General features: G+C 35.7%; 2 protein-coding genes across 2 annotated transcripts in view; both read left to right on the top strand.

The window, feature by feature from the left end:
* LOC141547589 (vomeronasal type-2 receptor 26-like) overlaps positions 1-13,385 on the top strand; it is a 36,329-nt gene extending 22,944 nt beyond the window's left edge. The window contains exons 4-6 of the mRNA XM_074275975.1: positions 642-765; positions 10,936-11,804; positions 13,311-13,385. Coding sequence (XP_074132076.1) covers positions 642-765; positions 10,936-11,804; positions 13,311-13,385 — 1,068 coding nt within the window. The remainder of the gene's footprint in view (positions 1-641; positions 766-10,935; positions 11,805-13,310) is intronic.
* Positions 13,386-30,227: 16,842 nt separating this feature from the next.
* On the top strand, positions 30,228-58,180 carry LOC141547588 (vomeronasal type-2 receptor 116-like). The gene is made up of 5 exons (XM_074275974.1): positions 30,228-30,391; positions 32,128-32,419; positions 42,681-42,899; positions 43,946-44,069; positions 57,276-58,180. The coding sequence occupies exons 1-5, from the start codon at positions 30,228-30,230 to the stop codon at positions 58,178-58,180; spliced, it is 1,704 nt and encodes a 567-aa protein (XP_074132075.1).
* Positions 58,181-72,089: the final 13,909 nt, after the last annotated feature.

Genomic DNA, 72,089 nt, shown 5'->3' with positions numbered 1-72,089 from the left:
CAATTTTCTTTGTGTACAATTGGATAAATTCCATCCTACCCTTTACAATAGTCCTAAGAAGAGACTTCAAATGTCAACCTGAGAATAAGATTAGCCTATAAAATCACCTTATTCTTTGATTCAATCAAGCTGAACAGTACAATTAGTTTATTTTAGTACATACTCTCTAAAATTATGATTCCCTGAAACATTCTGGAAAGAATGTTTGAATTAATGAATTTATGAAAACACAGAAAACCAAAACTTTTTGGGCTTGTAAAATAAAATAATATATTTCCTCTTGTGTGGCCAAAAACTTTTCAGCATTACCAATTCTAAAATGGAATGAAGTTCAGAGTTAAAATGTTACTTGGGAAAAACTAAACCAACAAGAAATTACAATGAAAAAAATATCAAGGAGTTTCATTGTATGTACTGGGTAATTTGTGTGGAATCATTGGTGATAAGATGATCTGAACTGGAATATGACGATACAAGTTTTCCACTGAGAATTAGATCATTCTTGTCCTGCAGAATTGCAAATATTTTATTCTACCTGTCTTCTATAGGAGAACTTTGAAATTATAATTTCCTCAATTCATCCATCTTTCACCAATTGTTTTTTCAACAATGTTTTCTGCTTTTCTCTGGTGGAAACATAGACTCCAACGTCTAGGTGCAATCTGAAGTGTGGCTCTGGGTTCAAAAAGACTGCTCTTGAAAGCCAGCCCAAGTGTTGCTATGCTTGCACCCCATGTCCTGAAGGCACAATTTCCAACCAGACAGGTGGGTTCCTAAAGATAAACTGTCCTTTTCCCAAAGTAATAGACGTTCTAATTTGTTTATTGTTTGTTTTTTTTGTTTATTTGTTTTTGTTTTTAATAGTTTTTATTTATCAGATATTTTCATGGGTAATTTTATAACACTGACAATTGCCAAACCATTTGTTCCAATATTTACCCTCCTTCCCCCCCCCCCCGCCCCAGATGGGAGGTCGACCAATACATGTTAAATGTGTTAGAGTATAAATTAAATACAATATATGTATACATGACCAAACAGTTGTTTTTCTGAACAAAAAGAATCGAACTTTGAAATAGTGTACAATTAGCCTGTGAAGATAATCTAAAATGCAGGCAGAAAAAATTAGTGATTGAAAATTCTATGTAGTGGTTCATAGTGGTCTCCCAGAGTTCTTTCACTGATTGTAGCTGGTTCACTTCATTACTGCTCTATTGAAACTGATTTGCTTCATCTCATTGTTGGAGAGGGCCACGTCCATCAGAATTGATCATCTTACAATATTGTTGTTGAAGTATATAAAGATCTCCTGGTCCTGCTCATTTCACTCAGCATCAGTTCATGTAAGTCTCTCCAGGCCTTTCTGAAATCATCCTGTTGGTCATTTCTTACAGAACAATATTATTCCATAATATTCATATACCACAATTTGTTAAGCCAATCTCCAATTGATGGGCATCCACTCAGTTTCCAGTTTCTGGGCACCACAAAGAGGGCTGCCACAAACATTCTTGCACATACAGGCTCCTTTCCCTTCTTTAAGATCTCTTTGGGATACAAACCCAGTAGCAACACTATTGGATCAAAGGGTATGTACAGTTTCATAACTTTTTGAGCATAGTTCCAAATTGTTCTCCAGAATGGCTGGATGTATTCGCAGTTCCACTAACAATGTATCAGTGTCCCTGTTTTTCCGCATCCCCTCCAACATTCTGCATTACCTTTCCCTGTCATTCTAGCCAATCTGACAGGTGTTTACTGGTATCTCAGAGTTGTCTTAATTTGCATTTATCTGATTATTAATGATTTGGAGCATCTTTTCATATGACTAGAAATAGTTTCAATTTCTTTATCCGAGAATTATCTATTCATATCATTTGACCATTTATGGATTGGAGATTGGCTTGATTTCTTATATATTAGAGTCAATTCTCTACATATTTTGGAAATGAGGCCTTTATCTGAACCTGTGACAATAAAAAAATGTTTTCCCAGTTTATTGTTTCTAATTTTATCTGCATTGATTTTGTTTGTCAAAAACTTTTCAATTGGATATAATCAAAGTTTTCTATTTTGCGATCAATAATGATCTCTAGTTCTTCTTTGGTTATGAAATCCTTCCTGTTCCACAGATCTGAGAGGTAAACTACCCTATGTTCTTCTAATTTATTTATAATCTCATTCTTTATTCCTAGGTCATGAAGCCATTTTCATCTGACCTTGGTATACCATGTTAAGTGTGCATCAATGCCTAGTTTCTGCCATATTAATTTCCACTTTTCTCAGCAATTTTTGTCAAACATTGAGTTCTTATCGCAAAGGCTAAGGTCCTTGGGTTTGTCAAACTAGGTTATTAGAGTTATTATTTTGTCCTTTGGACCTAACCTATTCCACTGATCAACTAGTCTATTTCTTAGCCAATAACAAATGGTTTTGGTAACCACTGCTTTATAATATAATTTTAGATCTGGTACAGCTAGGCCACCTTCATTTGATTTTTTTTTCATTAATTCCCTTGAAATTCTTGACCTATTGTTTTTCCATATGAACTTTGTTGTCATTTTTTCTAGGTCATTAAAATAGCTTTTTGGGAGTCTGATTGGTATAGTGCTAAATAAATAGATTCGTTTAGGTAGTATTGTCATCTTTATTATATTTGCTCGCCCTATCCAAGAGCATTTAATATTTTTCCAATTGGTTAGATCGGACTTAATTTGTGTGGAAAGTGTTCTGTAGTTTTGCTCATGTAGTTTCTGATTTTCCCTTGGCAGATTGATTCCTAAATATTTTATACTATTAGTAGTTACTTTAAATGGAAATTCTCTCTGTAACTCAACTGTGGACTTTTTTAGTGACATATAAGAATGCTGATGATATATGTGGATTTATTTTGTATCCTGCAACATTGCTAAAGGTGTGGATTTTTTTTTCTTTCCTTTCCTTTCCTTTTTTTTCCTTTCCTTTCCTTTTCTTTTCTTTTCCTTTCTTTTCTTTTCTTTTTTTTTTCTTTTCCTGTTTTTTTTTTGTTGGGAGTGTTGTCCTTTGTTCTTTTTTATTTTAAATTAATTTTATAATAATAAAAATTTGACAGCATATATGCATGAGTAATTTTTTTTATAATATTAGCCCTTATATTCATTTTTCCAAAATTTCCCCTACCTCTCTCTACTCCCTCCCTTAGATGACAGGCAACCCCATACATTTTACATGTGTTACAGAATAACCTAGATACAATATATGTGTGTAAATCCAATTTTTTTTGTTGCACGTTAAGTATTGGATTCCGAAGGTATAAGTAACCTGGGTAGAGAGACAGTTTACATTCAATTCCCAGTGTTCCTTCTCTGGGTGTAGTTGTTTCTGTCCATCATTGATCAACTGGAAGTGAGTTGGATCTTCCTGATGTTGAAGATTTCCACTTCCATCAGAATACATCCTCATACAGTATAATTGTTGAAGTGTATAGTGATCTTCTGGTTCTGCTCGTTTCACTCAGCATCAGTTTATGTAAATCTCTCCAAACCTTTCTGAATTCATCCTGTTGGTCATTTCTTACAGAGCAATAATGTTCCATAACCTTCATATACCATAATTTACCCAACCGTTCTCCAATTGATGGACATCCATTCATTTTCCAGTTTCTAGCCACTATGAATAGAATTGACACAAACATTTTGGCACATACAGGCCCCTTTCCTTTCTTTAGTATTTCTTTGGGATATAAGCCCAGTAGTAGCAGTGATGGATCAAAGAGTATGCACAGCTTGATAACTTTTTGGGCATAGTTACAAATTGCTCTCCAGAATGGCCAGATTCTTTTACAACGCGGTGTGGATTATTTCTAATAGCTTTTCTTTGAATCTTTGGGGATCTCTATGTATACCATATTATCATCCGCAGAGTGATAATTTGGTTTCCTCATTACCTACTCTAATTCCTTTAATTTCTTTCTCTACTCTTATTGCCAAAGCTATTATTTCTAATACAATATTGAATAGTAATGATGATAGTGGACAACCTTGTTTCACACCTGATCTTAATGGGAATGGTTGCAGTCTTTCTCCATTATATATGATGCTTATTGATGGTTTTAAATAGATGCTATTGATTATCTAAAGGAAAAGTCCATTTATTCCTATGCTCTCAAGTGTTTTTAATAGGAATGGATGTTAGATTTTATGAAATGCTTTTTCTGCATCTATTGAGATGATCATATGATTATTGTTAATTTGATTATTAAGATGGCCAATTGTATTGATAACTTTCCTAATATTGAAACAGCCCTGCATTCCTGGTATAAATCCTACTTGATCATAATGTATTGTCCTGGGAATGATTTTCTGGAGTCTTTTTGCTAATATCTTATTTAAAATTTTAGCATCAATTTTCATTAGGGAGACTGGTCTATAGTTTTCTTTCTCCGTTTTCAACCTTCCTGGTTTGGGTATCAGTACCATGTCTGTGTCATAAAAGGAATTTGGTAGCACTCCTTCATTCCCTATTTTTTCAAATAGTTTATATAACAGTGGAGCTAATTGTTCTTTGAATGTTTCGTAGAATTCACCTGTGAATCCATCTGATCTTGGAGATTTTTTCTTGGGGAGTTGATTAATAGCTTGTTCTATTTCTTTTTCTGAGATGGGACTATTTAAGCAGTTTACTTCCTCCTCTGTTGATGTGGAAAGCCTATACTTTTGGAGGTGGTCTTTCATTTTATTTAGGTTATCACATTAATTGGCATAAAGTTGGGCAAAATAACTCCTTATTATTTCTCTAATTTCCTCCTAATTGGTGGACAGTTGCCCCTTTTCATGTTTAAGACTGACAATTTGATTTTCCTCTCTCTTTTTTCTAATCAGATTTACCAAAGATTTATCTATTTTATGGGTTTTTTCATAAAACCAACTCTTAGTTTTATTTATTAGTTCAATATTATTTTTACTTTTAATATTATTTATTTCTCCTTTTAATTTTAGAATTTCAAGTTTAGTATTTGATTGGGGGTTTTTAATTTCATCTTTTTCTACCTTTTTGAGTTGTAAGCCCAATTCATTGATCTTCTCTTTCTCTACTTTCTTCAAGTAAGCCTCCAAAGATATGAAATTTCCCCTTATTACCGCTTTAGCTGCATCCCATAAATTTTGGTATGATGTCTCATCATTGTCATTATCTTGAGTGAAATTGTTAATTGTGTCTATAATTTGCTGTTTCACCCAATCATTCTTTAAGATGAGATTATTTAGTTTCCAATTACTTTTTGATCTATTTACCCCTAACTTTTGGTGAATGTAGTTTTTATTGCATTGTGATCTGAAAAGAAAGCCTTTACTGTTTCTGCCTTCTTGCATTTAATTTTGAGATCTTTATTTTCTAATATATGGTCAATTTTTGTATAGGTTCCATCAACTGCTGAGAAGAAAATATACTCCTTTCTGTCACCATTCAGTTTTCTCCAAAGATCTATCATACCTCATTTTCCTAATATTAGATTTACCTCTTTAATTTCTCTCTTATTTGTTTTGTGGTTTGATTTATCTAATTCTGAGAGCGCAAGGTTGAGATTTCCCACTATTATAATTTTGCTATCTATTTCTTCTTGCAACTCTCTTAACTTCTCCTTTAGGAAGTTAGATGCTATACCACTTGGTTCATCTATGTTTAGTATTGATATGGCTTCATTGTATATGCTACCCTTTAGCAAGATATAGTTTCCTTCCTTATCTCTTTTGATTAGATCAATTTTAGCTTTTGCTTGATCTGAGATAAGGATAGCTACCCCTGCTTTTTTGACTTCACTGAAAGCATAACAGATTCAGCTCCAGCCTTTTACCTTTACTCTGTAAGTATCTCCCTGCTTTAAATGTGTTTCCAGTAAGCAACAAATTGTAGGGTTCTGACTTTTGATCCAGTCTGCTATCCACCTCCACTTAATGGGAGAGTTCATCCCATTCACATTAAAGTTAAAATTACTAATTCTGTATTTTCTGCCTTCATAATATACCCTGATTATGCTTTTTTCCCTTACCCCCACCGAACCCTTTCCCAATATTAAACTTATGAGCCCCATTTGCGTCACGCAGCCCTCCCTCTTTAATATCCATCCCTCCTCCCTTTAAATCCTTTTCCCTTTCTTATTCCCTTTCCTTATTGCTCCTTTCCTTTTCCCTTTCCCTCTTTTCAATGAGGTGAGAAAGAATTTTCTGTAACACTAATATGTTAATAATTTTCTCTTTGAGCCTATTCTGATGCGAGTAAGGTTTCTCCCCCTCTCTACCTTCCCTCAGATATGATAGGTTTTCTTTGCCTCTTTGTGGGATGTGGTTTCACTATTTTTATCTCCCCTTTCCCCTTTTTCTTACACTATCCCCTTTTAATTTCTACTTACCTTTTTTTTGGTTATATCCTTAAAATCAAATTATACATATAATCTTAATGTATATCCACAACAGAAATACAGTTCTCAAGAGTCCCTTTTACTTTTTTCTGCTTCTCTTGAGACCTATGATTAGAGATCAAATTTTTTCTTTAAATCTGGTTTTTTACTTATAAACATATAGAATTCATCTGTTTCATTAAATGTCCGTCTACTTCCATGGAAGGAAATGCTCAATTTAGCTGGGTAGTTTATTCTTGTCTGCATTCCAAGTTCTTTTGCCTTTCAGAATATCAGATTCCAGGCCCTTCAATCCTTTAATGTAGAGGCAGCCTGATCTTGAGTGACCCTTATTGTGGCACCTTGGTATTTGAATTGTTTTTTCCTGGCTGCTTGTAATATTTTTTCCTTATTCTGATAGTTCTGAAATTTGTCCACAGTGTTCCATAGAGTTTTTTTTTTTTAGGGTCTTTTTCAGAAGGAGTTTGATGAATTCTTTCAATGTCCATTTTACCTTCTGGTTCTATTATCTCTGGGCAGTTCTCTTTGATGATTTCCTGTAAAATAGTAGCTAGGCTCTTTTTTTCATCATAATTTTCGGGAAGTCCAATAATCCTCAGATTGTCTCTCCTAGATCTATTTTCCAGGTCTGTCATTTTGGCAAGTAGATAGCTGACATTTTTCTGCAGATTTTCATTTTCTTTGGCTTTGCTTGACTGTTTCTTGGTGTCTCGGTGAATTATTCATTTCTATTGGTTCAGTTCTGATTTTTAATGAGTTATTTTCTTCTTTAGCTTTTTAAACTTCTTTTTGTATGTGTCCAATTGAGTTTTTAAATGAGTTGTTTTGCTCTATGGAGTTTTTTTTTTCCATTTCACTAAATTTCTTTTTTAATGAGTTATTTTCTTTTCTCAGTTCACAAATCCTACTTTCTTGGGAATTCTTTCTCTTTTCCAATTCACAGATCCTACTTTCCTGTGATTTCTTTACCTTTTCCAACTCCTTAATTCTGTTTCCCTGCATTTCCTGTGAATTCTTTACCTTTTCCAATTCACATTTCAGGAAGTTGTTTACCTTTTCTAATTCACATTTCAGGACATTGTTATTCTCTAGCATAGCTTCTCTTTCCCCATTTTTCTTCTAATTCTCTCTTCAGATCTTTAATAGTCTCTTCTAGGAGAGCATTATTTGGGGAATTGTCTGGAAACTGTCTCCTATTAGCCTCCTCAGGTTTGGAAACCAGCTCTTTTTCTGCATAGAAGCTTTCAATTGTTTTCTTCATTTTTTTGCTAATTTTTTTTAAAGCCTTCAGGGTCTGCCCTCAGTGCAAGGGGATTACCAGCTTCCTCTGCAGAGTGAGGATGGATTTATGGGCAGTATTTGCCCTCTCAGTGGGCTGCAAGGAATGGCCCAGCTGCAGGAGGACTCTGGGAAGACCTCCACAGGGAAGTGATTATGCCTGGGTATCACAGGCTGGGCTGTGTAAGTGCCCTCCTAGGAGCCCCACTGTGAGGTTTAGTGACAGCCTTGGGGCTAGTGGTTAAGGAGCAAAGGTATCACTCCCCCCCCGCCCCCCCCCCTCCAATAAACACCGCCTTTGAGTATTTGCAATAGTCCTGTCCCTCACCACACCAGAAGTGTCCCTGCCTGGGAGAGTGTAGGCAGGCTGGGGTAATTGCACTATCCACAGCAAGTCCCTCACTATACAGATGAAAGGCTGCCCTGGGTTATGCTCCTGCTGTGTGTCTGCCTCCCAAGAGCCCCTCCCTGCTGAATGCCGTGAAGAGCTGTGTTATGGTCTGTGCTAGGTTACTTCCAGTCCTGGGTCGGCGAAGCCAGAGCTGCTCGGGCTTTGGCTTCCTTCAGTGTACCCATTACCCCTGGCTCCAACTTCTCTGCTGGTCCCCTAGCACCAAAGCAAAGCAATCAGGCTATAGCAGAGAGCTCTGTGTACACTTTCCAACCACAGATGCGCCACCTCCCCCTCTCTTTTCTCTCCCTTCTGCTTCTGCCACCTCAGGTCAAACATTTTCTAGAGATATTCCAGATTCTCTTCCTCTGGTAGTTTTTGTATTTCCAATCTTCTTGGGTTTTACCAGTCAAGCACTGTATTTGAGGCTGAATTTAATACTTGGTAAAAAGGGATCTTGGTAGAAAGAATTTCGAAAGATCCATCTAGCTTATACACCATCTTGGCTCCCACCCCCAATGTTCTAATCTGTTAATCTTAAACTGTTATGCTTTGTATTTGGCAAAATAATATTTTCTGAGTTGCAATTATTCAGTCCTTTTCATTCAATTTGCTTTGTGATCATTCTTATAGTTATAGTTATAATTTTATATATATATATATATATATATATATATATATATATATATATATATATATATATATATGTTTCTAATTACTATCATATATATAATAGTAATTAGAAACATCCCCTGGTTGAAGATACCAAAAATCTGTCAAAGCAGAACCCATCAGGATTTAACTACCATGGTACTCCCTAATACTTCCTTGACCTTGTAGCCTAATTGGAATATTTCCCATTCCTGTAGGAAAGCTTAATCTAAAATAGTTCTAAGCTTCCTCCCTCCTAAAGGAAAAATTAATAGAAAAATACTTAATTCTAAAAACTTTCTAAGAACAGATATATTTGTTGTAAGAGACTCAGGATTTAGTCCTCATGAAAATATCCCTTGGCATAAGATTGATCAGAGTCCTCAATGAAGATTATTTGAAAGACTTGTTTTCTGGAGGATGGAGTCCCAATTCAAGGAAACTTTGCTGAGAAAAAAAAAATTGAATAAAAATTGATCATCCTGAAACCTATATCACTGTCAGAGCTGATGAGATATCATCTTGATGTCCTTTTTACATGATATTGATCAATAAAATAGCATGATTGAAAGCTTAAGCTTTGGGGTGATTTTTTTGGTAGTTTATCTTTCTTCATTTATTAACTCTTCTATTTTGTTTACATAAAATTTACTCTTTATGTCTGTCCTTTGGAATGGATTTTTATTTTCATTTTACTTATAATGTTATGGTCTAGCCTACAAATTAGATAATTTCTCCCCTTATTTCAGTTAATATTTTTTTCCAATTCCAATTATATTTCTGAGAACAATGTGTAGTATTTATTATGAAGGATTTCTTTTTTATAATAATAGCTTTTCATTTGTCAAAATACATACAAAGATAGTTTTAAACATTCACCCTTGCAAAAAAAACCCTGTGTTCTAAATTTTTCTTCCTCCCTGTTCATCTCTTTTCTTTCCTACACAGGAAGTAATTCAGTGCAGGTTAAACATATACATTTCTTCTCACCATATTTCCATATTTATTATGCTGCACTAGAAAATCCGACCAACAGGGGAAAAAAAGGAAAAAAAAAAAAGAAAAAAAAAAACAAGGAAATAAACAATGACAAAAATGGTGGAAATACTATTTTGTGATCCACATTCAGTCCCAATAATCCTCTCTTTGAATGTAGATGGCTGTGTTCATCACAAGTCTCATTGTTGAAAAGAGCCAAGTCCATCACAGTTGAAAATCACAGTGTATCTCTTTCAGGATACAGTGTTCTCTTGATTCTACCCAATTCACTTTGCATCAGATCACATGAGTTCCACAAGGCCTTTCTGAAATCAGCCTGTAATATTCCATTACATTTATATATCATAATATATTCAGCCAATTTCCGACTGGTGGGCATCTACTCTGTTTCCAGTTCCTTGCCACTACAAAAAGAACTCTTAAAATATTTTTTTACATATGGGTGCTCTTCTCTTTTTTATGATTTCTTTGGGATACAATAGATCCACTTGTAGATGCACAGTTGGATAGCCTTTTCATCATATTCCAAATTGCTCTCCAGAATGGTTTGGTCAGTTTACAACTCCAACAAAAATGTATTAGTGTCCCAGTTTTCCCACTTCCCCTGAAACATTTCTCATTATCTTTTCCAGTCATCTTAGCCAATCTGTGAGGTGTGAAGTGGTACCACAGAGGTGTCTTAATTTGGTTTTCTTTAACCAATAGTGATTTAGAACATTTTTTCGTATGAATAAAAAACGGTTTTAATTTCTTCTTCTGAAAAGTGCCAATTGGAGAATGGCTTATAGCTATAACCTTACATTCAAAGAAACACAACAAAAAGTCTTTTTAATCTAATTTTAAAAAAAAAATTCTTGGCCTTCCTCTATGGTTTCCGTGTTTCATTTCTGATCCTAAAGTATTGAATTATGTATAAAAGCACCCTTTCTGACTCATCGTAGATGGTTTCAAATTAGAAGACTGCAGGGATTTTGAATTTTTGTTTAGTAAACTTATGATATGAAATGAATACATTCAACACTTTTTTTTATCCATATGTGGAGAAATGAAGATACTGAAATGCACCTTCATTTTATTCAACCTTTAGAACATTTTTCCTCCTTACTTTGAAGGAGTCCAAAAATGAGCTTGACCTCAGTGTAAAATGAATCACACCATGCTTCATAGGAGACAAAAAAACTGATCAGTCTGGGATATAGTGTGATTTTGCTGTTATTCACAGATGCAGAGGAGTGCCGGCAGTGCCCTCAAGATCAATATCCCAATAAGAAGAGAGATCGTTGCCTACCCAGGACTATGACCTTCCTGGCCTATGAGGAACCTCTGGGAATGACTCTGGCTTGTGCAGCCATCTGCTTCTCCCTCCTCACTGTGCTGGTCCTGGGGGTCTTTCTGAAGCACAGAGACACCCCCATAGTCAAAGCCAATAACCGCAGTCTCAGCTACACTCTGCTGGTCTCCCTCAGCCTCTGCTTCCTCTGCTCCTTGCTCTTCATCGGCCATCCCACCACAGCCACCTGCCTGCTGCGCCAAACCACATTTGCAGTTGTCTTCACAGTGGCCGTTTCCTCCATTTTGGCTAAAACCATCACTGTGGTTCTGGCCTTCAGAGCCACCCAACCAGGGAGCAGGCTCCGGAGCTGGCTGGGATCCACAGCATCTTACTCTCTCATTTTCACCTGCACTCTCATCCAAATGGGTCTCTGTGGCATCTGGCTTGGGACATACCCCCCCTTCCTGGAGATGGACATCCACTCTGAGCCTGGCTCCATTATCATCCAGTGCAATGAGGGCTCCCTCCTCACTTTCTACTGTGTCCTTGGCTACATGGCCCTGCTGGCTTTGGCCAGCTTCACCTTGGCTTTCCTGGCCAGGACCCTGCCGGACACTTTCAATGAAGCCAAGTTCCTGACCTTCAGCATGCTTGTGTTCTGCAGCGTCTGGATCTCCTTCCTGCCCTCGTACCAGAGTTCCAAGGGCAAGGCCATTGTGGCCTTGGAAGTCTTTGCCATCTTGACCTCCAGTGCCGGGATTCTCACTTGCATATTTGTTCCCAAGTGCTTTGTGATCCTACTGAGATCAGAACAAAATACTCTGGGGATACTTAAAAAGAAAGCTATTCTCTGAGAAGCCAGGTCTTGGAAAGCTCACCAATCACAATCAAGGAACTCCTTTGATCCAAAGTCATAACAAAATGTTAAATACATCTCATTCATTTGCCTCCGTTTTCTCTAATATTCATCTTTGTTTTTATTTCAATACAATAGTATATTCAAGCATCCTATTGCCTGATTTAAGATTAGAGGTAGAATGGATATTTTGAATTAGTTTACATATAGCAGACAATATGTGAATGATATGTTTACATATTGGTGGAAAACAATTGTGGAATTTCAGTAAATAACTGCCTGGCTTCTAATCCTAAACTTTGATAAGTCCATCCAGCATTCTGAATCTTTGATTTGTTACTTGGAAAATCAGAACTTTAATTTCTCCCCAGTTTGTTTGAATTATATGGTTAACAAATATTTTTGAGTGAATTGAACTTATCTATGAGAAAAGATTTTTGGGAGAATGCTAATTAATTTGCTGAGTAGTATGGTTTCTAACCAGTGATTATGTACTACAAATCATTTAGCCTCTCACTTTTCCATCAATTATGTAATTGTAGAGTGATCATTGGATCTAGAAATCTGTTTCAAAGCTTTATTAGGTCCATCAAATACATCTTGTTACCAAACCTTGGGCATATAAGTAACTGATTGTCATAGAATAATAAAAATGGGATGATAATAATACAGGAGTAATAATAAAATGACTTCAATTAGAATATTTTAGTGGTCATATTACTTATTCAATTCATCATCCATTATTGCAACCTATCACCTCTTTTGTTTTTCTAACATATTTGAATATATCTCTGGGTATAGATACATCAAAGGAAAATTTTTTTCTTTCTTTCTTTCTTTTCCTTTTTTTCTGAGACAGGGGTTAAGTGACTTACCCAGGGTCACACAGCTAGTCAGTGTTAAGTGTCTGAGACCAGATCTGAACTCAGATCCTCCTGAATTCAGATGGTGCTCTATCCACTGAGCCACCTAGCTGACCTGGCAAAGAAAAGTCGATGGCTGAAATTCTATGACTTTCTCTTAAAAAAAAAAAACACAATTATAACTATCAACAATAGTGTATAAGATGTGGTATTTTTTGAGAATGCACTAATATTTTTTCAATAAAAAAAAGATTTACAAAAATTCCCCTGCCCAGATATCTGTTCTTTCTTTTGTTTCTGTTTTAAAATGAATATTCCACCTAAAATTAGTAGGAGATTCCCCAGGTTGATAATAGTGATATTTACAGGTCAGCATTCTTCTAGAAATAATATAAAATAGAAGTAAAAATCTGAAGAGAGGAAACACAAAAATTCAAGAACTGATTCCTAGCTAATTCTTCTGGAAACAGTATCTGAACTACTGTCCCCAACCTGGCACTCCAGACATTCTCAGAGTTCCTGGATCTCCTTTGCTCTTATTCCTAAATATACCACAAACTTACAATTCCTTTGCCTTCTATATATTTAAAAATGTAGGAACCCAGTGGTTTTGGCTTTTCTTGAAAGGAAAGGAGTGTCATATTACTCCTAGACCAAGTGGAAGATATGCCTTCCCATGAACTCCTGCTTTCTCCAGCTCCAAATTCTCTTGTCCAGGCAAGAAAATTCTCTATTCCCATTATCCTGGGAAAAAATTAATTGTCTTACTTTCAGAATTAGACATATGATTTCCCATGTCAATGAGTTAAGTATAACAAATCAAGGTCTTCCTGAAAATCAAGAAGAGGACAAAATATGTCTATCACTTTTTGCAGATGATGTGATTTTTTTACCTAGGAAACTCTAGAAAGTCAACTGTTACTAAGTGCTAACTCGGTTATCTAATTTAGCATGGTACATCACAATTCTCCAGCACAGAGTTCACACCTTTAGTTCAAACCTTTAAAGGAGTTTACACCTTTAAAAGGAGCTTGCTCCTTGGTCTATAAGAAGTTCTCACAAGCCCATTCTCTGGGAGGATAAAAGGAGCCAACATTGAGTCTAAAGTTCAGTCTGGAAGAAGGCAGTCTGGAAGGACACAATCTGGATTGGATTAAGGATAACACTTCCCAGGAGAACTTCAGGGAAGCTGGAGGAGATTCTACCTTCATGCTGACTGGAGGCTTTGGATTCAGAAGGAGCTAGAGACTGAAGCTGGCTGGAAAGATTCTGACAGGAAAAGATTCAAGATGTTGAAAGATACAATACAGAACTAAATCCAAGGCTTCATCCCCAGAAACTCCCCAAGAGATCTCTTCCCAGAGAATGACCCCAAATCTAGAGATAACAGAATGTTACATTTTGGCTCCCAACTTGGGGCAAGGACTTTTGTTTATCCTGGCTCTGCCTGATTCTGAGGTCTTCGGGTAGCTAGTCTGGCCTTGACAGTCAACTTAAAAACAAGTTGAAATAAGGAGTCATTTAAGAAAAATGTCTGGGTAGGAGATAAATCCATACAAATCATTAACATTTCTGTTTGTTAATTACCCAATGGTGTAGGAAGCCCTAAAAAGACAAATTTTTGTTAATAACGTTATTGACAGTACAAAACATTTGAGAGTCACAGAAAACTCTTCCCACAAATACAGAAAGATCTGAGTAACTAGATAAATTTTAATTGCTCATGATTAAACAATACAACATAATTCAATGAAAAGAATACTGAAATTAATTTACTTATTCTGTGATATTACCAGTGTATGAAGTAAACTTGGATAGTTTGATTTATATGTTAATAAATAAGGAAAGGCCACACTAGGAAAGTCAGTTTAGAGATTACCAAATATTTAAATGTCTAATACTATTTAAACTCAATTCGCCTGAAGAAAAGTCTGATCTGGAATATGAAGGGAAGTGTGGAAGAAAATATCAAAAGAAAAGGGAAAAAGTGAAATTCACAAACCTCAAACCATGTTATCAATTGCAGCCATTGAAATCATTTGACATTTGTTAAAAATAAAAATGTAAATCAAGGGTATGGGGAACGGGAGACCCAAATTCAATTGAATTTGGTATAACTGAGTTTTTGAGGATTGAATGTAAAGAATTCTGAGCCTTCCAGAATTGACACTTTAGAATTGTGGGTCAGGAAAAGACTTTTGACAGTACCTGTGACAGTAAATGGCCAATATTTCAAATCAATTGAGATTATTCACTAGAAGGTCAAATATTGAAGCATAATCATTAAAAAAACAATGTATACAATGGAAAGATGGAATTCCCTGGAAAAGATGCTGCTATAGATTAATATTGCAGGTGAAAAGAAAAGTAAATGGGAGAGAAAATAGATGGATAGTATCAATGAGATAAAGAAAAACATGAGCAATCCTTGAGAGATAATGGAGGAGAGAAAGACATGGTGTACTATGGTCTGAGTCACAGAATGAGACACAATTGTATAACAATAGCAATATCCACCACAACAGCAATAGTATCATGGACAAAGTCATTGAACAAACTTTTAACAAGTTTTTTTTAGTTTATTTTTTTATTGATTTTTATAATTATAACATTTTTTTGACAGTACATATGCATAGGTATTTTTTTTTCATAATTATCTCTTGTAATCCCTTCTGTTCTGAATTTTTCCCCTCCTTCCCTCCAACCCCTCCCCTAGATGGCAGGCATTCCCATACATATTAAATATCTTATTGTATATCCTAGGTAAAATATATATGTGCAGAAGCGAATTTTGTTGTTGTTGTTGTTGTTATAAAGGAAGAATTGTATTCGGAAGGTAAAAATAATCTGGGAAGAAAAACAAAAACAAAAAAAATGCTCACAGTTTACACTCATTTCCCAGTATTCCTTTTGTGAATGTAAATGATTCTGTCTATCATTGATCAATTGGAATTGCATTAGCTATTCTCCATGTTGAAGATATCCACTTCCATCAGAATACATCCTCATACAGTATCATTGTTGAAGTGTATAATGATCTCGTAGTTAAGCTCGTTTCACTCAGTATCAGTTGATGTAAATGTCTCCAAGCCTCTCTGTATTTCTCCTGTTGGTCATTTCTTACAGAACAATAATATTCCATAACAGTCATATACCATAATTTACCCAACCATTCTCTAATTGATGGACATCCATTCATTTTCCAGTTTCTAGCCACTACAAAAAGGGCTGCCACAAACATTTTGGCACATACAGGCCCCTTTCCTTCTTTAGTATTTCCTTGGGATATAAGCCCAGTAGTAGCACTGCTGGATCAAAGGTATGCACAATTTGATAACTTTTTGGGCATAATTCCAGATTGCTCTCCAGAATGGTTGGATTCTTTTTTTTTTTTCAAAATTATTGGATCCTGTTATTTTATTTTTTATTAATCTTATAATTTTTGGCAGTATGTATGCATGAGTAATTTTTTAGTGTTTTTTTTAATTTAATTTTTATTTTATTTTATAATTATAATTTTTTTTGACAGTACATATGCATGGGTAATTTTTTACAACATTATCCCTTGCACTTACTTCTGTTCAGATTTTTTCCCTTCCTCCCCCAACCCCCTCCCCCAGATGGCAAGCAGTCTTATATATGTTAAATATATTACAGTATAATTTAGATACAATATATGCGTGTAGAACAGAATTTTTTGTTGCACAGGAAGAATTGGATTCAGAAGGTAAAAATAACAGTTTACATTCATTTCCCAGTGTTCCTTTTCTGGATGTAGCTGGTTCTGTCCATCATTAATCAATTGGAATTGGATTAGTTCTTCTCTATGTTGAAGATATCCACTTCCATCAGCATACATCCTCGTACAGTATCATTGTTGAAGTGTATAATGATCTTCTGGTTCTGCTCGTTTCACTCAGCATCAGTTGATGTAAGTCTCTCCAAGCCTCTCTTTATTTCTCCTGTTGGTCATTTCTTATAGAACAATAATATTCCATAACATTCATATACCATAGTTTACCCAACCATTCTCCAATTGATGGACATCCATTCATCTTCCAGCTTCTAGCCACTATGAAAAGGGCTGCCACAAACATTTTGGCACATACAGGACCCTTTCCCTTCTCTAGTAGTTCCTTGGGGTATAAGCCAGGTAGTAGTATGGCTGGGTCAAAGGGTATGCACATTTTGATAACTTTTTGGGCATAATTCCAGATTGCTCTCCAGAATGGTTGGATTCTTTCACAACTCCACCAACAATGCATCAGTGTCCCAGTTTTCCCACAGCCCCTCCAACATTCATCGTTATTTGTTCCTGTCATCTTAGCCAATCTGACAGGTGTGTAATGATACCTCAGAGTTGTCTTAATTTGCATTTCTCTGATCAATAGTGATTTGGAACACTCTTTCATATGAGTGGAAATAGTTTTAATTTCATCATCTGAAAATTGTCTGTTCATATCCTTTGACCATTTATCAATTGGAGAATGGCTTGATTTCTTATAAATTAAAGTCAATTCTATGTATATTTTGGAGATGAGGCCTTTATCAGAACCTTTAACTATAAAAATGGTTTCCCAATTTGTTATTTCCCTTCTAATCTTGTTTGCATTAGTTTTGTTTGTGCAGAAACTTTTTAATTTGGTGTAATCAAAATGTTCTATTTTGTGATCAATAATGGTCTCTAGTTCTCCCTTGGACACAAACTCCTTCCTCCTCCACAAGTCTGAGAGGTAAACTACCCTATGTTCCTCTAATCTATTTATGATCTCATTATTTATGCCTAAATCATGGACCCATTTTGATCTTATCTTGGTATATGATGTTAAGTGTGGTTCCATATCTAATTTCTGGTACACTAATTGCCAGTTTTCCCAACAGATTGTTTTTCAAATAATGAATTTTTATCCCTAATGTTGGTATCTTTGGGTTTATCAAACACTAGATTGCTGTAGTTGTACCCTTTATTGTCCTTTGTACCTAATCTGTTCCACTGATCAGCCTGTCTATTTCTTAGCCAATACCAAATGGTTTTGGTGACTGCTGCTATATAATATAACTTGAGATCAGGTATACCTAGACCACCTTCATCTGACTTTTTTTTCATTAATTCCCCTGAAATTCTCAACCTTTTATTCTTCCATATGAACTTTGTTGTTATTTTTCCTAGGTCACTAAAATACTTTCTTGGGAGTCTGATTGGTATAGCACTAAATAAATAGATTAGTTTGGGGAGTATTGTCATCTTTATTATATTTGCTAGGACTATCCAAGAGCACTCAATGTCTTTCCAATTATTTAAATCTGACTTTATTTTTGTGGCAAGAGTTTCATAATTTTGCTCATTTAATTTCTGACTTTTCTTTGGTAGATGGATTCCCAAATATTTTATATTCTCAACATTTGTTTTGAATGGAATTTCTCTTTGTATCTCTTGCTGTTGGATTTTGTTGGTGATGTATAAAAATGTTGGGGATTTATGTGGATTTATTTTGTATCCTGAAACTTTGCTAAAATTCTGAATTATTCCTAATGGCTTTTTAGCAGAGTCTTTGGGGTTCTCTAAGTATACCATCATGTCATGTGCAAAGAGTGATAGTTTGATTTCCTCATTTCCTACTCTAATTCCTTGAATATCTTTCTAGGCTCTTATTGCCGAGGCTAGCATTTCTAGTACTATATTGAGTAGTAATGGTGATAGTGGGCAACCTTGTTTCACTCCTGATCTTACAAGGAACGGTTCCAGTTTATCGCCATTACATATGATATTTACTGACGGTTTAAATATATACTCCTTATTATTTTAAGGAATAGTCCATTTATTCCTATACTCTCAAGTGTTTTTAGTAGGAATGGATGTTAGATTTTGTCAAATGCTTTTTCTGCATCTATTGAGATGATCATATGTTTTTTATTAATTTGATTATTAATATGATCAATTATACTAATAGTTTTCCTAATATTAAACCTGCCCTGCATTCCTGGTATAAATATTACTTGATCATAATGTATTTCCGTGGGGATGATTTTCTGAAGTCTTTTTGCTAATATATTATTTAAGATTTTAGCATCAATATTCATTAATTAGATTAGTCTATAGTTTTCTTTCTCAGTTTTCAATCTATCTGGTTTAGGTATCAGTACCATGTCTATGTCATAAAAGAAATTTGGCAGGACTCCTTTAATCCCTGTTTTTAAAAATAGTTTATATATCATTGGAGTTAGTTGTTCTTTAAATGTTTGGTAGAATTCACATGTAAATCCATTTGGTCCTGTGGATTTTTTCTTAGGAAGTTGGTTAATAGCTTGGTCTATTTCTTTTTCTGAGATGGGACAATTTAGAATACTTACTTCTTCCTCAGTTAATCTGGGAAAGCTACATTTTTGAAGGTATTCTTCCATTTCATTTAAGTTATCAAATTTATTGGCATAAGGTTGAGCAAAGTAGCTCCTAACTATTTTTCTAATTTCCTCTTCATTAGTGGTGAGTTCTCCCTTTTCATTTTTAAGACTAACAATTTGCTTTTTCTCTTTCCTTTTTTTAATCAGGTTTATTAAGGGTTTGTCTATTTTGTTGGTTTTTTCATAGAACCAGCTCTTAGTTTTATTAATTAATTCAATAGTTTTTTTTTACTTTTAATTTTATTAATCTTACCTTTTATTTTTTGAATTTCAAGTTTCTTGTTTGTCTGGGGGTTTTTAATTTGTTCCTTTTCTAGCAATTTTAGTTGTAAGCCCAATTTGTTGACTCTCTCTTTCTGTATTTTATGCAAGTAGGCCTCTAGAGAAATAAAACTTCCCCTCATTACTGCTTTGGCTGTATCCCACACATTTTGGCATGATGTCTCATTATTGTCATTTTCTTGGGTGAAGTTATTAATTATGTCTATGATTTGCTGTTTTACCCAATCATTCTTTAGTATAAGATTATTTAGTTTCCAATTATTTTTGGTCTATTTCCCCTGGCTTTTTATTAAATGTAATTTTGATTGCATTGTGGTCTGAAAAGGATGCATTTACTATTTCTGCCTTACTGCATTGGATTTTGAGGTTTTTATGCCCTAGAATATGATCAATTTTTGTATACGTTCCATGAACTGCTGAGAAGAAAGCATACTCCTTTCTGTCTCCATTTAGCTTTCGCCAAAGATCTATCATATCAAACTTTTCTAGTATACTATTTACCTCTTTGACTTCTTTCTCATTTATTTTGTGTTTGATTTATCTAATTCTGAGAGTGCAAAGTTGAGATCTCCCACAATTATATTTTTGCTATCTATTTCCTCTTGCAGCTCTCTTAATTTCTCTTTTAAGAATTTAGATGCTGCACCACTTGGTGCATATATGTTTAATATTGATACTGCTTCATTATTGATGTTACCGTTTAGCAGGATATAATGCCCTTCTTATCTCTTTTATTTAGATCAATTTTTGTTTTTGCTTGATCTGAGATGAGGACGACTACCCCTGATTTTATGGCTTTACCTTAAGCATAGTAGATTCTGCTCCTCCCTTTTACTTTTAGTTTGAATGTATCAACCTGTTTCAGGTATGTTTCCTTTAAACAACATATAGTAAGATTCTGACTTTTTATCCAGTCTGCTAACTGCTTCCTCTTTATGATTTATGGTTAGAATGACTAATTCTATATTGCTTTTCATCCTGTTAACCCCTGTTTATGCTTTTCTCTTTCCTTCCCTCTTACCCCCCTACCCAGTGTTAAACTTGTGAACACCACTTGCTTTTCACAGCCCTCCCTTTTTAGGATCCCTCCCCCATCTTAAAGTCCCATCCCTTATTTTACCCCTTTTCCTCCAAATTTCTGTATTTCCTTCCCCTTAGCTTACTCCTTCCCTCTCACTTTTCAATGAAGTGGAAGAAGTTTCACCATAAATCGAATATGTCTATTGATACACACTATGTTCATCTCTCTCCTTTCTTTTTCTCAGATATAATAGTTTACCTTTGCCTCTTCATGAGATGGAGTACTACCACTTTACCTTGTTTTATGATATAATTTCCTTTCCACCTCTAGTTTCTAAGACAAATTATACACGTGTTCTTTACATATCTTTATGGCAGAAATATAGTTCTCAAGATTTCTTTTTACCTTTTTAGAAATCTCTTGAGTTCTCTATTTGAAGATCAAACATTTTCTGTAGGCCTGGTTTTTTCATCAAGAAAAGATGGAATTCATTTATTTCAATAAATGTCCATCCATCTTCTTTCATGGAAAACAATGCTCATTTTTTCTGGAGAAGTTATTCTTGGCTGTATACCAAGTTCTTTAGCCTTTTTGGAATATCATGTTCAAGGCCATTCGTTCTTTTAATGTGGACTCTGCTATATCCTGGGTTATCCTTATTGTGGCTCCTCAATATCTGAATTGCTTTTTCCTAGCAGCTTCCAATATTTTTTCCTTTTTGTCTGGTGGTTCTTGAACTTGGCCAATATATTTCTTGGCGTTTTGATTTTTGGGTCCCTTTCAGTAGATGATCGAAGAATTTTTTAAATATCTGTTTCCAAATCGTCTGGGCAGTTTTCTTTGATAATTTCCTGGAAAATAGTGTCTAGGCTCTTTTTTTCCTCACATTTTTCAGTTAGTCCGATTATTCTCAAATTGTCTCTCCTGTATCTGTTTTCCAGGTCTGTTGTCTTTCTAATAAGGTACTTTTCATTCTTTTCAATTGTTTCATTTTTCTGTTTTTGCTTGACTACTTCTTGGTTTTTCCTTGAGTCATTCATTTCTACTTGTTCGAGTCTAATTTTCAATAATGTATTTTCTTCACTCACTTTTTAAATCTCTTTTTGTAATTGTCCAATTGAGTTTTTAAGTGAGTTTTTTTTTTCTTCTATGGAATTTTTTTCCATTTCATCCATTTTATTTTTTAGAGAGCTGTTTTCTTTTTCCAGCTCACTAATCCAGTTTTCCTTGGAGTTGTTTACCTTTTCTAATTCACTAATTCTATTTCTCAATGATTTGATCTCTTTATCCCCTCTGGATAACTTCTCCAGACTCTCTTGCCAAGCTTCCCTTTCCTTTTCCCATTTCTCTTCTATCTCTCTTGTGAGAGCGTTTTTGATTTCCTCTATGAGAGTCTTAGGTATTGAGGGGCAGCTCATATCCCCCTTAGAGGATTCCACTGGGGACAATCTGTTTTTAGTCTCCTCTGTATTTGAAGTCTGCTCTCTCTATATAGAGAAGCTGTCAATGGTTAGAGCCCTTTTAAATTTTTTGTTCATTTTGTCAGAGCGGGAATCAAAGAAAACTAATTGGCAAGAGAAACAATTAGTCTTTTTCTGGGGGGGGTTGGGGCTGGATGGTGTTACTGGGCTTGCTCTATAGATTGAGAAAGACAGAGGCAAGGAACTAACAGGACAGTGATGGCTGCACTGCATCTGCACTGTGAGGCTCTGAGAATGGGCTGAGTCACTCCAGGTCGGGATGGGGGTGGCCGGGTTCTGAGAGACGCTGGCTTTCTGGGGTTTTATTTCTCACCTCTGGTGTTTATACCCTCTCCACTGCTCCTGGCTTGCTGCCAAGACGGAGTGTCCACACTGGGTAAAAGTCTTTTCACAGAAACAGAAGCAATCATACCCCTCCCCCCTATGGTCTGGGTTGTGTGAGCTGCCTGTCTCGTTCTGGCTGTCTGCCCCCAGTCTATGCCCAGTCTGGTTGACCCTCCCCTGAGCCAACACAGACCTTCTCTGGCACATTTCAAGGATGGCTTCTGTTGGTGATTATTTGTGGGTTTCTTTTCCAGTCAAGCATTAATGCTGAGGCTTGTCATGAAGTAAGTCCTTAGAGAAAGCATGGAGCTCAAGAAGCTGTGTGCCTCCTCGCCGCCATCTTGTCATATGATTAAAAATAGTTTTAACTATTTCTTCTGAAAATTGTCTGTTTATACTCTTGGACCATGAGGCAATTGGAGAATGACTTGTAGCTATAACCTTACAGTCATAAAAACACAAAAAGTCTTTATAAAATAATTTTTAAAAACCAATTCTTGGCCTTCCTGTATGGTTCCAATGTTTCATTTCTGTTCTTAAATTATTAGATTATAGATAAAAGGACCCTTTCATTGTAGGTGATTTCAAATTAAAATGGATTGCAGTGTGTCTGAATTTTTGTTTAGTAAACTCATGATATGACATAAATACTTTCAATATATTTTATCCATTTGTGGAGAAATGAAGATACTGAAATGCACCTTCATTTTATTCAGCCTTTAGAACATCTTTCCTCCTTACTTTTAAGGAGTCCAAAAATGAGCTTGAGCTCAGTGTTAAATGAATAACACCGTGCTTCATAGGAGACAAAAAGCTGATCAGTCTGGGATATAGCCTGATTTTACTGTTGTTTACAGATGTAGAGGAATTCCTGCAGTGCCCTGAAGATCAATATCCCAATAAGGAGAGAGATTGTTGCCTACCCAGGACTGTGACCTTCCTGGCCTATGAGGAACCTCTGGGAATGACTCTGCCCTGTGCAGCCATTTGCTTCTCCCTGCTCACTGTGCTGGTCCTGGGGGTCTTTCTGAAGCACAGGGACACCCCAATTGTCAAAGCCAATAACCGCAGTCTCAGCTACATTCTGCTGGTCTCCCTCAGCCTCTGCTTCCTCTGCTCCTTGCTCTTCATTGGCCATCCTACCACAGCCACCTGCCTGCTGCACCAAACCACATTTGCAGTTGTCTTCACAGTGGCCATTTCCTCCATTTTGGCTAAAACTATCATTGTGGTTCTGGCCTTCAGGGCCACCAAACCAGGGAGCAGGCTCCAGAGCTGGCTGGGATCCACAGCATCTTACTCTCTCATTTTCACCTGCACCCTCATCCAACTGTGTCTCTGTGCCTTCTGGCTTGGGACATACCCCTCCTTGTTGGAGATGGACTTCCACTCTGAGCCTGGCTTCATTATCATTCAGTGCAATGAGGGCTCCTTCCTCATCTTCTACTGTGTCCTGGGTTACATGTCCTTGCTGGCCTTGGCCAGCTTCTCTGTGTCTTTCCTTGCCAGGAACCTGCCAGACACTTTCAATGAAGCCAAGTTTCTGATCTTTAGTATGCTTGTGTTCTGCAGTGTCTGGATCTCCTTCCTGCCCTCCTACCAGAGCTCCAAGGGCAAGGCTATTGTGGATTGTGGCCTTGGGAGTCTTGGCCATCTTGACTTCCAGTGCCAGGATTCACACTTGTATCTTTGCTCCCAAGTGTTATGTGATCCTTCTGAGGTGAGAGAGAAATACCCTGGACATCCTGAAAAGGAAAGTTATTTCCTGAGAAGTCAGGTCTTCTCAAGTTCTTCCTCAGGTTTTGAGAGTTCAGTATCAAAAATGCTGTGTCCTCCAGAACTGACACTTTGGAATTGTGGTACAGGAAGTGATTTTTGAAGATCCCTGACAGCAAATGGCAAATATGTCAGTTGTTCAAGAAATTAATTGAGGTCATTCACTAGCACCTCAAACATTAAAACTGACCATTAATAACTCTGTGTACACAAGGGGAAGATGGGACTCACTAGCAATAGCTGAGAGAACTATTAAATGCAAAAGGAAATGTATGGCAGAAAATAAGATGGATATATGGTGTCAGGGAAATGAAAAACTTTTCTCAAACTCCGAGAGATAATGGAGAATAGAGTGAGCTGTATTGTTGTGTTAGTCACAGAGTCAGGGTAATTTAATACTATAACAGTGACAACTACAACAGCAGCATCATGAATTAAGTACTTAAATGTACTTTTAACAAGTTTTCTCAGGCAAAATCTCCACAACCAAATGCATTTCCAAGTGAATATTGGGTTTTTTTGTTTGTTTGTTTTGGAGAGGCAATTGGGGTTAAGTGATTTCCTTAAGTTCACACAACTAATTAGTGTTAAGGCAAGATTTGAACTCTGGTCCTTCTGACTCCAGAGCTCTATCCATCTAGCAGCCCCTTCAAGTGAATTCTATTTAAATTTTCAGGAATAATTAACCATAACACACTATATAAAGTATTTGAAAAAATGGATTGATAAGTAGTTATAGAAAATGCATTTTTGGACTCAAATATCATACTTATTCTTAACTAGAGAGAGCTAAAATAGAGCTGAAAATCAAAGATTGATAGAGACAATTATACCTAAGTTAATTTATTCAGTGTCATATGAATGAACATTTTAAACTATAATTTTAAGATTAAAACAAAATCGTGTAGAAATCATCTGAAATAACATAAGCCAAGAGTATCCAGGGGATCAATGAAAAAACAACAACAACAACAACAACAACTCTGACAGGTGATTTGTAATAGCAGATTATAAACTATAGGACAAATTGGTAGTGGCTAAGAAATAAAGTAATTACTGAGTGGAGTAGTTTAAGAATATAATACACTATAATAAGTGACCATAATAATCCAGAGTTTATAAACTCAAAGAGCTTAGCTTTTAGGGGGAAATCTCACTGTGCGAGAATATAATGTGCAGAAATGTAAGGCAGTTTGGTATTTCTAGATGTAGACAAATATAGCACAAAGAATACCAATATAAAGTTTAAAAGGATAACAGATTCAAACATAAAAGATGTTCATATACTTACATTCAAGGTGCATGAAGGAATAGACTTGTGAAATCTATGAATAAAAATATGTGACCAACACGACATAGAAAAGTTCACTAGAAGTCCAATGAATAAATTTGAATAACATTTTAAAATGTTTTGCATAAACAAAACTAATGCAGGTAAAATTGAAAAGACAGAAAGAAAAAGAAATATTTATTTTGACACCAAATGTTTTTGAGGAACATCTCATTTCAAAAATAATTAAGCTACTGAACAAAATGTAGAAAAATATAATCTATTTCCCAAATTGATAAATTGATAGAAACTATGAATAGGCCATTTTCAGAAAAAGAAATTAAAGTTTTCACTAGTCACTTGAAAAAAATGCTATAAATTACTATTATTCGATTGTGACTGAATACAGATTGGAACATACATTTTTTAAAAACTTTATTGTTAGAGGGTTTTTTGGGGGGAAGAAATTTATGTTTTCATTCACAGAATGATTTTTATGCAAATACTTTATATAATGTCACATATGTCTTCTCAATGAGGGGAATGAGGGTGAGAATGGAGGAAGGATATGAATTTGGAAATCAAAGTTTTTAAAAACAAATGTTAAAATTTTGTTTACATGTATGTGGGGAAAAGTAAAACATTAAATTAATAAAATAAGTAAATAAAACACATCTTCAAAAGAAAAAAATAAATGACTCTGATTCATTTAAACTGATTTTCAGATAACAATGACTTCAGATCATTGGCATATTTCTTGCCTTCTTCTATCTTCTCTCCAGTTCTTTTGCACTATTTCCTACAATGCAATGCCTAGAAACTAATATAGTAAATCAAATGTGGTTTGACTGGACACTTTTATTGAGAGATCATCATATTCTTTGTAATAAAATTAATTTCCTATCCTTAAATCACTTAATAGTTCATTACAATCCTGAAATAATTTCTTTGTGGGCAATCACACCCCAATCCTGGTGTTCTTTTGTTTTTGATAGTGAATGCGGGATGAAGAACACATGTATCACTTGATTCTTGTGCCCTTACTTGATTCAGTGCCCATCCTTGGGCCTTCCCAGATTGTATTTATCCTGAGCTTCTCATTCCAAGTTTTACTAAAAATTCTTGCTCTGTTTCCTCCACAAATTTAATGAATTGCTCTCTTACCTACTACCAAATCCTTGTAAAAGATAGTGATGTGGGTTGAGGTCCCTTTAAGATTCCTTTCTGATTCCAAACCCTCCCCCTCCACCCCCAGTGGCTGAAGAAGCTAGGATCATTGATTCACAAATCCTGGTCAAAAGATCTCATTTGAATTCCAATGAACTTGGGCTTTCCCAGCCCCCATGGGATCTGAGCTAACTTGGGCTTTCCCAGAACCCCACTATCTGCTCAGGTTTCCCCAACCCCCACAAACAGCTTCTTCCTTATCTAAAAACCCATTGAATTCTATTCAATGCTAACCCTGGCAGAAACCAGCCAGGAGCATAGGACTCCATCCACCTTCAAGATTATAAAAAGTCCACTCTGCAGGAACCCAAACATGGCATTCTTACATCAGCCATGCCAAGGGTTCCTGTCTACCCGGAAGCCAGCTCTGGCCCTGGTGTCTTTCTACCTTTACCCTTACTTCCAAATCCCTACAATAAACCTTTTTTTATCAATCTAAATTTTCAGGCTTGTAAATTGCTTTATAGGGTACTCTGTGCAGCTACTAAACTGCATTTAACTATGTAACCTTGTGCCCAACCAAAAGGGGTTACCCCTTACCTAATTCTCATCAATAGCACTTGAGGCTGATTGAGATTCTTCCTGACTTATTCAGAAAAATGATCAGTAACAAATTGTTTGATGTCCAAAAAATGAAAATCCTAATATTTAATACTTTTGAGATTTATTTTTCTCATATGACTATTGTAGTGCATTCAGCATCCCAAAAGTAGAGGTATGATGGGAATAAAGATGAAAAAATCTGGGGAAAAAAAGACAAAAATGACCAAGGATATTTAATTAGAAGAACTGAAGAGGTGAACTTTGAGGGAAGAATATGAAGAATCATAATATCCTGTCAACCAAGAACTAAATGAGAAAGTGGGAAGTATTTATCAGAGATATCCTATGCCCAGGTCTTCCCAAAACTTTAGCTGCTGGGTACATACCTTACATAGAAGGAATTAGAAATATTGTGCATTTCACACACCTTGATTAGAAGATATCCTAGAAAAGAGCCCTATGCTATTATCATTGACCTCATTCAAAACCAATCACTCTGATCTCTACTAAAAATTTAAAATTCTCAAAGCATTGGGAAAGAGTATGAGGAAGATTATGGAAAGAAGGTGAAGTAGGTCATTCCAAGCTCTCTAGACTCTTCTCATAAACAATACAAAATTGTGCCTCAGGGTTAACTTAGACTGCTGACAAACATCCTTTTGAGACAACCCAACAACAATCAAAGAACACTCCAGGACACTAGATTAACTGGTATGAAGTGGAAATACCTCCAGTAACTAGCTGGGTTTGGAGGGAGCTCAGCCCAAATGACAGGGACTTTCACCTTAGGACTGAGTAGGGATTTGGGGGTCTGAATTCAGGAAGAGTGAGAGAACTGGGGATGACAAGGAACACCAGGTCCCATTCTGCTGCTGGCTGCCGGAACTTGCAGGACGTGGGAGTTCTTGTTTTGGTGTTTCAGACCAGAGGGAAGAACTGAAGTAAAGCCAGAGGCATCATCACCCCTGGCACCCCCCCAAAAAAATTAGGGGGCTCCGCTACTAGGTTCTGCTTAAAAAATGAGCATACAATGAAGAAAGAAGACTGTAGATGGGAAAATGTAGATTTATATGCCTGACTGATGTGTATATTATTGCCTTATCGAGTCAATTACAAAAAGAGTAAATTAAGAGACAGAGCCAAGATGGCAGAAAACAGGTAGACATTTACCAGAGATTTTCCCCAAACCTCTCCAAATGCTTTTAAATAATTACTCTAAACAAATTTTAGAGCATCCCCCCAAAGATGGAGTGAAATAATTGTTCATCCCAGGATAATGTGAAAGAGTCTCAGGAGAAGTGTGTCACACCAGCATCAGAAGGGAGTGCAATTCAGCATAGGTCAAAGCAACATAGTCTAGGCTTCAGCAACCAGGAATAAGTAACAGGACAACTGAATAAGTGACAATAGTGGTGGTTTCCAGTACTCTTGGCCAAGAGACACAAAAGAAACTTAGAAAATTGACGGGAAAGGTTTGCTACACCTTGGTGAGAATGGAACACAGTCTAATACTGTGGTTCAGTGACTTTTCTCAGTTACAAAGCAGAAAAGGGTGAAGTTTGGTACAATGTAACTTCCATCCTAGAAATACAATCCTTTCTTTTATCTGTCTTTTAAAAAACATTTTCTTTATTTTTCTAGTTATACATTTATATTGATTTTTAAAATCACATTTCTTTTTTTATTAATTTTATAATTATAAATTTTTTTTGAAAGCACATATGCATGAGTAATTTTTTTCATAGCATTATCCCTTGTATTCATTTTTCCAAATTTTCCCCTCCCTCCCCCTACTCCCTCCCCTAGATGACAGGCAATCCCATACATTTTACATGTGTTACAGTATAACCAAGATACAATATATGCGTGTAATCCAATTTTCTTGTTGCATGTTAAGAATTGGATTCCGAAAGTATAAGTAAGTTTTCTTGAATATGTTTTCAAATCATATTCTGTGTCTGAAATTTTGTCCTGAACAATCCATTTAGAATAACCGCTCTTTCTGAATGCTGGGAAATGACTATGAACCACTACATAGAATTCCCAATCCCTCTATTTTTGATTTCCTTCACAAGTTAATTGGACACTATTTCAAAGACAAATTATTTTTTTAAAGCAAAATAACTGTAATTAATTACAACTATTAATTATGGTGGTGAGTGAAATGATCATTTAGAACCAGTATTCCATTTTACATACTGAAACATGGAACTTACTCTCTGATTGATCTTTGAAGTTCTTATCTGGATCATCATGTTGTATGTTTTACATAAAAGCAGTTTAAGGGGGAAAAAAAGCAAAATAACTGTTTGGACATGTATGCATATATTGTATTTAACTTATACTTTGACATATTTAACAGTTATTGGTCAACCTGCCATCTGGGGAAAGGGTTAGGGGGAAAGAGGGGAAAAGTTGGAGCTAAAGGTTTTGCAGTTGTCAATGCTGAAAGATTACCCCTGCATAGATCTTGTAAATAAAAAGCTATAATAAATAATAATTGCTCTTTCTGAAAATATTCTTTTTTATCATTCCTTTTTATTGACTAATAATTCACTTTTGATTTTAATATCTACTCTTGAGGGAATTTCTGGGTTGACCTAGCATGAAAAAGATCAGAGAGTCTTTTGGGCATTTCAGATCCCTTCAATGTTGTAAAAGCTCCAGAGACAGAAAACAAGCAAGAAGGTTCCCAAACTTTTTTTTGTAAAGTTTGGAATTTTTTAAGATGAAGGACACAGGTGCAGAGTTGCTGGGCTAACTGGTCCTTGGAGAAACTCTCAGACTCTGGTCAAAATATTTGTTTGACTTGCACCCAAGAGATGAGAAGGAACCACTTTTCTGCAGGGAACTAGATGAATAATATCCAGGAGGCAAAAATGTCAAATAAATATGTTCTGCTCATACAAACTTTTGCCTTTATCCTAAATAGAGGCCTAATTCATGTCTCACATTCTATTTTCCTAAGGAAAAGAGACTGTAAAAAGCTTGAGCATCTATTTAAAAAGACAAATGCTTAGCAACAGAGCATGTGCCTATATTTACAAGAACTAAGATCTCCTGTAACCTTATACTCCCCCATTCCTTGGCTCTTTAGAGATCTGGGATGTTGGCCATGGGTTTGGGCAAACTGGGCTTCTCATCCTCTATATTATTTGTATTTCTGACTTTGCAGATTTTCTTATCTGAGTACCAGATGGCCAAGAATCCTTGTCACATAGAAAGAAGCTTCAATCCCACCTATAGAAAGGAAGGGGACCTAATCATTGCTGGATTCTTCTCCCTTTTTGGGAAGTTTAATGCTCAAGTGGACAAATTTTTCTTCACAATATATCACTCCCGAACTCCAGCACTACCAAAGTAAGTAGTTACTTTTTCACCCTCCCTAATTTCTGCAATCATAAGCCATATTTCTTATTGACTGGTTTGTTGGTAGAGATGGGTTTCCTTTATTCTCAGAACTTTGGTTAAAGCAAAGACGTGGGTGCAAAAATGATGAAAAATCTAATTTTCAATAAATTGATAAATTAAAAGTATTGTTAATGTGCAGTGCAGCAAACATAGAGAGACTATTCATCCCTAATCTATTTGACATTATAAACAATCACAGATTCATCTCCACTGATGACAAAACCTCACCCAGTAGAAGGAGGGGTGAAACACATTAGGGAGGATCTACACTCACAATTGGAGTTTAGGTGTCTAAGGTCTAAGGATGGCCTAGTTAGGACCTGATTATGTGTTCTGAATAGAGGAGGAAATATTCACAGTTGTGTTTATACATGATGAAATTCTCAAGGTCATTTATGAATGCTTGGCTTGGGTGAGATTTGGGTAAAGAGTGTTTCTGAATCATAAGAACCTAAAATGGGGTGTGTGATCAAGCATTCATTATCTTAGGCATCAGAAAACAGAACAAATTCAGAATACTCAGTCCAGTTTTATCTCATCCAAAGCTTCAAGCCTTATCTTCCCAGCAGAGAGCTGCTAAAGAAAAGCAATAAAATGTCTTATCTTTACTTAAAAACTTTATGGGTGATAGGACCATTTGATCTGAATGATTCCATATTGATGTTTTACCAATATCAGAGTAATATGTCAATTCATCAAAAATACCAAACAATATGAACTTTACAATGTCAACAAGTGCCATGTATACCAAACTACTGACAAGATCCAATACTTGAACTGAGGTTTTCCTCATTTTATGTCTAAAAATATAAGGGATGGGGAAATTTTTGACATTTGTTATCCCTTGCCATTTTTGTTGCATTTTAATAAAGCCAAAGAGACCACCAAACCGCATTCTGTGTTCCATACCCCACCTCTCATTTTCATGCTTTTGTCCATGCTGTCCCCCATTGTACGAATGGAATCTCTGCTAAGTTCCATGTCTCAGAATTGCTATTTTCATTTAAAATTCAACTCACTTGATATGAAGATGTTCCTGCTCCCCCAAGCTATTGATGACTTTCTCCAAGTCATATTTTATCATCTTTGTCCCAAATGTCTATTTCACACACTGACACATTTTCTGTTGTGGCCAAAAGAACAGAGGTATTTTTCTTCTCTCTATTGTCTTTCTATCAGGATAACTAAGGTAGCTATTTCAGCTAGAGTAAAATTAGTACTTAATCTTGAATCTTTCAGTATTACCCATTACATGATCATGAAAATCTTTTGAAATATATGTGTTCCATTTGCTTTCCAGTGTATAATGTCAAGAATCATTATAAGGCATTTAGAAGCAATTTTACTTATATAATCATCTATTCTTAGCTAATATAGGCTTTGTGTGTGTGTGTGTGTGTGTGTGTGTGTATGTGTGTGTGTTTGTGCATATGTTAATGTCTTAACCTGTGTGGTCTTGAAAGAACCTTACAGGATGTAGTTCAAGTCTGTCATATTACTATTGTGGACACTGAAACTCCTGGTCGTGAAATGATGTGCTCAGGACCACAAATTTAGTCAATTTTAGGGGCAGTATTTAGGATAGGAATTAATGACTCTGTATGTGACACCCTTCCCACTATGAAAATTTGCTGTTTCTTTGCATATAGAGTTTTGCCTGTTTTTTTTTTTTCCTCTCACTTTAGGTCAATGTTCAAACAATACCACCATTTCCTTGCTTTTCAATATGCTGTTGAAGAGATCAACAAGAACCCCTATTTGCTGCCCAACATAACCTTGGGATACCAGTTACTCAATAACTTCCATCTGGAGAAACTAGCTGTGGAGAGCTCCTTAATATGGCTATCAGGGAGAGGTCCCATTATTCCCAACTACAGCTGTGATAAACAGTCCAATTCTGTGGCTGTCATTGGAGGGATGTCGGCTACACTTTCTATGGCCATGGCCACCATTCTCAAACTGTATAAAGTTCCACAGGTAAGAGAGAACAATATAGTCACTCATTTTAATCCAATATGTTCTTTATATTTAAAACAGCAAATTCTTTATAATCTGTTGTAATGTAGTATCAATAAGTCAATAACCAAATATTAAGAAGTCCTCCCACATGTTCTGACAAAAGGTGATACAAAAAGGAGGTCCTTTTCCATCTGGGAAATCATTCTGTATGCTATGTGAGGTTATGGTCTGATGATTTTGAATCAAGCAAGAATCTAACAATGAATATACTTCTAATTCACGTTTTTATAATTTTATAGAACTCTGAAGACTTTATATAAAAGAACGTTTTCTTTTTTCTCACCTCCAAAAATTCCTATGGAGAGGTCTCCCTTCCTTTTCATTTTGAAATTGATTTCTGTATTTTCCGTAAAAGCATGAAGCTCTAGTAATTGTCTTCATCAGTATTGTCTTCATAAGTATGTATTAATAAAGAGCATCCATTTCTGTGTTTACTGAAATCTTCCAATCAGGCAATTCCTTGAGAAATACACCTAATAGTGATGTTAATGTATCAAATGGTAAAGATAGCTTTGTACTATTTTTGGTGTAATTAAAATTGCTCTTCAAACAGGTTGAATCAGTTCACAATCTCACCAAAAGTCTTAGTATCCCAATTTTTCTACAGCCCCTGTCTTTTGTTTGTCCTTTGTTCCTTCTCTCATTTCAGCCAATTTATGCCTTTGTTATAGTAGTTCATAGTGTAATTTATATTTATTTACTCAATGAGCGGATAGTTACCTAGCATATTATAGATAAAACCATAGCTAACGTATTTAAAAATGTATTTGTTTTCTCACTGGGGATATGAGAGAGAGACTTTTCATAATTTCTCTACTGAAGTTTAAAAATTTCCATTATTGTGGTTCATACTTTGCACATTATAGGGCACATCCAAACCCATTATATTATATGTTAAAGGGTGGGAAAGTACTATTGTCCTACTTCCTACTTTATGGTATGAAGCACGTTGTAATTAGGCAATATTCTTTCTCTACTTTTTGTTTGTTTAGTTGATTTTAATACACAATATTTCTGAATTTTGTTGGGAGTGAAAAATTAGAGCAAAAGGGAAAAGCAATGGGAGAAATTGAAAAATAGAAAAACGAAGTGAACATAGCATGTGTTGATTTATATTTATTCTTCTTAGATCTTTTTTCTGGATGCAGATGGCATTTTAAGTCCAAAGTCTATTGGTGTAATGTTGTTGTTCTGGTTTTCTGGAGGTCTTTGGACAGTCTTACTTTCAGCAGAGTAATCATCACAGGAATAGCCAGGTGTTAAAGTCCAAAAGTCTTTATTGTCTCCTTGGAAGTCCTATCTCCTTCACTTGGGGCTCCACTAATTTTCTGGAAGGCCTTCAGAGGAGACTTGGTATCAGTGGAAGAAATGCAAGAGGTCAGGCCAGACACCATGAGGCTGATGAAGATAGAATTGAATTTAGTCCAGTCCTTACTGGCTGTTTTATACTTCATTATCACAGGTCTTAATCTTGTAGAACTATATTAAGTACTAAGTACTAGAGAACTACTAAGGACCATGGTAAAATAGATAACTATTGTCTTTATCAATTCCACTGACTTAGCACCTTGTAAGAATCCTTGTTTCAAGTTCAGAGTTCTGGCCCATAACCTATTGGGATTCCTTTGGATCTCTGACCTGCTGAGAACCAAGCCTTTCCTAGATGATCTCACATTCTTACTGTTGATGTGAACAATGCATTCCTTGTTGTGCCTGTTTTACTCAGCATCAGTTCATGTAAATCTTTCCAGGATTTCTATAATCAGCTTATTCAGTATCCTTTTTACAAAACAATAATATTTCATTACCTTCATGTCCCAAAGTTTATTCAGACATTCCCCAGCTGATGGGAATCCTTTCTTTTTCCAATTTTCTGTTACCACAAAAAGACCTGCTACAAACACTTTTGCAGAAGTAGGTCCTTTTCTCTCCTTGTGATTTTTTTCCTACAGACCCAGTAATGGTACTGCCAGGACAAAGGACAGGCACACTTTTACAGCCCATTAGTCACAGTACAGTTTACTTTCAGAATGGTTGTATAAATTTACAACTCCACAAATAATGCAATAATAATCCAGTTTTCCCACATCCCCTCCAACATTTATTTTTATCTTTTCCTGTCATTTTAGCCAATCTGAGAAGTGTGAGATGGTATTGTACAACCGTTTTAATTTTCAATTCTCTAATTAATAGTGATTTAGAGCACTTTTTCAAATAATTATAAATGGCTTTAATTTTGTCATTTGAAAATTGTTTGCAAGGTTAGCATTGCCTGCTTTGTTCAGGAAAGAGCCTGGTTTCCCAGAGTTTGTCTTCCGAGCTCTTTAACCTGGCGCTCTTTAACCTGGCTCCCTAGCCTGGGTGGCCAACCCGAGATGGATAGCCAAAAGAGATAAGGATTTTGGTAGTGAACACGTGGGTCTTCTGACCAGGTGTTCGCTAAGGAACCAACAAGTCAGGGCACCAGTCAGGGCATTAAGTGAGTACGTATAATAAAGGCTTTTAAGATTACACGTGGCTGTTCTTGAGTGTGCTACTGGTTATTAAACTATAGATTCAAGAGATTGTGGCCAGAGACCTTTGAAGGCCTCAGAGGAGGCAAGCTGGGTAGAGTTGACACTGCAAAGCTCAATGGTCAAATGTACTCTGTTGGGCCTAGGACAGACTAATAATTGTAAATGCTAGGAGGGCATGCTACAAATGAGCAACTGCTGTCTGCAGTGGGCTTCTATAGGGCCTGTGAGGTCAAACACATAACCAATCAGCGAGAGAGTCACCCATTATGAAGCTATCTCAATATGGCCAAGATCCCACCTATAAGGCATTCCTAATATCCACAGAGATTACTTCCGGGGGCACTCAAAATCTCCCATTGCACTGTGTCTGCCCATTTAAAGGGCCCTTACAATTTCCTTCTCTTGTTTTGTGGGAACCGCACATCTCATCAAGCTAAACTTTTAGCACCACTATAGATCACTTGATCCATGAGATGACAGAGTGTTATGCCCACGGAGGTCCAAAGCAGCAGATCAGTAAACAGAAGTATGGCAATAAGAACCAGGCTCAACAATGTCAAGTGTTCAACCCATTCATCAAAGTCATACTCGAGATAATAAGCCAAAGAGGTTGGATGCCAGTGAGGTAGGATGTCAACACTGAGGTGGGAAGTCAACAAGGTAAAACATCACAATTCTAGTTAACAATTAAATACCAGTGAGGCAGGTTGTCACAATTCTAGTTACATTTCTCACAATTCTAGACCAATTCTAGTTTCTCACAATTCTCTACTGCAAGTTGCTCTACTGATTTGCTGCTCTACCGAGTCATCCCTGAGGGTATTAATTGCTGAATTGCTGTGATTAACCTCCTCTCGCTGGCTTTCCCAGAGCCTATCTAATCTTGACAGAATGCCCCTTTCATCCAGTGAAACTGACCTTTCTTGAACTTTTTTTTTTACTCTATCTTGAACTAGAGAGTGTTTTCATTGCATCAGATTCTGTTCAAACACTTTATTTTGATTTTTCAGGAAACTGGGTGAGTTTGAGCAACTTCATTACTTTACACCTCCATCTTGGCTCCACCTCCTGGTACAAAAATAAAGACAATATTTTCTGAAACACTTGGCCTTAGGGGATCCATCTCAGAAAGCCGAGAGTTTGAGAATCTGTATGAGGATATCCTTGCTGATTGAATCACTGCAGAGCTGATTAAAATCAGAATTCAGTGCTAGTTGACCTTCTTATAAAATTGTGGCTGAATAGTATACCAAAGACATGGTACATATGAAATTTTCTCTTCCCTCCTATAGAAATCTCATGATTGATGCTCTCATATAAGTGAAATTTTTGTTGTTATTGTGTTTAGAGTTCTGAGACTATGGTACTCATTGGATATGGAGTGAACCATTGCTTATCACATTCTTACTAAGAAGTAATAAGAACTCTTACAGAATGCTTATTCATAGGATATCAGTAATGTGGAATTCCATCTTGGCAGTAGGTTTCAGTATGAGGAGTTCTCCATTTCCTATTCCTTATTGATTTTGGTATGGAGAACTTTTGCTCCTAGAACAAGCTCTGAGGCACATTTCTTGTTTTCAGAGAAATCAAATTCTCCCTAGAATGAGATGAGAGAAATGTATGCTGTAGAAAATCTTAGTAAAATAATTGTTGATATTTGAAATGAAAGAAAAGTAAGATGAATTAGAGAAGACATGTAACTATGCTTAACTATTTAACTAACAGCTTCATTCAGGAGACACAAAAAAGTTCCTCTTGAATATAGAGAAAAGAAATAGGAACAACAAGTCAATGTTCCAAACAGACTGATTTAGCTACAAAGTTAAAGAAAAAATATTGTACCTTTTATCAAGTTATCTAAAAGGGTAAAGACTCTTTTGGGGAGACTTTTTCCTCCTTGGAATGTTTCAAACAGAAACTGAGAAATTACTTGATGGAGACACTGGAGAAAGGATTCTTGGTTGGGTGCAGTTTCAGATATTCCTTCCAACTTTTCCATTCCAAAACAACATAATTTTACGATCTAAAACTATAAATTAAAATTTACAAGCAAATTATCTGCTCTATGATACTCATTAACAGTTGTTTGATATACAAATATGAAGGGGAAATTCCTGCATTGAAGGAACTCATTGTCTTCTTTATGTTTCATTTAGATTAGCTATGGTTCATTTGCTCTTCTATTGAATGATGAAATCCAGTATCCTTATGTATATCAGATGGGGAAAGAGCAGTCTGCTCTTCACCTGGCATTCATCCAATTGATGCTGCATTTTGACTGGACATGGATAGGAGTGCTTGTTTCTGATAATCCAGGAGGGGAAAGGTTCTTCAATGATCTGAAAGAAGAAATGGTCAGGCATGATTTGTGTGTGACTTTTAAGGAAAGAGTGCCCCCAAATTTTAGAGACTCAGAAGATTTTGAACTATTTTCTAGGATTATTTCATCATCATCAAATGTGATTTTCATCTATGGAGATGCTGATTACCTTCATTATCTTCCCTCTGTATTGACAACTTATAAACCTTATGGGAAGTTGTTTATTACCACATCTTCCTTGGATTTTTCTACTGATAGTAATGTTGAACTGTTTGCGACTTTTCATGGTACAATACTATTATCTCATACCCAGATGGAGATTCCTGGTTTTATAGATTTTGTAAGAAGCCTGAATACAAGTGAGATTCCTGAGGGACATTTTCCTAAAATCTTTCTGGGAGTCAGTCTTTAATTGTAGATTTTCAAAAAAAAGTGATGAAGATATATTTTATATTTTGTGCCCAAATGATCTTTCCTTTAGAGAGTTGCCTTCCATGAATATTGACATGGCTTTTATGGAACTGATTCCAAATATTTACAATGCAGTGTATTTAGTGGCCCAGGCTGTCCATCAAATGCTCTATTCTGAGGTAAAGGAGGCATCAGAGCTTGCAAGAAACCTACACCTTCCTTGGAAGGTAACATATCTCTTCGAAAATTGGGCTTAGCAGAAACTACTCATAACATCCTGGTGTTAGTGATTTGTTCTAGAGATGATGCAGTGATGACTTGAGTTACTCCTTTATATATTTTTCAATTTTTTCCCTTTTGTGATTACATGTAACTTTGGGTGGAAACAGTGAATTACTTCAGATTAATTTATTTCAAGTCTTATAAAACAATCTTTTAAAAATAATTTATTTAATAGTTTCCTCAGTTACATTTAAAATATTTTTGTGTTTGTTTTTAAAACGTTTGAATTCCAGATTCTCTCTATTATTCCCACTCTGGTTCATTTTAAGAAAACATATGTGAAATTATGCAAACCATTTCCATAAAAGTCATGTTGTGAAAGAAAAAGAGAGATCTCTCAACCTAATATAAAAAAACTTACAAAAATAAATTGAGAGTAAGAGAGAGAGAGAGACAAAGAGAACAAGAAACAGAGCAGAAGTGAGAGAGAGACAGAAACACAGAGAGAGAGACAGAGAGAGAGAGAAACTGACAGGGACACACACACACACACACACACACACAGAGAGAGAGAGAGAGAGAGAGAGAGAGAGAGAGAGAGAGAGAGAGAGAGAGAGAGAGAGAGAGAGAGAGAGAGAGAATACATTAATCTATATTCAGATACATGACACACTCATTTTCTCATTTGGATATGGAAAAAAAAATTTTAAATCACACAACTCTTCAGAGTAGTCATGGATCATTGTACTTCTGATAACAGCTAGTCATCACAGAACATTGATATTACTTTGTATATAGTACATTTCACTTTGCTTGAGTCCATTGAGGATTTTCCAAGATTTTTTTTTTCTGAGAGCATCCTGCTCATCATTTCCCATAGAACAATAATATCCCAGGAAAACATATACCAAAATTTATTCCTCCATTTTCCAAATGATGGACATCCCCTCAATTTTTTTATATTTTATTTGCTTTTCTTACTTAATGTACTAAACTTGAAAATCTGTAGAAGTTGGATTTCTTTTATCCAGCTCTTCTTAGTTTTGTAGTAAAAACCCAAATCTGCCTACTATTCTAATTCTATTTTGCTTAATTATGTTTGTCTTTTCATTTCCTTTGACAAATTTGATATGTTTTGTATGTATAGCAGTTATTTGTAGAACACATTACAGGTCTTCAAAAAAGAGACAAACTTTGGACTTTTTCCGCACCAGTGGGAAAAGCAATATAATGCTGAACACTTTTCCTTGGATTCCAACAGCTATCATCATCCTGTTATTTTTGATTCAATAACCAAGTATTGCTTTTCTCACCTTTTTATATATTATAGTGATTACTCCATTTCTTATAAAGGATTCTTTTCCATAGTAATATAGGTGATGATTACTAGAATTAAAATTTACTAACAAAAGTTTTTGTAGTTAAAACTCTGCACTCTCTCTTCTCTTCTCTTCTCTTCTCTTCTCTTCTCTTCTCTTCTCTTCTCTCTCTCACTTTCTCTCTCTCTCTCTCTTTCTCTCTCCATCCTTCCCTCCCTCCCTCCCTCCTTCCCTCTTTCTCTGTCTCTCTTTGTCTCTCTTTCTTTCTCTCTTTCTCTCTCTCTCCTCCTCCTGTTCTTGGTCTAGCTCTTGCTCTCTCTCATATGTATGTTTTCAAGAAAAATTTATGTCTGTGAGATTTGGACTTAGAGGAAAGATTAGTGCTGCAGAATTGATTCTATTGAATAATAGTGTTGCCAGACAAGACTTTAGAAAGATTCTTGGTCAACCAGGGGATAAAATCAGTCAATACTTAAATTCATCGCCACTGTTCACTGGAAATTCAAATCCTGAAGCAGAAGTTCAAACCTTTGGCCACAGAATAGGAAGATGGGACCCATTGGCACAGACCCTGTTGCTGGAAACGGTTGAAAGTAAAAGGAACAAAGAATGGTACAGTTTAAGATTGTGTCATGGAAACAATTTATATTGATTTGAACACTTTGAGATATAGCAGAGCATAATAGGGTAATGTAGGCTATGGTCCATGGAGTCAAAAAAGGACTAAATGACAGAACAACAAATGTGTACTATCCACTCTGTCCAATTAGATTATTTTTCTTTTACCTAAAATATTCAGGACTTACCATTAAATTCCTCAGTAACAACAATGTAGATTAAATTTCTGTTTTTCAACCTTCTCATTCTATATTTTGTAATTATCTGGGAAATTTTTCTTGAATATTATCCATTAGCCAATGAAAACCACAACCTAAGTGTCCCACATAAATTTGTAGCTTTTGCTAAAAACTCTGTTTCAAACCTTTCTCAGATTGAATTATTGTTTCATTTCCTTAAACTTTCTCATTTTAAAATTTCATTCCCAATTTGTTCCATTGTTGTTACTGTCTTATTTTTTCAAGAATTATTTTGCCAATGATTTAGTTTCATTATCATTTGTATTTGTTTTTATTTTAATCTTGAATTGCATCACTATAAATAGCAAATTCTCCTTTATTCCTAAATTGAGCTTATTATCCACTTCTGAGATTTAAATTGGAAAATTTTTTTTTTCCCCTTGTTCCTCTCTTTTATTAAAACTGTTTATTTACAAAATATATACAAGGGTAGTTTTTTAATATTGACCCTTGCAAAACTTCCTGTTCCAGATTTTCTCCTCCATCTACCCACCCCTTCTCCTAGATAGCAGGTAGTTTAACACATGTTAAATATGTTAAAAATATATGTTGAATCCAATCTATGTATACTTATGAATATAGTTATCTTATTGCACAAGAAAAATCAGATCAAGAAGGAAAAAAAAAACAGAGAAAAAAAAACAAAATCCAAGCAAACAACAACAGAAAGAGTGAGAATGCAATACTGTGATCTACACTCATATCCTATAATCCTCTCTCTGGGTGAAGATGGCTCTCTTCATCACTAAACAGCTGGAGCTTGTAATGCTCTGCATAGCTTTCTGGAGCTCTTGGGACCAGCCTTAGTTTCAACAGAATAATCACCATGAGATTAGCTAGGGATAAAGTCCAAAAGTCTTTATTGTCTCCTTCACTCATGGCCTGGATAGCTTTCTGGAGGGCCTTCAGATGGGACTTGTTTCAGTGGAGAAATAAAGGAGAGCCACCAGGAGCCTGACCAAAGATGGAATGTTTCTCTCTTCCAGTCCTTGTTGGCTCTTATATATTCTATTATAATTACATTATCTTAGATGTCAATCTTATAGAACTATATTAAGCACTAAGTACATGTACTGAACAAGAGAACTATTAAGCACCATGCTAAAGCAGATAAGCATTGTCTGACCAATTCAACTGAGTTAACTTCTTCTTTCAAGTATATTTCTCCATAGTTCTATCCTTTACAGGAACTGCTTTGAATCATCTCATAGTTGAAGAGAGCCAAGACCATTAGAATTGATCATTGTACAGTCTTCTCTTTTCCATGTTCTTGTTCTGCTCATTTCACTGAGCATTAGTTCATTTAAGTCTCTCCAAGCCTCTCTGAAATCATCCTATTGGTCATTTCTTAAGAACAATAATATTCCATAACATGCATATAGCATAACTTCTTCAGCCATTCTCCAACTGTATGGCATCTATTCATTTTCCAGTTTCTTGCCACTATAAAAAGGACTGCAACAATCATTTTTGTACATGTGGGTCCTGTTAAAATCTCTTTAGGATATAAGCCCAATTAACACACTTCTGGGTCAGAGGGTATGCACAGTTTAACTTGTTGAGTATAGTTCCAAATTACTCTCTACCAACAATGTTATATTGGACATTTTTTTAAAAATAAAAGACAGAAACAAGGAATAAAATTTTCCCTAGATATCAGTCTATAATTATACATTTCTTAAGAACACACTATTAATTAAGACATATGTTAAATTCTATCAATAAAATACTTCAATAAGAAATCTCAGTTTGGGAGGGGGTGTCTGAAAATCTATTAATGAAGAAATAGTAAGCTTTTGCTTGTCAGATGTACTGAGTTCTCTGGGACCAGCTTTTTGTTAAACAAAGAACTTAGAATGTAAGACAATCAGAGATATTTGTAAGGAATTCCTGATTTTCTTAATAGAAGATGATATTTTTGCATTAATTTTATTTTTTACATTTTTTATTTTTTAAAGCCTTTGGTTTTAAAACATATGCATAGATAGTCTTAAAGATTCACCTTTCCAAAACCTTGTGTGGCACATATTTTTTCTCCTGATTCCCTCCCCTAGACAGCAAGTAATCCAATACATGTTACACATCTGTAAACTTTCTGTGCATATTTTCACAATTATGGTACGTACAAGAAAAATCAGATCAAAAAGTGTTAACTCAGGGGAATTGGTGAAAAATGTAAGCAAAAAACAAATAAATTGAAAATATGAACTATGTAGTGATCTACGCTCAGTCCCACAGTCCTCTCTCTGACGGCATATGGCTTTCTCCATAACAAGACCATTGGAACTGGCCTGACGATTACATATCTTTTGAAGTAAGATGATATATCTTTTGAAGTTTAATATCAGTAGAAAATAATTGGTTACCGGATTTGCTATCTTTCATTTGTCCTTAGTGTTCAAGGAAAAAGGTGAAAAAGTGTTCAGAACTCTAAGAGAAGCTCAAGAAGGAGAAAGACAACTTTTGGAAGCTCCAATTTCATAGCCAGTTTTCTATTAATAGTCAATGTTGGGACATGGGCATGAATCCTTCTTTCCCCAAAGACTAACAACCACCTGTCCTTGCCTTCAGCTCCACCATTTTCTAAAATCGATCAATTCTGTCAATACTGCCAGTGATGAGTCACGTGAGGATGGAGCCCAGCCAGCTACTGAGATATATGACATACTGAATTATAAATTCTTCCCTGGGCACATAGAGACTCTGGTCAAAGTGGGTGAAGCATATCCTCTTGCTCAGAGATTCACCATTAAGGAAGAAGACATAGATTGGCCAGAAGATTTCCATCAGGTAAGGGAGCAATAGATATTAACTTTATGACTTTGTCTCTTTAGTTTCCTGGACACTGGCTATTTCTTCATTGGTACCAGCATGTTTCTTACAGATACTGGAAATGTCTGTGAGAGGGTACCAATATCCACTTACTCTTCTTTTTTACTCTGAATCTTGTTGTATCCCAAATTAAGTGATTAAGTTTGAAAAATAATAATAGGGCAGAGAATAGAGAAAAATTATCCTCCAAAGGGATTTATTTACAGAAGATCACTGAATATCTGGATTTGCATAGTCAAATAATTTTATCTGAGTTTGTATTTGCAATGGGTACTATTGTACAAAACTGTCTTTTATTTCAAAGACACAATGGCTTTAGAGATTTTTAATGTAAATGTTGCAGCTATAGCCTCTGCTGATATCAAACGTTTATCTCTATATAATTTTATCTGTGAATAATTGGATAAATTCCATCCTACCCTTTACAATAGTCCTAAGAAGAGATTTCAAATGTCATCCTGAGAAGAAGATTAGCCTATAAAATCACCTTATTTTTAGATTCAATTAAGCTGAACAGTACAATTAGTTTATTTTAGAACATACTCTCTAAAATATGATTCCCTGAAACATTCTGGGCAGAATGTTTGAATTTATGAATTTATGAAAACAGAAAAACAAAACTTTGGGGGGTTGGAAATTAAAACAATATGTTTTCTCTTGTGTGGTCAAAGACTTTTCGGCATTACCAATTCTAAAATGGAATGAAGTTTAGAGTTAAAATGTTACTTGGGAAAAACTAAGCCAATTTAAAAATATCAAGGAGTCTGATTGTATCTACTGGGTAATTTGTGTGGATTCATTGGTGATAAGATGATCTGAAGTGGAAGATGAAGATACAAGTTTTCCATTGAGAATTAGATCATTCTTGTCCTGCAGAATTGCAAATATTTTATTCTACCTGTCTTCTATAGGAGAACTTTGAAATTATACTTTCCTCAATTCCTTTATCTTTCACCAGTTGTTTTATCAACAATTTTTTCTTCCTTTTTCTGGTGGAAATATAGACTCCAACATCTAGGTGCAATCTGAAGTGTGGCCCTGGGTTCAAAAAGACTGCTCTTGAAAGCCAGCCCAAGTGTTGCTATGCTTGCACCCCATGTCCTGAATGGACAATTTCCAACCAGACAGGTGGGTTCCTAAAGATAAACTGTCCTTTTCCCAAAGTAATAAATATTCTAATATGTTTTTGTTTTTGTTTTTAATAGTTTTTATTTACCAGATTTTTGCATGGGTAATGTTACAAAATTGACAATTGCCAAACCATTTGTTCCAATTTTTACTCTCCTTCCATCCCATCCCAGATGGCACACTGACCAATACATGTTAAATATGTTAGAGTATAAATTAAATACAATATATATATACATGTCCAAACAGTTGTTTTGCTGAACAAAAAGAATCGAACTTTGAAATAGTGTACATGTAGCCTGTGAAGGAAATCCAAAATGTAGGCAAACAAAATTAGAGGGATTGGAAATTCTATGTAGTGGTTCATAGTTATCTCCCAGAGTTCTTTCGCTAAGTGTAGCTGGTTCAGTTTATTACTGCTCTGTTGGAATTGATTTGCTTCATCTCATTGTTGGAGAGGGCCACATCCATCAGAATTGATCATCATACAGTATTGTTGTTGAAGTATATAATGATCTCCTGGTCCTGCACATTTCACTCAACATCAGTTCATGTAAGTCTCTCCAGGCCTCTCTGAAATCATCCTGTTGGTCATTTCTTACAGAACAATAATATTCCATAATATTCATATATCACAATTTATTCAGCCAATCTCCAATTGATGAGCATCCACATAGTTTCCAGTTTCTGGCCACCACAAAGAGGGCTGCCACAAACATTCTTGTACATACAGGTCCCTTTCCCTTCTTTAAGATCTCTTTGGGATACAAACCCAGTAGCAACACTGCTGGATAAAAGGGTATGCAGTTTGATAACTTTTTTAAGCATAGTTCCAAATTGTTCTCCAGAATGGCTGGATGTATTCACAATTCCACCAACAATGTATCAGTGTCCCTGTTTTCCCACATCCTCTCCAACATTCTGCATTACCTTTTCCTGTCATTCTAGCCAATCTAACAGGTGTGTAATAGTATCTCAGAGTTGTCTTCATTTGCATTTCTCTGATTATTAATGATTTGGAGCATCTTTTCATATGACTAGAAATAGTTTCAATTTTTTTATCTGAGAATTGTCTGTTTATATCCTTTGATGATTTATCAATTGGAGATTGGCTTGATTTCTTATATATTAGAATCAATTCTCTACATATTTTGGAAATGAAGCCTTTATCTGAACCTGTGACTGTAAAAATGTTTTCCCAGTTTATTGTTTCCCTAATCTTATCTGCCTTGATTTTGTTTGTACAAAAACTTTTCAATTGGATATAATTAAAGCTTTCTATTTTGTGATCAATAATGATCTCTAGTTCTTCTTTGGTCATGAATTCATTCTTATTCCACAGGTCTGAGAGGTAATCTATCCTATGTTCCTCTAATTTATTTATAATCTCATTCTTTACTCCTAGGTCATGAACCCATTTTGACCTGAGCTTGGTGTAAAGTGTTAAGTGTGGATCAATGCCTAGTTTCTGCTATATTAATTTCCAATTTTCCCAGCAATTTTTGTGAAACATTGAGTTCTTATCCCAAAGGCTAAGATCCTTGGGTATGTCAAACACTAGGTGATTAGAGTTATTAATTATTTTTTTTCCTTTGGACCTAATCTATTCCTCTGATCAACTAGTCTATTTCTTAGCCAATACCAAATGGTTTTGGTAACCGCTGCTTTATAATATAATTTTAGATCTGGTACAGCTAGGCCACCTTCATTTGATTTTTTTTTTCATTAATTCCCTTGAAATTCTTGACCTTTTGTTTTTCCATATGACCTTTGTTTTTATTTTTTCTAGATCATTAAAATAGTTTTTTGGGAGTCTGATTGGTATAGCGCTAAATAAATAGATTAGTTTAGGTAGTATTGTCATCTTTATTATATTTGCTCACCCTATCTAAAACCATTTAATATTTTTCCATTTGGTTAGATCGAACTTAATTTGTGAGGAAAGTGTTTTGTAGTTTTGCTCATGTCATTTCTGATTTTCCTTTGGCAGATAGATTCCTAAATATTTTATTCTATCAGTAGTTACTTTAAATGGAATTTCTCTCTGTAACTCTAACTGTGGACTTTGTTAGTGACATATAAGAATGCTGATTATTTATGTGGATTTATTTTGTATCTTGCAACTTTGCTAAAGGTGTGGATTATTTCTAATAGCTTTTTAGTTGAATCTTTGGGGTTCTCTATGTATACCATCATATCATCCACAAAGAGTGATAATCTCTTTCTCCACTCTTATTGCCAAAGCTAGCGTTTCTAATACAATATTGAATAGTAATGGTGATAGTGGACAACCTTGTTTCACCCCTGATCTTAATGGGAATGGTTGCAATCTTTCTCCATTACATATGATGCTTATTGATGGTTTTAAATAGATGCTACTGATTAAGGAAAAGTGTAAGGGGCCTTTAAATGGGCGCCACAGTGCATCAGGAGATTGAGTGGTCCAGAAGTAATTTCTGTGGATATTAGGACTGCCCTTGGGTGGGATCCTAGCCATATTGAGATAGCTTCGTAATGGGTGACTCTCTCGCTGATTGGCTATGTCTGTGACCTCACAGGCCCTATGTTAGCCCACTGCAGGCAGCAATCGCTCTCTTTAACCTGGCGTTCTTCACCCTGGCTTCCTAGCCTGGGTGGCCAAGCCAAGATGGATAGCCAAAAGAGGTAAGGATTTTGGTAGTGAACACGTGGGTCTTCTGACCAGGTGTTCACTCGGGAACCAACAAGTCAGGGCATCAGTCAGGTCATTATGTGAGTAGGTATAATAAAGGCTTTTAAGATTACACGTGGCTGTTCTTGAGTGCGCTACCGGTTATTAAGCTATAGATTCAAGAGATTGTGGCCAGAGACCTTTGAAGGCCTCAGAGGAGGCGAGCTGGGTAGAGTTCACACTGCAGAGGACAGTGGTCAAAGGTACTCTGGTGGGTCTAGGACAGACTAGTAATTGTAACTGTCAAGAGAGCACGTTACAAATGGCACCCAACGTGGGGCATAAGGAATTATCAGGTTTTGAAAATATTTAATATTCAGAATTAAGATTCTGAAAGATCCGGTAGAAACGCCACTTAAGAGGGAAGACAGAGAAGCAATATGGACCCAGGTAACTCTGGGATCAGGCTCAAGGACATAGCTGAACATAATGCTTATATAAAGAGGTTAAAGAGCCAGATGGAAGATCTTTTAACAAAGATCACCACTGAAGAACAGCAGGAAGCTTGTAATCAAGTTCCCAGAAGGTTATCCCCACACCCATTAAATATAGCTCAGAGAGGGAGCAACCTAGAGCTAATGCGTATGTATGACAGTATAGAGTATAAAATGCCACAGCAAGAGTTGCTGGAATTGCAGGTTAAACTACAGATTGAGATAGAGAAAGAAGAAAAAGCTAGGTTACTACAGATAGAACAGGAAGTGTTCAAACCAGTGGCTGAAACTAAGGAAGGAAATAAACGAACCACATGGACTTCAGTTGTAGAAATTCTTCTTAGCGTTTTGTTGGTTTACCTTGTGTATTGTTGTTTTAAGGAATTTATTGATTACTCTTTCATTGAGAAGAAGTTTAGTTCTTTTTATGTGCAAAGCTCAGGTTTGATTTTAAATCAGCCTTTGGGGAATTTTCCAATTCTTCTTCCCTCTGCCTCACCTTCTTGGGCCAAGGGAGAAGGGGGAGGAGGAAAAGGAAGGGCGATAATATCATCACCACTGCCCATTAATCCATTTAAAACTCCTGTGTCTTCATTTCAAAGGACAGGAGTAGGCTTTATGCCCCAAGGCAAAAAGGAATTGTGGGGTATTGACTATAATCAGAAAAATTTTAAAAATACAGTTCAGTTAATTTCTAAGAAACCTTACAGGGATAAGATCTTGCAGTTAGAGAGAGTGGAGTTTTATACTTGTAAGACTGCTAGGATCGTCTTTGGAGAGTTGGAACTCCTCTTTTCTTACCTCGTGGATTTTCCACTTCCACAGGTGAGCTTGATTTCCCAACCCCCTACGGGCACTTATAAAACAGTGTTTATGTTTAGAATGGGTGGGAAATTTCTGTTTTAATCACTAGAATAAATAGACAGTGTGTGATCTTTGACCCAGGAGGAAAAGTAATATCAGATTTATTGATTCACACTCCTGGAGTACAATTCGGTATCAGAAACTCAAACTTTGATTTTTAGGCAAAAGAATTCAGGGATATAGCCGAGTGTTCTTTTTTCATTAACTGTATGAGTGGATGTTTTAAGACCAATGGACATTATGGCTTCATTCCAATCTGGAGAAGCAGCTAGACATGTGATCAACCATTTTTCTATTGTAGAAATTTCGCATGCATTTAAGACAGTTTATGGATTGGCTTACAAATACTTTGCCTTTAGGTGTTTTTGCATTGAATTTGACTTTGCCCATTCCATTGGCATTTCTTATAATCCTACTAGCAAAGTTATTACTGCACAGACTATATCCCCAAGATCTTCTCTTCTAAACAAGAGAAGGGAATTTTGGGATATGCACAAGATGTGGCAATACATATATGTGATTGCTTGCAATTTTAAAATTTTGATTTTACATTTTTAAACACTTTTGATTTTACATCTTCAAAGTATTTTGATTTTACATTTTAAAGTTATTTTGGTTTTACATTTTTAATTTATTTTGGTTTTACACTTTTAAATTATTTTGATTTTACATTTTTAAATTCTTTGCATTTTACCTTAGCAATGCACTTCGGGCATACACAGAAAGTGCAGCTAAGTGACAGACTGACTTTTGTTCATCTTTTTGACAACAACTTTGATGTGGAAAGGCCTGGATGGCATTTGGAAAGGCCCAAGTTGGGCCCCAGGTACATTCCTTCCTCGGTGCAGATCCAGCAGCAGAGTTCATCCCCACCAGAGACATTTGTAACCTGGGGATCCAAGAGAAGGACCAGATAACCGTCCAGAGGGACCAGCCAGATGTCCGCAGCCCTTCAGACGCTGATGACAGCAATGCCCCTCCTGACCGTGACACCAGAGACATCAGACCCAGTTCCAGTGTTGCAGCTGAAATGGACTGTCTTGGGTGATATGCAATATAAAGACTGTAAATGGACAATGGGCCTGCTTGTTTCTCCCGTGGCTACTTGCCATATGGTGGCCTGGGAAGAGGCTCTGCCCTATGCTTTCTATTGAAGGACTATGCTTTTAAATTAATGGGTGAAAAACCAACGCACCCACCTGCTGTTGTTATTGAGACAATGTTATTGAACATGACTTTGCTTATGTGCACCTGTGAAACTAGAATTGCTCTAGGATTGTGAAAAGTGCAATAGAGAATTGTGATAAGCTAGAATTGCTCTAGAATTGTGAAAAGTTCAATTGAGAATTGTGATAAGCTAGAATTGTTCTAAGATTGTGACAAGTGCAACAGAAAATTGTAAGAAACTAGAATTGGTCTAGAATTGTGATAAATGTAACTAGAATTGTGACACCCTACCTCACTGATATTTGTTAACTAGAATTGTGATGTTTTACCTTGTTGACTTCCCACCTCAGTGTTGACATCCTACCTCACTGGCATCCAACCTCTTTGGCATATTATCTCGAGTATGACTTTGATGAATGGGTTGAACACTTGACATTGTTGAGCCTGGTTCTCATTGCCATACTTCTGTTTATTGATCTGCTGCTTTGTACCTCCTTGGGCATAACACTCTGTCATGTCATGGATCAAGTGAACTATAGCTGGTGCTAAAAGTTTAGCTTGGTGAGATGTGCGGTTCCTGCAAAACAAGAGAAAGGGAATTGTAAGGGGCCTTTAAGTGGGCACCACAATGCATCAGGAGATTGAGTGGTCCAGAAGTAATTTCTGTGGATATTAGGACTGCCCTTGGGTGGGATCCTAGCCATATTGAGATAGCTTCGTAATGGGTGACTCTCTCGCTGATTGGCTGTGTGTGTGACCTCACAGGCCCTATGTAAGCCCACTGCAGGCAGCAATCGCTCTCTTTAACCTGGCATTCTTCACCCTGGCTTCCCAGCCTGGGTGGCCAAGCCAAGATGGATAGCCAAAAGAGGTAAGGATTTTGGTAGTGAACACATGGGTCTTCAGACCAGGTGTTCACTCGGGAACCAACAAGTCAGGGCATCAGTCAGGGCATAATGTGAGTAGTATAATAAAGGCTTTTAAGATTACACGTGGCTATTCTTGAGTGCGCTACCGGTTATTAAGCTATAGATTCAAGAGATTGTGGCCAGAGACCTTTGAAGGCCTCAGAGGAGGCGAGCCGGGTAAAGTTCACACTGCAGAGGACAGTGGTCAAAGGTCTGGTGGGTCTAGGACAGACTAGTAATTGTAACTGCCAGGAGAGCACATTACAGAAAAGTCCATTTATTCTTATACTCTCAAGTGCTTTTAATAGGAATGGATGTTAGATTTTATCAAATGCTTTTTCTGCATCTATTGAGATGATCATATGATCTTTGTTAATTTGATTATTAATATGGCTAATTATACTGATAGTTTTCCTAATACTGAACCAGCCCTGCATTCCTGGTATAAATCCTATTTGATCAGGATGTATTATTCTGGGGATGATTTTCTGGAGTCTTTTTGCTAATATCTTATTTAAGATTTTAGCATCAATATTCATTAAGGAGATTGGTCTATAGGTTTTTTCTCCGTTTTCAACCTACCTGGTTTGGGTATCAGTACCATGTCTGTGTCATAAAAGGAATTTGGTAGGACTCCTTCATCCCATATTTTTTCAAATAGTTTATATAACATTGGAGCTAATTGTTCTTTGAATGTTTGGTAGAATTCACCTGTAAATCCATATGGTCCTGGAGATTTTTATTTAGGGAGTTGATTAATAGCTTGCTCTATTTCTTTTTCTGAAATGGGACTATTTAAGCAACTTACTTCCTCCTCTGTTAATCTGGAAAGCCTATACTTTTGGAGGTAGTCCTCCATTTCACTTAGATTATCAAATTTATTGGCATAAAGTTGGGCAAAATAACTCATTATTTCTCTAATGTCCTCCTAATTGGTGGACAGTTCCCTCTTTTCATTTTTAAAACTAACAATTTGATTTTTCTCTCTCCTTTTTCTAATCAGATTTACCAAAGGTTTATCTATTTTATTGGTTTTTTCATAAAATCAACTCTTAGTTTTTTTTTTATTAGTTCAATAGTATTTTTACTTTCAATATTATTAATTTCTCCTTTTAATTTTAGATTTTCAAGTTTAGTATTTGATTGGGGTTTTTTAATTTGGTCTTTTTCTAGCTTTTTGAGTTGCAAGCCCAATTCATTGATCTTCTCTTTCTCTATTTTCTTCAAGTAAGCCTCCAAAGATATAAAATTTCCACTTATTACCGCTTCAGCTGCATCCCATAAATTTTGGTATGATGTCTCATCATTGTCATTATCTTGAGTGAAATTATTAATTGTGTCTATAATTTGCTGTTTCACCCAATCATTCTTTAAGATAAAATTATTTAGTTTCCAATTACTTTTCTATTTACCCCTAAGTTTTTGACGAATGTAGTTTTTATTGCATCATGATCTAAAAAGAAAGCCTTTACTATTTTTGCCTTCTTGCATTTAATTTTGAGATCTTTATGTCCTAATATATGGTCAATTTTTGTATAGGTTCCATCAACTGCTGAGAAGAAAGTATACTCCTTTCTGTCACCATTCAGTTTTCTCCAAAGGTCTATCATACCTAATTTTCCTAATATTTGGTTTACCTCTTTAATTTCTTTCTTATTTATTTTGTGGTTTGATTTATCTAATTCTGAGAGTGCAAGGTTGAGATCTCCCACTATTTTAGTTTTGCTATCTATTTCTTCTTGCAACTCTCTTAACTTCTCCTTTAGGAAGTTAGATGCTATACCACTTGATGCATATATGTTTAGTATTGATATGGCTTCATTGTCTATGCTACCCTTTAACAAGATATAGTTTCCTTCCTTATCTCTTTTGATTAGATCAATTTTTGCTTTTTCTGGATCTGAGAAAAGGATGACTACCCCTGCTTTTTTTGACTTTACTTAAAGCATAATAGATTTTGCTCCAACCTTTTACCTTTACTCTGTACCCTGCTTTTACCTTTACTCTTTACCCTGCTTTAAATGTGTTTTCTGTAAACAACATATTGTAGGGTTCTGATTTTTGATCGAGTCTGCTATCCGCCTCTGCTTAACAGTTAAAATCACTAATTCTGTATTTCCTGCCATCATAATATCCCCTGATTATGTTTTTTTTCCCTTAGCCCCACCGAACCCCTATCCCAGTATTAAACTTATGAGCCCCACTTGCATCACACAGCCCTCTCTCTTTATTATCCCTCCCTCCTCCCTTTAAATCCCTTTCCCTTTCTTATTCCCTTTCCTTATTGCTCTTTTCCTTTTCCCTTTTCCTTTCCCTCTTTTTAATGAAGTGAGAAAGAATCTTCTGTAAAACTAATATGTTAATTATTTTCTCTTTTAGCCAATTCTGATGGGAGTAAGGTTCACACAATGTTTCTCCCCCTCTCTAACTTCCCTCAGATATGATAGGTTTTCTTTGCCTGTTTGTGGAATTTGTTTTCCCTCTTTTTATCTCCCCTTTCCCCTTTTTCTTACACTATCCCCTTTCCATTTCTACTTCCTTTTTTTTTTTTTTTTTTTGGTCACATCCTTAAAATCAAATTAAACATGTAGTTTTAATGTATATCCACAACAGAAAAACAAGAGTCCCTTTTACCTTTTTTCTGCTTCTCTTGAGATTTATGATTAGAAATCAAATTATTTCTTTAGATCTGGTTTTTTACTTAGAAACATATAGAATTCATCTGTTTCATTAAATGTCCAACTTCTCCCATGGAAGGAAATGCTCAACTTAGCTGGGTAGTTTATTCTTGGCTGCATTCCAAGTTCTTTTGCCTTTTGGAATATCAGATTGCAGGCCCTTCAATCCTTTAATGTAGAGGCAGCCAGATCTTGAGTGACCTTTACTGTGGCCCCTTGGTATTTGAATTGTTTTTTCCTGGCTGCTTGTAATATTTTTTCCTTAGTCTGATAGTTCTGAAATTTGGCCACAATGTTCCATGGAGTTTTTTTTGTTTGTTTTGTTTTTTGTTTTTTTCTTTGGGCCTTTTTTAGAAGGTGTTCAATGAATTCCTTCAATTTCTATTTTACTTTCTGGTTCTATTATCTCTGGGCAGTTCTCTTTGATGATTTCCTACAAAATAGTAGCTCGGCTCTTTTTTTCGTCATAATTTTTGGGAACTCCAATAATCAAATAAAGAGATTGTCTCTCCTAGATCTATTTTCCAGGTCTGTCATTTTGGCAAGTAGATAGCTGACATTTTTCTGCAGATTTTCATTTTTTTGGCTTTGATTGACTGATTCTTGGTGTCTCAGTGAATCATTCATTTCTATTTGTTCAGTTCTGATTTTTAATGAGTTATTTTCTTCATTAGCTTTTTTAACTTATTTTTTTGTGTGTCCAATTGAGTTTTTAAATGAGTTGTTTTGCTCCATGGAGTTTTTTTTTTCCATTTCACTAAATTTGTTTTTTAGTGAGTTATTTTCTTTTTCCAATTCAGAAATGCTACTTTCTTGGTAATTCTTTATCTTTTCCAATTCACATATCCTACTTTCCTGTGATTTCTTTACCTTTTCCAACTTCTTAATTCTGTTTCCTTGCACTTCCTGTGAATTATTTACCTTTTCCAATTTACATTTCAGGAAGTTGTTTACCTTTTCTAATTCTCATTTCAGGACATTGTTATTCTCTAGCACAGCTTCTCTTTCCTTTCCCCGGTTTTCTTTTTCTTCTAATTCTCTCTTCAGATCTTTAATAGTCTCTTCTAGGAGAGTGTTATTTGGGCAATTGTCTGGAGGCTGTCTCCTATTAGCCTCTTCAGGTTTGGAAACCAGCTCTTTTTCTGCATAGAAGTTTTCAATTGTTTTCTTCATTTTTTTGCTCATTTTTTTTAAAGCCTTCAGGGTCTGCCCTCAGGACAAGGGGATTACCAGCTTCCTTTGCAGAGTGAGGATGGGTTTATGGGCAGTATTTGTCCTCTCAATGGGCTGCAAGGAATGGCCCAGCTGCAGGAAGGCTCTGGGAAGACCTCCACAGGGAAGTAATTATGCCTGTGTATCACAGGCTGGGCTGTGTAAGTTCCCTGCTAGGAGCCCCACTGTGAGGATTAGTGACTGCCTTGGGGCTACTGGTTAAGGAGCAAAGGTATCACTGCCCCCCCACAAATGCCCCCTTTGAGTATTTGCAATAGCCCTGTCCCTTACCGCACTGGAACGTCCCTCCGTGGGGGAGTGCAGTTGGGTTAGGAAAATTCCACTATCCAAGGTGAGCCCCTCACTATTCAGATGAAAGGCTTCCCTGGGTTGTGCCCCTGCTGTGTGTGACTGCCCCCCAAGAGCCCCTCGCTGCTGAATGCCATGAAGAGCTATGTTATGGTCTGCTCTAGGTCACTTCCAGTCCTAGGTGGGTGCAGCCAGAGCCTCTCAAGCTTTGGCATCTCTCAGTGTACCCATTACCCCTAGCTCCAACTTCTCTATTGGTCCCCTACTCCTCCACCAAAGCAAAGCAGTCAGGGTACAGCAGAGAGCTCTGTGTAAACCTTCCAACCGCAGATGCCCTCCTCCCTCCCCCCCCACTCTCATTTCTCTCCCTGCTCTGTGCTGGTCTGCTCCCACCACCTCAGATCAAACCTTTTCTGGAGATATTCCAGATTCTCTTCCCCTGGTAAATTTTTGTATTTCTAATCTTCATGGGTTTTACCACTCAAGCACTGTTTTTGAGGCTGAATTAAATACTTGGTAGAAAGCAAATTAAAGAGCTTAGACAGTTCCACCTAGCTTCTCCACCATCTTGGCTCTGCCCCCCAACATTCTAATTTGTTAATCTTAAACTGGTGTAATTTGTATTTAGCAAAATAATACTTTCTGAGTTGCATTTATTCAGTCCTTTTCATTCAATGTGCTTTGTGATCATTCTTATAATTAGAATTCTAATTATATATATATGTATGTATGTATGTATATATATGTATGTATATATATACATACATACATACATATATACATACATATATATGTGTGTGTATATATATATATATATATATATATATATATATATATATATATATATATATATATATATATATATATACACACACATATATATATAGTAATTAGAAACATCCCCTGGTTCAAGATACCAAAAATCTGTCCAAGCAGAACCCATCAGGATTTAACTACCATGGTAATCCATAATACTTCCCTGACCTTGTAGCCTAATTGGAATCTTTCGCATTCCTGTAGGAAAGCTTAATCTAAAATAGTTCTAAATTTCCTACTTTTAAGTAAAAAAATTAATAGAAAGAAACTTAATTCTAAAAACTTTCTAAGAATAAATATATTTGTTGTAAGAGCCACAGGATTTAGTCTTCATGAAAATATCCCTTGGCATAAGATTGATGAGTTCTCAATGAAGATTATTTGAAAGACTTGTTTTCTGGAGGATTGAGTCCCAACTCAAGGAAACTTCACTCACAAAAAATTGAATAAAAATTAATCATCCTCAAATTTATATCAGTGTCAAAGCTGATGAGATCTCTTCTTCATTTTCTTTATAATTGATATTGATCAATAAAATAGTGTGCCTGAAAGCTTAAGCTTTGGGGTGATTTTTTTTGGTAGTTTATCTTTCTCCATTTATTAACTCTTCAATTTTGTTTACATAAAACTTACTCTTTATGTCTGTTCTTTGGAATTGGATTTTTATTATAATTTTACTTAAGATGTTATGGTCAAGCCCCCCAAAATAGACTATTTCTCCCCTTATTTCAGTTAGTATTTCTTTTTTTTTCCAATTCCAATTATGTTTCTGAACATAATGTGTAGTATTTATCATGAAGGCTTTCTTTTTTATAATAATAGCTTTTCATTTGTCAAAATACATACAAAGATAGTTTTAAACATTCACCCTTGCAAAAAAAAAACCTTGTGTTCTAAATTTTTCTTCCTCCCTGTTCCTCTCTCTTCTTCCCTAGACAGCAAGTAATTCAATGCAGGTTAAACATATACATTTCTTTTCACAATATTTCCATGTTTATTGTGCTGCACTAGAAATTCAGAACAAAAGGGAAAAAACAAAAAAACAAAAAAAAAAACAAGGAAATAACCAATGACAAAAATGGTGGAAATACTATGTTGGGATCCACATTCATTCCCCATAATCCTCTCTTTGAATGTAGATGGCTGTGTTCATCACAAGTCTCATTGTTGAAAAGAGCCAAGTCCATCACAGTTGATCATCACAGGTTATCTGTTTCAGGGCACAGTGTTCTCTTGATTACTTTGCATCAGATCACCTGAGTCTCTTGAGGCCTTTCTGAAATCAGCCTGCTGTTCATTTCTTATGGAATCATAATTATTCCATTACATTCATATATCATAGTTTATTCAATCAATCTACAACTGGTGGGCATCGACTCGGTTTCCAGTTCCTTGCCACTACAAAAAGAATTCTTAAAATATTTTTATGCATATAGGTGATTTTCTCTTTTTTATGATTTCTTTGGAATACAGTAGATCTATTTGTGGATGCACAGTTGAATAGCTTTTTCATTATAGTTACAAATTGCTCTCCAGAATGGTTAGATCCGTTTACAACTCCAACAAAAACGACTTAGTGTCCCAGTTTTCCCACTTCCTCTTCAACATTTTTCATTATTTTTTCCTGTCATCTTAGCCAATCTGTGAGGTGTGAAATAGTACCACAGAGTTTTCTTAATTTGGATTTCTTTAATCAAGTTCATATGAATAAAAAATGGTTTTAATTTCTTCTTCTGAAAATTGTCTGTTTATATAATTGGACCATGTGCCAATTGTAGAATGGCTTGTAGCTATAACCTTACATTCAGAGAAACACAACAAAAAGTCTTTTTAACCTAATTTTTAAAAACCAATTCTTGGTTTTCCTCTATGGTTACAGTGTTTCATTTATGTTCTTAAAGTATTGGATTATGTATAAAAGGACCCTTTCTGACTCATTGTAGGTGGTTTCAAATTAAAATGTACTGCAGGGACATAGAATTTTTGTTTAGTAAACTTATGATATGAAATAAATACTTTCAACACGTTTTTTTTATCCATATGTAGAGAAATGAAGATGCTGAAACTGATCAGTCTGGGCTATAGCATGATTTTACTGTTTTTCACAGATGCAGAGGAGTGCCTGCAGTGCCCTGAAGATCAATATCCCAATAAGAAGAAAGATCGCTGCCTTCCCAGGACTGTGACCTTCCTGGCCTATGAGGAACCTCTGGGAATGACTCTGGCCTGTGCAGCCATCTGCTTCTCCCTGCTCACTGTGCTAGTACTGGGGATCTTTCTGAAGCACAGGGACACCCCCATAGTCAAAGCCAATAACCGCAGTCTCAGCTACACTCTGCTGGTCTCCCTCAGCCTCTGCTTCCTCTGCTCCTTGCTCTTCATTGGCCATCCCACCACAGCCACCTGCCTGCTGCGCCAAACCACATTTGCAGTTGTCTTCACAGTGGCCATTTCCTGCATTTTGGCTAAAACTATCACTGTGGTTCTGGCCTTCAGGGCCACCCAACCCGGGAGCAGGCTCCGCAGGTGGCTGGGATCCACAGCTTCTTATTCTCTCATTTTCACCTGCACCCTCATCCAAATGGGTCTCTGTGGCATCTGGCTTGGGGCATACCCCCCGTTCCTGGAGATGGACATTAACTCTGAGCCTGGCTCCATTATCATCCAGTGCAATGAGGGCTCCCTCCTCACCTTCTACTGTGTCCTGGGTTACATGGCCTTGCTGGCCTTGGCCAGCTTCACTGTGGCTTTCCTGGCAAGGAACCTGCCGGACACTTTCAACGAAGCCAAGTTTCTGACTTTTAGCATGCTTGTGTTCTGCAGTGTCTGGATCTCCTTCCTGCCCTCCTACCAGAGCTCCAAGGGCAAGGCCATTGTGGCCTTGGAAGTCTTTGCCATCTTGACCTCCAGTGCTGGGATTCTCACTTGCATCTTTGCTCCCAAGTGCTTTGTGATCCTTCTAAGATCAGAACAAAATACCCTGGGCATACTTAAAAAGAAAGCTACTCCCTGAGAAGCCAGGTCTTCTTAAGCTCACCAGTCACAATCAAGGAACTCCTTTGAACCAAAGTCATAACAAAATGTTAAATACATCTCATTCATTTGCCTCTGTTTTCTCTAATAATCATCTTTGTTTTTATTTCAAAATAATAGCATATTCAAGCATCCTATTGCCTGATTTAAGATTAGAGGTAGAATTGATATTTTGAATTAATTTATAGATAGTAGACAATATGTGAATGATATTTTTACATATTGATGGAAAATAATTATGGAATTTCAGTAAATAACTGTCTAGTTTCCAATCCTAAACTTTAATAAGTCCATCCAGCATTCTGGATCATTGATTTGTTACTTGGAAAATTAGAACTTTAATTTTCCCCTAGTTTGTTTGAATTATATATTTAACAAATATTTTTGAGCGGAATTGAACTTATCTATGAGAAACTTATGGGAGAATTCTAATTAATTAGCTGAGTAGAATAGTTTCCAACCAGTGAATATGTACTAGAAGTCATTTAGCCTCTCACTTTTCCATCAATTATGTAATTGTAGAGTGATCATTAGAACAAGAAATCTGTTCCAAAGCCTTATTAGGTTCATCAAATACATCATGTATCAACACCTTGGGCATATAAGTAATTGATTGTCATGAAATAATAAAAATGGGATAATAATAATACAGGAGTAATAATATTTTTTTCTTTCTTCAATAAAATGACTTCCATTAGAATATTTTAGTGGTCATATCTATTCAATGCATTATCCATTATTGCAACCTATCCCCTCTTTTGTTTTTCTAAGTTATTTGAATAAATCTCTTGGTTTAGATACTTCAAAGGAAAATTGATGACTGAAATTCTGTGACTTTCTCTTAAAAAAAACACCACTATAACTACCAACAATAGTGTATAAGATGTGGTATTTTTTGAGAATGCACTATTTTTTTCAGTAAAGAAAAAATTTGCAAAAATTCCTCTGCTCAGATCTCTGTTCTTTCTTTTGTTTCTTTTTACAAATAAATAATCCGTCCAAAAGCAATAGGAGATTCCCCAGGTTGATAATAGTGATATTTACAGGTCAGCACTCTTCCAGAAATAATATAAAAATAGATGTAAAAATCTGAAGAGAGGAAGCACAAAAATTCAAGAACTGATTCCTAGGTAATTCTTCTAGAAACAGTATCTGAACTACTGTCCCCAACCTGGCACTCCAGACATTCTCAGTTCCTGGATCTCCTTTGCTCTCATTTCTAAATATACCACAAACTTACAATTCCTTTGCCTTCTACATATTTAGAAATGTAGGGCTTTTCTTGAAAGGAAATGAGTGTCATCTTACTCCCGGACCAAGTGGAAGATATGCTTGGCATGAATTCCTGCTTTCTCTAGCTCCAAATTCTCTTGTCCAGGCCAGAAAATTCTCCATCCCCATTAGCCTGGGAAAAATTTAATTGTCTTACTTTCAGAAGTAGACATATGATTTCTGATCCCTGATCAATGGGTTAAGTATAACTAATCAAGGTCTTCCTGAGGATCAAGAAGAAGACAAAATGTGTTTATCACTTTTTGCAGATGATGTCATTTTGTACCTAGGAAACTCTAGAAAGTCAACTTAAAAGCAAGTTGAATAAGGAATCATTTCAATAAAATGACAGGATAGAGGATAAATCCATACAAATCATTAACATTTCTGTTTGTTAATCACCCAATGATGTAGGAAGCCCTAGAAAGACAAATTTCTGTGAATAACATTATAGACAGTTCAAAAAATTTGATAATCTGAGAAAACTCTTCCCAGAAATACAGAAAGATCTACATAATTGGATAAATGCTAATTGCTCATGATTAGACAAAGCAACATAATTCAGAGAAAAGAAAACTTAAATTAATTTACTTAATATGTGATATTACCAGTGTATGAAGTAAGCTTGGGAAGTTTGATTGATATGGTAGTAAATAAGTAAAGGCCACACTAGAAAAGTCAGTTTAGAGATTACCACATATTCAAATATCCAATACTATTTAAACTCAATTCATCTCAAGAAATGTCTGATCGCAAATATGAAGGGAAATAGAAGAAAATATCAAGAAAAAAGGGAAAAAATGAAATTCACCAACCTCAAAACATATTATCAACTACAGCCACTGAAATCATTTGACATTTGTTAAAAATAAAAATGTAAATCAATAACAGAGGGAAAAGGAGACCCAAATTCAGTTGAACTTGGTAAAACTTTGCTTTGGAGGGTTGAATGTAAAGAATCCTGTGCCCTCTAGAATTGACACTTTGGAATTATGGGTCAGGAAAAGACTTTTGACAGTCCCTGGGACAATAAATGGCCAATATATCAATTGTTCCAGAAATCAATTGAGATTATTATGAAGAATGTCAAACATTGGAGCAGAATCGTTAAAAATCAGTGTACACAAAGCAAAGGTGGAACTCACTACAAACGTTGCTGCTATAGAGCAATATTGCAGGCAAAAAGAAAAGTACATACTAGAGAAGAAGATTGATGAATAGTATTGTGAAGATAAAGAAGAACTTGGGCAATCCTTGAGAGATAATGGACTTCCGGCCAAGATGCTGGTGTGGAGGCAGGCAGCTGCTTGAGCTCCATGTTTTTTCTCAGGACTTACTTCATGACAAGCCTTGGAATTAATGCTTGACTGGGAAAGAAACCCACAATTAATCACCAACATAATACATCCTTGAAATTCACCAGAGAAGTTCTGTGTTTGCTCGGGGGAAGGGATGAACAGAATAGGTGCAGACTGAGGGCAGGCAGCCAGAGCAAGACAGGCAGCTCACACAGCCCAGACCTGAGGGGGGAGAGGGCATGGCTGCCCTGTTAGTGCCTTGCTGCTGTCTCCAGCATTATGTAGAGGAAGCTCAGTAAAACCATCCAGCCCCATCCCCCACACAAAAAACAGACCAATTGTTTCTCTTGTCAATTTGTTTTCTTTAATTCCTGCTCTGACAAAATGAACAAAAAATTTAAAAGGACTCTAACCATTGGGTATGGAGAGACAGCAGACTTCAAACTCTGAGGAGACTAAACCAGACTGTCTCCAGAGGAATCCCATAAGGGGGATATGATCTGCTCCTCAATACACAAAACTCTCATAGAGGAAATAAAAAAGGCTCCCACAAGAGAGGGAGAAGAGAAATGGGAAAAGGAAAGGGAAGCTTGGCAAGAGAGTCTGGGAAAGTCATCTCACTCATTTAAAGACAGAATGGATAAAGAAATCAAATCATTGAAAAAGAAAATTAGTGAATTGGAAAAGGTAAACAACTTCAAGGAAAACAGAATTAGTGAGTTGCAAAAAGAAAACACCTCTCTAAAAAATAAAATTGATGAAATGGAAAAAAATTCCATAGAAGATAAAAACTCAAATGAACAATTACAAAAAGATATTTTTAAAAAGAGCCTGGACACTATTTTCCAGGAAATTATCAAAGAGAACTGCCAAGACATTTTGGAAACAGAGGGTAAAATAGACATTGAAAAAATTCATTAATTACCTACTGAAAGGGACCCTAAAATCAAAACACCAAGAAATATAGTGGCCAAATTCAAGAACCATCAGATGGAGGAAAAAATACTGGAAGCTGCTAGAAAAAAGAAAGTCAGATATGAAGGAGCCACAATAAAGATAACCCAGGATCTAGCAGCATCCACATTAAAAGAGCAAAGGGCCTGGAATATGATATTCTGAAAGGCTAAGGAACTTGGTATGCAGCCAAGAATAACTTACCCAGCAAAACTGACCATTCTTTTCCAGGGAAGAAGATGGACAATTAACAAAATAAATGAATTCCATCTATTCTTGATGAAAAAACCACATCTACACAAAATGTTTGATCTTCTAATAGAGAACTCAAGAGATTTCTAAAAAGGTAAAAAGAAATCTTGGGAACTATATTTCTGCCATAAAGATATATAAAGAACACATGTATAATTTGTCCTACAAACTAGAGGTGGAAAGGAAATTATAGCATAAAAAAGGGTAATGTGATGGTACTACATCTCATGAAGAGGCAAAGGTAACCTATTATATCTGAGAGAAAGAAAGGTGGGGGATGAACATAGTTTGTATCAATAGACATATTCAGTTTATGGTGAAACTTCTTCCACTTCTTTGAAAAGTGAGAGGGACGGAGTAAGCTAAGGGGAAGGGAATACAGAAATTGTGAGAAAAGGGGGTAAAATAAGAAGAGAAACTTTAAGGTGGGGGAGGGATACTAAAAAGGGAGGGTTGTGAAAAGCAATTGGTGTTCACAAGTTTAATACTAGGGAGGGGGGAAAGAGGGAAGGAAAGGGGAAAAGCATAAGCAAAGGTTAATAGAATGGCAAGCAATATAGAATTAGTCATTCTAACCATAAATGTGAATGGGGTAACCTCCTCCATAAAGAGGAAGCAATTAGCAGACTGGATTAAAAGCCAGAATCTTACTATATGTTATTTACAGGAAACACACCTGAAACAGGGTGATACATTCAAACTAAAAGTAAAAGGGTGGAGCAGAATCTATTATGCTTCAGGCAAAACCAAAAAAGCAGGAGTAGCCATCCTCATCTCAGATCAAGCAAAAACAAAAATTGATCTAATTAAAAGAGATAAGGAAGGGCATTATATCCTGCTAAAGGGCAGCATCAATAATGAAGCAGTATCAATAGTAAACATATACACACAAAGTGGTGCAGCATCGAAATTCTTAAAAGAGAAATTAAGAGAGCTGCAAGAAGAAATAGACAGCAAAACTGTAATAGTGGGAGATCTCAACCTTGCACTCTCAGAATTAGATAAATCAAACCACAAAATAAATAAGAAAGAAGTCAAAGAGTTAAATAGAATACTAAAAAAGTTTGATATGATAGATCTTTGGTGAAAGTTAATTGGAGACAGAAAAGTGCACTTTCTTCTCAGCAGTTCATGGAACCTATAGAAAAATTGATCATATACTAGGACATAAAAACCTCAAAATCAAATGCAGTAAGGCAGAAATAGTAAATGCATCCTTTTCAGACCACAATGCAATTAAAATTACATTTAATAAAAAGCCAGGGAAAAACAGACCAAAAAATAATTGGAAACTAAATAATCTTATACTAAAGAATGGTTGGGTAAAGCAGCTAATCATAGACATAATTAATAACTTCACCCAAGAAAATGACAATAATGAGACATCATGCCAAAATGTGTGGGATACAGCCAAAGCAATAATGAGGGGAAGTTTTATTTCTCTAGAGGCCTACTTGCATAAAATACAGAGAAAGAGAGGGTCAGTGAATTGGACTTACAACTAAAATTGCTAGAAAAGGAACAAATTAAAATCCCCAAGACAAACACGAAACTTGAAATTCTAAAAATAAAAAGTAAGATTAATAAAACTGAAAGTAAAAAAAATTTTTGAATTAATTAATAAAACTAAGAGTTGGTTCTATGAAAAAACCAACAAAATAGACAAACCCTTAGTAAACCTGATTAAAAAAAGGAAAGAGAAAAAGCAAATTGTTAGTCTTGAAAATGAAAAGGGAGAACTCACCACTAATCAATAGTGATTTAGAGCACTTTTTCATATAATTATAATTTTTTTTTATTTTTGTTTTAATTTTGTCATTTGAAAATTGTTTGCAAGGTTAGCATTGCCTGCTCTATTCAGGAAAGAGTCTGGTTTCCCACAGTTTGTCTTCTGAGCTGGGACTGCAAGTTGCTCTATTGCTTTGCTCCTCTATTGAGTCATCCCTGAGAGTATTAATTGCTGAATTGCTGTGAGTAACCTCCTCTCACTGGCTTTCCCAGAGTCTTTCTAACCTGGACTGAATACCCCTTTCACCCCAATGAGACCTTTCTTGCAGATTTTTAGTCTATCTTGAACTAGAACTAGAAAATTTGATTACATCAAAATAAAAAGCTTTTGCACAAACAAAACTAATGCAAACAAGATTAGAATGGAAGTAACAAATCGGGAAAACATTTTTACAGTTAAAGGTTTTGATAAAGGCCTCATTTCCAAATTATACAGAAAATTGACTTTAATTTATAAGAAACCAAACCTTTCTCCAATTGATAAATGGTCAAAGGATATGAACAGACAATTTTCAGATGATTAAATTGAAACTATTTCCACTCATATGAAAGAGTGTTCCAAATCACTATTGATTAGAGAAATGCAAATTAAGACAACACTGAGATACCACTACACACCTGTAAGATTGGCTAAGATGACAGAAACAAATAATGATGAATGTTGGAGGGCATGTGGAAAAACTAGAACACTGATGCATTGTTGGTGGAGTTGTAAAAGAATTCAACCATTCTGGAGAGCAATCTGGAATTATGCCCCAAAAGTTATCAAATTGTACATACCCTTTGATCCAGCAGTGCTTATATCCCAAGGAAATACTAAAGAAGGGAAAGGGACCTGTAAGTACCAAAATGTTTGTGGCAGCCCTTTTTGTAGTGGCTGGAAACTGGAAAATGAATGGATGCCCATCAATTGGAGAATGGTTGTGTAAATTATGGTATATGAATGTTATGGAATATTATTGTTCTGTAAGAAATGACCAACAGGATGAATACAGAGAGGCTTGGAGAGACTTACATCAACTGATGCTGAGTGAAATGAGCAGAACTAGGAGATCATTATACACTTCAACAATGATACTGTATAAGGATGTATTCTGATGGAAGTGGATATCTTCAACATAGAGAATAGCTAATCCAATTCCAATTGATCAATGATGGACAAAATCAGCTATACCCAGAAAAGTAACACTGGGAAATGAGTGTAAACTGTTAGCATTTTTTTGTTTTTCTCCACAGGTTATTTTCACCTTCTTTTCAGAGAAATCAAATTCTCCCTAGAATGAGAGGAGGGAAATGTATGCTGTAGAAAATCTCATTAAAATAATTGTTGATATTTGAAATGAAACATAAGTAAGATGAGTTAGAGAAGACATGTAACTGTGCTTAACTATTTAACTAATGGCTTCATTCAGGAGACACAAAAAAGTTCCTCTTGAATATACAGAAAAGAAATAGGAACAACAAGTCAATGTTCCAAACAGACTGATTTAGCTACAAAGTTAAAGAAAAAAAATATTCTACCTTTTATCAAGTTATCTAAAAGGGGTAAAGACTCTTTTGGGGAGAATTTTTCCTCCTTGGAATGTTTCAAACAGAAACTGAGAAATTACTTAATGGAGACACTGGAGAAAGGATTCTTGGTTGGGTGCAGTTTCAGATATTCCTTCCAACTTTTCCATTCCAAAACAACATAATTTTATGATCTAAAACTATAAATTAAAATTTACAAGCAAATTATCTGCTCTATGATACTCATTAACAGTTGTTTGATATAGAAATATGAAAGGGAAATTCCTACATTGAAGGAACTCATTGTCTTCTTTATGTTTCATTTAGATTAGCTATGGTTCATTTGCTCTTCTACTGAATGATAAAGTCCAGTATCCTTATGTATAGAACAGTCTGCTCTTCACCTGGCATTCATCCAATTGATGCTGCATTTTGACTGGACATGGATAGGACTGCTTGTTTCTGATAATCCAAGAGGGGAAAGGTTCTTCAATGATCTGAAAGAAGAAATGGTCAGGCATGATTTGTGTGTGACTTTTAAGGAAAGAGTGCCCCAAAATTTTAGAGAAACAGAAGATTTTGAACTATTTTCTAAGATCATTTCATCATCATCAAATATGATTTTCATCTATGGAGATGCTGATTCTCTTTATGAACTTCACACAGTATTGATAACATAAACTTTATGGGAAGTTGTTTATTACCACATCTTCCTGGGATTTTTCTACTGATAATAATTTTGAACTGTTTGCCACTTTTTATGGTACAATATTATTTTCTCATACCCAAATGTGAAGATTCCTGGTTTTACAGATTTTATAAGAAGCCTGAATACAAGTGAGATTCCTGAGGACATTTTCCTAAAATCTTTCTGTGAGAGTTTCTTTCATTGTAGATTTTCAAAAAAACATGATGAAGAAATATTCTCTCCTTTGCGCCCAAAAGATCTTTCTTTCAGAGATTTGCCTTCCATGAATATTGACATGGCTCTTATGGAACTGATTCCAAATGTTTACAATGGAGTGTATTTAGTGGCCCAGGCTCTCCATCAAATGCTCCATTCTGAGGTAAAGGAGGCATCAGAGCTTGCAAGAAACCTAGATCTTCCTTGGAAGGTAACATCTCTTCAAAAATTGGGCTTAGCATAGGCTACTCACAACATTCTGTTGTTAGTGATTTGTATTTGAGAGGATGCAATGATGAATGGAGTCATTCCTTTATTTATTTTTCCCCTTTTTTATTACATGTAATTCTGGGTGGAAACAATGAAATTACTTCAGATTTATTTATTTCAAGTCTTATGTAACAATCTTTTTCAAATAATTTATTTAATAGTTACCTCGGTTACATTTAAAATAATTCTTGTGTTTGTTTTTAAAAGTTTTTAGTCAAAGATTTTCTCTAGTTTTCGCACTTCAGTTCCTTTTAAGAAAACATATGTGAAATTATGCAAACCCTTTCCATAAAAGTCATGTTGGGAAAGAAAAGAGATCTCAAACTAATTTTTAAAAAAGTTACAAAAATAAATTGAAAGAGAGCAAGAGGGAGAGACAAACATATAGAGAGAGACCAAGACAACAAGAAACAGTGCAGAAGTGTGTGTGTGTGTGTGTGTGTGTGTGTGTGTGAGAGAGAGAGAGAGAGAGAGAGAGAGAGAGAGAGAGAGAGAGAGAGAGAGAGAGAGAATCCATCAGTCTACATTCAGACACATGACACACTCATTTTTTCTCTGGGTATGGAAAGATTTTTTTAATCACATATTCTTTAGAGTACTCATGGATCATTGTACTACTGAGAAGAGCTGGTCATCACAGAACATTGGTATTACTTTGTATATAGTACATTTCACTTTGCTTGAGTCCATGGAAGATTTTCCAAGATTTTCTTCTGAGAGCCTCCTGCTCATCATTTCCCATAGAATAATAATATTCCATGAAAAGCATATACCAAAATTTATTCATCCATTTCCCAATTGATGGACATCCCCTCAATTTTCTTTTTTATATTTTATTTATATTTATATTGAATAAAATTCAATTTCAACTTGGAAATTTGTAGAAATTGGCTTTCTTCTATGCAGGTCTTCTTCATTTTGTAGTAAAAACCCAAATCTACCTGCTATTCTAATTCTTTTTTGCTTAATTACATTAGTCTTTTCATTTCCTTTGACAAATTTGACTTGTTTTGTATGTATAGAAATTATTTTTAGAACATATTACAGGTCTTCAAAAAAGTGACAAACTTTGGCCTTTTTCCCCACCAGTGGGAAATTCCTTGGATTTCCAACAGATATTATCCCTGTTATTTTTGATTCAATAGCCGAAAATTGCTTTTTCTCACCTTTTTTATATATTACAGTTACTACACTATTTCTTATAAGCAATTCTTTTCCACTGTAATATAGGTGATGATTACGAGAAATAAACTTTACTAACAAAGGTTTCTGTAGTTAAAACTCTGCGTTCCCAGCTCTCCTCTCTTTTTCTCTCTGTCTCGCTATGTCTCTCTCTCTCTGTCTCTGTCTTGGTCTCTGTCTCTCTCTTTCTCTTTCTCTCTGTTTCTCTCTGTTTCTCTCTGTTTCTCTCTCTCTTGCTCTCTCTCTCTCTCGTCTCTCTCTCTCTCGCTCTCTCTCTCTCTCTCCTTCTTCTCTTCCCTCTCTCTCCCTCTCTCTCCCTCTCTCTCCCCTCTCTCTCCTCCCTCTCTTCCTCCCTCTCTCTCTCTCTCTCTTCCCTCTCTCTCTCTCTCCTCTCTCTCTCTCTCTCTCTCTCTCTCTCTCTCTCTCTCTCTCTCCCCCCCCTCTCTCTCCCCTCTCTCTCTCTCTCTCCCCCCCTCTCTCTCCCCTCTCTCTCTCCCTCTCTCTCTCTCTCTCTCCCTCTCTCTTCCTCTCTTTCCCTCTCTCTCTCTCTCTCTCTCTCTCTCTCTCTCTCTCTCTCTCTCTCTCTCTCTCTCTCTCTCTCTCACTGTCTTACATGTGTGTTTTCAAGGAAAATTTATGTATGTGAGATTAGCACTTAAAGGAAAGATAAGTGCTGCAGAACTGATTCTATTGAAAATAGGTATTGACCCACACTTAACACTGTATACCAAGGTCAGGGTCAACATGACCTAGGCATAAAGGAATGATATTACAAATAAATTAGAGGAACATAGGATAGTTTACCTCTCAGATCTGTGGAAGAGGAATGAATTTATGTCAAAAGAAGAAATAGAGATCATTATTGATCACAAAGTAGAAAACTTTGATTATATCAAATTGAAAAGTTTTGTACAAAGAAAACTAGTACAGATAAGATTAGAAGGGAAACAATAAACTGGGAAAATATTTTTACAGTCAAAGCTTCTGATAAAGGCCTCATTTCCAAAATATATAGAGAATTGACTCTAATTTATAAGAAATCAAGCCAATCTCCAATTGATAAATGGTCAAAGGATATGAACAAACAATTCTCAGATGAAGGAATTGAAACTATTTCTAGTCATATGAAAAGATGCTCCAAAGCATTAATAATCAGAGAAATGCAAATTAAGACAACTCTGAGATACCACTATACATCTGTCAGATTGGCTAGAATGACAGGGAAAGATAATGCAGAATGTTGGAGGGGATGTGGGAAAATAGGGACACTGATACATTGTTGGTGGAGTTGTGAATACATCTAGCCATTCTGGAGAACTATTTGGAACTATGCTCAAAAAGTTATCAAACTCTGCATATCTTTTGACCCAGCAGTGTTACTACTGGGTTTATATCCCAAAGAGATCTTAAAGAAGGGAAAGGGGCCTGTATGTGCAAGAATGTTTGTGGCAGCCCTCTTTGTGGTGGCCAGAAACTGGAAACTACATGGATGCTCATCAATTGGAGAATGGCTGAATAAATTGTGGTATATGAATATTATGAAATATTATTGTTCTGTAAGAAATGACCAGCAGGAGGATTTCAGAAAGGCCTGGAGAGACTTACATGAAATGATGCTGAGTGAAATGAGTAGGACCAGGGGATCATTATATACTTCAAAAACAATACTATATGATGATCAGTTCTCATGGATTTGGCCCTCTTCAACAATGAGGTGAACCAAATCAGTTCCAATAGAGCAGTAATGAACTGAACCAGCTACTCCCAGCAAAAGAACTCTGGGAGATGACTATGAACCACTACATAGAATTCCCAATCCCTCTAATTTTGGCCACCTGAATTATGGATTTCCTTCACAGGCTAATTGTAATTCAAAGTCCGATTCTTTTTGTACAGCAAAACAACTGTTTGGACATGTATACAGATATTGTATTTAATTTATACTTTAACATATTTAACATGTATTGGTCGAACTGCCATCTGTGGGGGGGGAGGGGAGGAAGAGGTGAAAAATTAAAACAAAAGATTTGGCGATTGTCAATGTTGTAAAATTACCCATGCATATATCTGGTAAATAAAAACTATTTTAAAAAAACTCTATATACACAATGGGAAGATGGGACTCACTAGAAATTGATGAGAGAAATATTGAATGCAAAAGGATGTGTATGGCAGAAGATAAGATGGATAGATGGTATCAGGAAAATGAAAAACTTTTCTCAAACTCAGAGAGATAATGGAGAACAGAGTGAGCTGTATTGTTGTGTTAGTCATAGAGTCAGACTAAATGAATACCACAACAATGACAACTACAATAGCAGCAGCATGAATTAATTACTTAACACACTTTTAACAGGTTTTCTAAGATAAAATCTCCACAACCAGAAGCATTTACAAGTCAGTATTGTTTTTTTTTTTAGTTTGTTTGTTTTGGAGAGGCAATTGGGGTTAAGTGATTTGCTTAAGTTCATACAACTAATTAGTGTTAAGGCAAGATTTGAACTCTGGTCCTTCTGACTCCAGAGCTGTAGCCATTGCACCATCTAGTGGCCCCCTACAAGTGAATTCTAATTAAATTATGAGGAACAATTTAGCATAACACACTATATAAAGTATTTGAAAAAATGGATTAATAAGTAGTTATAGAAAATGTATTTTTGGACTCAAATAGGATACTTATTTTTTAACTAGAGAGAGAAAATATAGAGCTGAAAGTCAAAGGCTGAGAGAGACAATTATACCTAAGTTAATTTATTCAGTGTCATATGAATAAATTTCTAAACTATAATTTTAAGATTAAAACAAAATCATGTAGAAATCATCTGAAATAACAAAAGCCAAAAGTATCCAGGGGATCAATGGAAAAAAATTAAAACTCTGAAAGGTGATTTTGTAATAACAGATTATAAACTATAGTACAAATTGGTAGTGGCTAAGAAATAAAGTAATTATTGAATGGAATAGATTAAGTATATAATACACTATAATAAGAGACCATAGTAATCCAGAGTTTATAAACTCAAAGAGCCTAGCTTTTAGGGGGAAACTCACTATTTGAGAAAATAGTTTGCAGAACCATAAGGCAGTTTGGGAGAACTAGGTGCAGACAAAAATAGCATAGAGAAGACTAATATAAAGTGTAAAAGGATAATATACTTATATTCAGACACCTTCAAAAATCTAAGAAATAAGGGCGAGGTTAAGATAATGTGTAGTTTAGAAAGGTTTGTAAATCAATGGGAGTGGGATAAAAATGTGTAGATTAGTGTAAAAATAATAGAAGGATCCATGTGTGTGGAGGGGAGGTGAAATACTATAGCAAGGCAAGTTAAGAACTAGAATTAAAGTAGAAGAGTTAGCAGGAATAGGAAATAAGACAGATACACAAATACTACAAGAAGGATCAGACATAGAATTTATTAGAAAAAAAAGTAAGGGCAGTAAACATTGATCTTAGTCAACGACAAACTTTAAAAAAAGATGCACTCAAGATTGTCAGCCATATTAATAGTTTTAGATATATGTGTATAAGTATATGTACATATTTGTGTATATATGTAGGCATATATATTTGTGTGTACTATATATGTATATATGTGTGTATACATATACATACAAACACAAATATATCTGTGCTAAGGGCAGTTTGGGGGAAGGAAAAGGGACAAAAGAATAAAGTAAAAATTGCACACCTTTTTTGAAATGGAAATTTATGGAGATGAATGAGTTTTCTAGTAAGATAAGAAAATTTCTGAAAAAAATGTGATTTTTCAATCTTGAATTCAATTATTGAGAGACCTATTTTGATTGTTATTATTCAATCATTCACCAGTGGTTTAATGTGTACTTCCAATGACCCAAGTACTGTGGTTAATATTATCAAGAAAGAATAATATAAAACTCATCTAAGTCTAGGAATGTAGACTTGGGCCTTGTCACTGTCATTCATACTTTCTGTCCTTGTGATGTCATGTTGTCCTCAGACAGATGCAGTATTTGGTCATCTTGAGTAACTGCACAGATTTGACTTGGGGAGAATGGAAATAATCCTCTGGAAAGCCCCTGAAACCTAGACTGAGAGAGATCAGAATCTTGTGGATGTCTCAGAACTTATGGAAACTGAAAGCTTCAGGGACTGAAAGCAGGGAAGGATTTTCCCAAATATTTTTTTAACCTCAGTTTTTGAAGTTTTGAAGATGAAACATGCAGGAGTAGAGTTGTTGAACTAGATGGTCCCCAGAGATCTTTACTCTCAGACTCTAGTTAATATATTTCTTTGACTTGTACCCAAGAGACATGAAGATGGACCATCTTTCCTTATTCATCCACAGGGAACAAGGAGAAAAATATCCAAGAGGCACAAATGTCCCATAAATAGTCCCTGCTCTTTCAGGCTTTTGTCTTTGTCCTAAACAGAGGCCAGATTCATATCTCATGTTCTGCTTTTTCTGTTAGAGAGA

This window comes from Sminthopsis crassicaudata, chromosome 6, assembly GCF_048593235.1.
Source record: "Sminthopsis crassicaudata isolate SCR6 chromosome 6, ASM4859323v1, whole genome shotgun sequence".
Lineage (NCBI taxonomy): Eukaryota > Metazoa > Chordata > Mammalia > Dasyuromorphia > Dasyuridae > Sminthopsis > Sminthopsis crassicaudata.
Note: the sequence above shows the minus strand (reverse complement) of the source record. Positions and strands in the feature narration are given on the sequence as shown.

Coding starts and splice junctions, on each gene's coding strand:
- LOC141547588 (XM_074275974.1), top strand. CDS start 30,228: ATGGCCAAGAATCCTTGTCACATAGAAAGAAGCTTCAATCCCACCTAT. Junction 30,392..32,127: donor CGAACTCCAGCACTACCAAA/GTAAGTAGTTAC, acceptor CTCTCACTTTAG/GTCAATGTTCAAACAATACC. Junction 42,900..43,945: donor GGCCAGAAGATTTCCATCAG/GTAAGGGAGCAA, acceptor GTGGAAATATAG/ACTCCAACATCTAGGTGCAA.